The sequence below is a fragment of the Vicia villosa genome, linkage group LG4, assembly GCF_029867415.1.
Source record: "Vicia villosa cultivar HV-30 ecotype Madison, WI linkage group LG4, Vvil1.0, whole genome shotgun sequence".
Lineage (NCBI taxonomy): Eukaryota > Viridiplantae > Streptophyta > Magnoliopsida > Fabales > Fabaceae > Vicia > Vicia villosa.
In genome coordinates this window covers 140,086,552-140,145,774 of record NC_081183.1, presented here as the reverse complement: position 1 = coordinate 140,145,774, position 59,223 = coordinate 140,086,552, and the positions used below count along the sequence as shown (strand labels likewise).

The 59,223-nt window shown below is 36.1% G+C and overlaps 2 protein-coding genes across 2 annotated transcripts; one reads left to right on the top strand and one right to left on the bottom strand.

The window, feature by feature from the left end:
• Positions 1–22,768: 22,768 nt before the first annotated feature.
• LOC131595315 (heat shock cognate 70 kDa protein-like) lies at positions 22,769–24,694 on the top strand. Its single transcript, XM_058867636.1, has 2 exons — positions 22,769–22,988; positions 23,100–24,694. Exons 1-2 carry the CDS (start codon positions 22,769–22,771, stop codon positions 24,692–24,694), a joined length of 1,815 nt encoding a protein of 604 aa, XP_058723619.1.
• Positions 24,695–46,053: 21,359 nt separating this feature from the next.
• LOC131597969 (zinc finger BED domain-containing protein RICESLEEPER 2-like) lies at positions 46,054–56,575 on the bottom strand. Its single transcript, XM_058870626.1, has 5 exons — positions 56,565–56,575; positions 53,689–53,744; positions 53,259–53,282; positions 46,533–46,923; positions 46,054–46,438 (listed from the first exon to the last, which is right to left on the bottom strand). Exons 1-5 carry the CDS (start codon positions 56,573–56,575, stop codon positions 46,054–46,056), a joined length of 867 nt encoding a protein of 288 aa, XP_058726609.1.
• Positions 56,576–59,223: the final 2,648 nt, after the last annotated feature.

The following is a 59,223-nucleotide window of genomic DNA, read 5'->3' as shown; positions in this document are numbered from 1 at the left end:
AATAGTTCGATTAAACCTTTCAGCCAAACCATTTTGCTGTGGAGTACCTGCAGTAGTTCTATGCCTTGCAATACCAGAGGCAGCACAAAAACTGTTGAATGCCTCATTGCAAAATTCAAGGCCACTGTCGGATCTCAACCTCTTGACCTTTCTGCCAGTCTGATTTTCAACCAGAGTCTTCCAACTTTTGAAATTCTCAAAAGTTTCATCCTTAGTCTTCTGGATGAATACCCATAATTTTCTGGAATAATCATCTACTATGGATAGAAAATACCTTGCTCCTGAATGTGATGGACACCTTGCAGGCCCCCAAAGATCAGCATGGATGTAATCAAGGGATCCATGTGTTCTTTGTTTGCCTTTGTTGAACTTCACTCTGCAAGATTTTCCAAGTACACAGGATTCACAAAACTTCAGCTTTTCGACTTTGTCTCCACCAAGCAGATTTTGTTTTCCTAATTCGACCAGACCCCTTTCACTGACATGGCCCAATCTCATGTGCCAGATTTCTGTCTTCGACAAAGGTTTCGTGGATGCAACATTTGTCGAACCACTTACAACTTCAGCCTCAAGGGTATACAAGCCTTGTTTCTTCACGCCTCTCAAAACTTCCTTCGAACCCTTCATGACTCTTAGGATACTTTTCTCTCCTTGGAAAACATATCCTTTCTTGTCGAATTCACCAAGAGAAAGTAGATTTCTCTTCAAATCAGGAACATACCTTACTTCAGTCAACAACCTTATTGATTCATCATGGAGTTTGAACCTCACAGATCCAACACCTGCAATCTTGCAAGCCTTGTTGTTTCCCAGCAATACTGATCCATCATCTTGATCACATTATTCCTCGAACAAGTCTTTGTTTGGAGTCATGTGCCAAGTGCAACCTGAATCCATAATCCACTCTCTTCTCGAGTCACTGCTTGAAACCACAAGAACATCAGATGATTCGAAATCATCTTGAACAATGGCTGCATTGCCATTATCCTTACCTCCATGATCTTTCAGGCGTTCATGGCACACCTTTCTTGTGTGACCCTCCTTCTTACAATGATAGCATCGAATGCCAGATGCTTCGCCACTGTAAGACTTCGACTGGCTTTTGCCCTTCTTCTTGTCAAACTTACCATCTTTTCGTAAGAGTTTTTCTTTAACGGCCAAACCGTCGCCAACAGTAGAAGGTTTATGCTCCTTTCGTTCGTTCAATTCCTTAGAATACAGGGCTGATTGAACTTCTTCAAAGGTCAGGGACTCCCTTCCATACAGGAGAGTTTCTTTGAAGTGAGCATGTGATCGAGGCAAAGAACACAATAGTAACAGCGCTTGATCTTCATCATCGATCTTCACATCAATATTTTCAAGATCAAGAATCAGCTTGTTGAACATATCCAACTGCTCAGCCAACACTTTGTCTTCAATCATCTTGAATGAATACAAAGCTTGCTTCAGGTAGAGTCGATTTACCAGCGATTTGGTCATATACAAACTTTCAAGCTTCACCCATAACCCTGATGCCGTCGTCTCCTTTGATACCTGCCGGAGAACCTTATCACCAAGGCTCAACAAAATTGCGCTGTGTGCTTTCTCGATCATATTCGTCTTCTCCGCTACCGTCAATTCTGCATTCATGGCTGCCTCTCCCTTCAACGCTTCCAAACAACCCTGCTGAACCAGTAGGGCTTTCATCTTCAAGCGCCACAAACCGAAATCATTCACTCTGGTGAACTTTTCAATCTCATACTTTGTTGAAGGCATCTTCTCCACGCTCACCGCACCAATTTGTTGTGAATTCAATGCCACGAACAAAGTATAAAATAAGGGATGAATAAAGGACAAGGAAGAAGAGGAACACAATAATTGGTTATAACTGCTATTCTTTCACTTTCTCTTAGAACAAGATTACAAGTTTACAAGAATAACAAATAACCTCTCTCACCCTAAATTAGGATTTGCAACTTAGCAATGATGAGAGACTAGTATGCTATTTATAATAAAACCTAACATACTAACTAATGGGATTTTTTTCCACAAGGCCCATTACACAAGCCAACTTAATAAACAAGCTAACTTAACAAATTAGGGTTTAAACACTAAAACCTAATTTAACATGCTAACAACCCTAGCATCCTCGACACAAGCATGTGAACAACCTTCGACTTCATGCTTAATCCTGTCGAACCAAGAAGCTACCCTTCGACCATACTAGAGTTCGATCCAATATCTCACAGAAAGTTTATAGCGGTACCACTATGAAAACATTATAGGTTTCTTGCGGTGTCAATGATGCTCTTGCATTGAAAAAAAGATATTGGAATTGTTGTAGCTGATGCCACTGATGCTGCAAGAGGCGCTTCTGGTATAGTCTTGACGGAACCTGTTTTGAATGTTATTATTAGTGTAGTCTTGACAAGTAGATCTATTTTCCAAAAAATGAATAACTACACGGTTTGTTAGATCGCATGATCTTTTTACCACTCACCATGTTGAATTAAGTTTGTTATCGTTTGACACCATTTTCTCTGTATTTCAGATCTATGCATATTAGCATTGGTTATTGACATGGTAAGCATATTAGCATTGGTTATTCTTCAACACCATCAATTCAATATCCATTATTTTTTTGTTATGCATATTAGCATCCGTCATAATTAATTCAAATTTGTTGCAGCCGACTGTTTTGCGAACATTTAGCCAAAGTTTGAGCAGGTAGCCACATTAAATAGTCTTACTTTTTTTACATTTCGGGAATACTGATTGATACAATATCAACTTCGAATCATATATTTACTCCAAGGCTATTGCATCCGTATTTATTGTTAATGAGTTTGAAACGGGAAGAACAAAAGATGGTTCAGATGTCAACCAGATGTCCAAAAGTTGTGGATGATCAAGGTAAGTACAAAGTGTAATTAATGTAAGCAAAGGATGAATGCCTTGGAATTTTGACAACCAGCAGCTCCATCAAAAAGTATTTAGATTTGACAGGGTTTATACACCAAAAGATGATCAAGGTAAGCACAAAGTATAATAGAAGAACTGTATTTATTTGACCACTCAATCACTGGTGTCATAATTAGTTCACAATTCATATTATTATTAATTACACAATTGGAAGCTTTGTTTAACAATTGATGGTTTTGCTGATGCATCTTCTATGGTAATCTCTGTATTGGACTGCTACACTGTTTGAATCTTTGCTTACGGACAAACATGAACAAGAAAAACATTCACTATGGAAGGAATAAAGGATTCAGGAATCTTGAGAATTTGTTTAGAATTAGCAACGAAAGGAGCGAATCTTTTTCGTACGACATATGTGTTAGTGTGCTTGAGGTTTAAAATGAAAAAATCAGAGACCTATAGGCTATGAGATCAACATAAAATAGGTATTCTTAGTTGGGTTTGTTTTGATATTCACTTCGGGAGATAGTTTATTTTAGTACACTTTTGTCAAGCATGCTAGATTAGTTTTGGTAATCATTTTAATGATTATTTTTTCTAATAATTTCTTTATTCTGTTATGAATGTCTCGGGCAATTGTTGTTAGAACAAGATTGAAAATCCTCGTTCAGAATCTGGTTTTGATGATAACAGGCATATATTTTATGAGTAACAATTTTACTACTAATGCTTTTATTGAGTGTGAAGATATTATGGTATAAGCCTTATACGACAACATCATAAAGAAATTCAGACAAGCTTCAAGGAATTAAACAGAAATATCAGATACATGAAGCCTCATTACAATAAGAAGATCACATGAGAAAATGATCAAAAGTTCTGAACATATAGCAAGAATTCAACAATCAGTGACAGAAGATCAGAAGTACAAGCAACATCAACTTTCACAACAAAAGAAGTTTCGACTCTGTATCTAGAAGCTTCGAAGAACAACATAAATTGCTCCAATTAAATCACATGAAAGCAATCACAATACTCAATGCAAAGACAAAATTATGACATACATTGTCGTCTACATCTTGATAAAATAAAAGAAAACACGCTACCAAGAGAAACTGTCTTGAAAGAAGGAAAACAAAGAAGACACACTACCAAAGATAAGATTCGCCTTGGAAATAGGTGTGTCATTATTCGGTCTACAGCAAGCATTAAATGCTATGTTCAAATATATTTCAAACGCTAATATTCCAACGGTAATAACAGACTTCAATAAAAAGAGCAAAACTATGATAGAAGAAGTGTAATAGTGCGAGTGAAGGAAAGATGAGAGTGAGACAGCATGAGCAAGAAAATAAGCATAAGATTAATTAAGCTGCTCCATCAGAGGCAACATACACAAAGTGTGTGAGAAAACAATTATGTTGAAATAAACATCAATAGCCTATAAAAAGAAAATCAAAAGAGTGAAAAGGAAAACTCTGCATGTTCTGTAGTATGCTCCAATGGAGTTATAAGAAATCCACAAATACTAGATCAGTCTGTATATTCCTCACGTTGAATGACTAGAGAAACTGAATACACTGAGTTGCTGCTCGATGGTGTTTCATGTTTACTTATGATCATTAAATGTGTTATCAGCTGTAACAAGCTTCATGATCAGTATTTAAGAAGAAGATGAAGATCGATGCATAAGAAGCAATCAACATGAGAGTTGTTGCTCCATATCTGCTTATGAAGAAGAGAAGGAAGATGGTCTTACAAGAAGGAATTACATTCAAGAGTTGAAGCTCTAATCTCCTTACTCAAACAAGAGAAGACCAAACTGAAAGAAGCAGCCTGATACAAGAGTTGCTGCTCTTAATCTGCTTTCAGAAGAAGATGAAGATCTCATTCAGAAGTTGAAGAAAAGAAGACTGCAAGAATACGTTTCAATTCTTGTAATAATATGTAAAATACATAGAGTTGTTGCTCGTATTGTGTTATATCTTAGGAAACTTCTGATAGATTGTTTAGGCACCAGAAGTGACTTCTAGTCAGTGTGTCGTGAACATATGTACTTAGAATAGGAGAACATCTGCTTAATTAAGAAGCACACTTGTAATCTCCAGAATAACAATTCTGAAAGAATTGTTGTTCCTTGGGTATCCTCTGTTCTTGATACTTGAGAAGTCCTTGAGATCTGGTTAGACTCTTGGATGGTTCTAGGTCAATAAACGTTATATCTCATGGAGATCACTGAACGGTTTATTGTCTAGGGTTAGTCACGAGCAGCTGGCTTGTGCAGGGTTAGTCACGAGCAGTTGGCTTGTGCAGGAGTTACTAGGTTAATGAATGTTATATCTTGCTGAGATCACTGAACGGTTCATCATCTAGGGTTAGTCACTCGCGGATAGCTTGTGCAGGAAGTTAGTCACGACAGTTGATCATGCAATTGTAATCAGTTTGGTTATAGTGGATTAAGTCCTCGATTGAGGGAGGCAAAATCACCTTAGGAGGGTGGACTAGAGGTAGTCTTGTTGAAAAGGTGAACTAGGATAAAAATGAATGTGTCTTTTATCTTCTGTACCTTTCATTTAACTCAGAACATCCACACTGATTATCTTCAGAACTATACTTGATTAAGTCAGAAGTTCTGATGAATTTAAGAAGTTAAATTGAATGTATATCTCATTGATTATGTCGTGCTTCCGCAATAATGATCTAAGCATATCCAGAAGATGAGATACAAGAAAAAAGAAAAAGATTTATAGAAAGGGAAATAAAATATGAAAGAACACCATTCAAACCCCCCTTTCTTGTGTTTGTCTCCACCTTCAAATGTTGCTATTGATATTGCTCTTAATGTGCTAAGAGAGAATGAAGTCTCTTCTTTAAGAGAGAATGATTTCTTTAATCTGTTATGAATGTCTCAGGCAATTATTTTTGTTTCTGTTACGATGCTGATTGCGATTGTCGCCGCTGGTCGCAGTTATAAAATTACATTCTTTTCGAATTTTGATGAATCAAAGCTTAGAAGTACTCTTGCAAACTTTTTTAAATGTCGCAACTAACTGAGTGTTTGCTAATGAATTTGATGTTATATTTTCTGATCTTTTTTAAATGTCGTAACTACTGAACCAAAATGGTGTGAACTAATGGCATTTCAACAAGGGTGGAAATTACTGTTATGGGATAGGATTCTAAACAGCTAAGGCTTTTGTTGCAGCAGGTAAGTAACGTAAATAGAAGTTGGTTGTAAAATGATTGAATTACAAGTGAATATGCATGAAATATAATATAATGTCTATGCCGAAATCTATTTTTATGCATTTCTTATGACATCTCTCTGAAGGCAACAATTGCAATTGCATAGAGACTTAGTACCACGAGCGTTTTCTTGCAAGTATCTTAACCAAGTAAGTCTATTATATTCATATATCACTCAATTCAAATTAATATTTATAGCTCTAGCTTCTGATGAAATACTACTATATTTTAATGTGATGTGTTCATGTTTCATTTGATATGGTAGAAAAGTACCCAGAGGATTATAATGGTTTTAGAGATAATGCATTATTTCAAGACTATGCATTTATCTTTCTTCAAGCAGTGGATAGATTCAAGTGTTCAGAGGTAGCCTGCTTTTGTTTCGTCTCAGTATTGGACCAAAGCTGAGATAATATAGTATTATGTTTCTAGTTGTTCTTTAAATTATTTTATCATGGTAAAATAGATTTCATGCTGAAATTATTTTACCTCCGAGAACCATTTCAAATAAAATTGTTCCTTATGCTGTTACTGTCTTAGCAATAGAGAAGGATATGACGTATTCGATGCTAGGCTGGAACAACTTATTAGAGTGTGGATAGATGGCTTAGCTCCAAGCATGCATTACATTGCAAGCAATTGTGGCTTAGATGACTAATGCTCCTCGTTTTGGCATAGAAAGTGAAATTCGACTAATGCATAGCAATTGTGGCTTAGATGACTAATGCTCCTCGTTTGAGTTCAGAAATTATCAAGCATAATTTTTTTTTTGGATTCTCTTTAGAGAATTATTGAAATTTCTCTTGGTTTGAGAAATTACTACAACTGGTTGTTATACCAGATACTAAGATGGTATTTATACCATATTTGAATGGTCCTAGTACCATCTGAGGGTGTATTTCTAGACCGATTATCTACCATGCAAGTAGTAATCGTATAGTATAGAACTGGGTTGTTTTATCCTGGAGGCGTCGTGGTTATTAAGAGTTGTTTTGCATAATTTTGGCAGTACCGCGAAACGTTTTAAAGAAAGCGTACCGATCCGCGACTCGACCCGGTAATTTCTTTGGTGGCAAACTTGTTAAAAACATGATACAACAATTTTAAGACGTTTCGAATTGCCATGGCTACTGAAGAAATTATTGGTAGTTCTGCGCATACTTTCTTTGTCAAACCGTTCATGTTTGAGAGATGTCACTTCAAGTGTTGGGAACAAATGTTGATTTTCTTCTTAATGTTGAAAAAGAAAGCTAACATTTTGATCGAGGACATTTTGTTGCTCCTTTTGGATCAACCGAACAAACTAACGGTAAGAAATTTGAGGATCAAAAGGAACACGTAATAGTGTTGAAGCTAAATCTGCTGCACAGATTAAAGCGAACAATTTACAGCTTAGGAAAGAAATCACCTTATAGAAAGAATGATTATAACATTCTGAATGGAATCACAAATGATCTGTATGACTATTACAGTAATTGTGATACTTCAAAATATGTTTAAGAGGCTTTGAAAAACATGACATTGAAGAAGCTGGAGAACATAAGAATGATTTTAGCAGCTACGTGAAGTATCAGATGGTAGTTGAAAGGTCCATAGAAACTCAAAGTCACAAACTTCAAAATATTGCTCATAAGATCATCACTGAATGTATGTATTTATAAGAACAATTCGAATTTCTTTTATTATTGACAAACTATCCCTAGTTTGAAAGTTCTTAAGAATTATGTTTTGTTACAAAATAAAATTATTTTTAATTGAGAGATTGATTATTCTCATTAAAGAAGAATATCAGAGACATGATTAAATAGAAAAGTCTTTGTTGTTTTAAACAACAAAAAGAAATTCGGTGTGGTTCTGAAGCCATATGGAAAATCATTAAAGAATTAGAACCGGAATATTGTGAACCGAATTAAGAATGGGAACCCTTCTATGGCCCCAATTTCTCCAACTAGACAACAACCACCATCTCAAAGAAATGACTTTGTTTTCCTTTTGTTTCAACTGTGGAAAACTAAGTCATATGGCTAAGAGATGTAGCCTGTAATGCTTGAACTTGGTGTAGCCCGTAATGCACTGGTTAACCTGGCTAATGAAAAATTTATTCACATGATCATCAAAATCAATATGGTATATGGATCTGATGATTGGTGGATAAACACAGGCATCTCTCGTTGTGTTTTCTATGATCGTGTTACGTTTAAAACATACACAAATACTAAAGATAAGAAAGTGTTGTTGGAAGATGTCCACACCTGTGAAAAGACTTCAATCTTGAAGGATGTCATGTTTGCTTCCGAGATTATAAAGAATCATGTTTATGTTTTTTCTTCATCTTCTAAATAAGGCAAGATTTAGTCAGTTTATTGGAGTAGATTTGTACACCATCATCACAAAAAATGATATTTTTGTGAATGAAATTGATAAGTTTAAGAACTTTGTAAGAATTTGTAGTGATAGGTAAACTGTATGATTCTAGTTTATTTCATTAATTTTATAAACAACATGGAATTGTATATCAAACGACTGCTCCATATTCTCCTGAAATGAATGGTAAAGCAGAAAGAAAGAATAGAACTCTTAATGAATTTGTTGTTGCAATTATGATGAATTTTGGTGCCGCACCTCACTAGTGGGAAAATGTTATTGACTAATTGTTTTGTCCTGAATAGAGTTCCCAAGTCAAAGAGTAATATATCTCCTTATGATATATTAAAGAAAAGACAACCAATCTTGTCTTATTTGAGAACTTGGGGATGTCTGGCTTATGTCAGAAATCCGGATCCGAAACGAGTTAAATTCGCTAGTAGAGCATATGAATGTGTATTCATTAGATATGCAACAAACAATAAGCATATAGGTTTTATGACCTAAATGAAAAAGCGATCATAGAATAAAATGATGTTGATTTCTATGAATACAAATTTCCCTTCAAATCGAGAAATAGTGGGGGCACTCAATCGAGTCACATTCTGGTGATAAGAAGCACAGAAAGCAGCAACAATGTAGAAACAGAAATCCGACGAAGTAAAAGAGTAATAGTTTCTAAATACTATGGGCTTGACTATGCGGCTTATAATGTAGAAGAAGATTCAATAAATCTTCAAGAAGCTTTATCATCTCTGTAGGCAAACTTATGGCAAGAAGCTATTAATGATGAGATAGATTCTCTGAAGTCTAATAAGACCTGACACTTAGTAAACTTGCCTCTTGGATGCAAACCAATCAGATGTAAATGGGTTTTGAAAAAGAAACTAAAACCTGATGGAACTATTGATAAATACAAGGCTTGCCTTATAGCCAATGGTTTTAGGCAAAGAGAAAATATAGATTTCTTCGACACCTTCTCTCTAGTCACCAAGATTACATCCATTAGGATACTTATTTCAATAGCTTCTATTTATAACTTAATAGTACATCAAATGGATGTTAAAATATCCTTTTTTAAATGGTGACTTAGATGAAGAAATCTATATGGAACAACCGGAAGGGTTTGTGATACATGGACAAGAAAACAAGGTCTGTAAGTTAGACAAGTCTATGTATGGATTAAAAAAATCTCTTAAACAATGGCATGAAAAGTTTGATAACTTAATGACATCGAATGAGTATAAAATGAATGAAAGTGACAAATGCGTTTATTACAAATTTGAGAATCACATCTGCACTATCATTTGTCTATTTGTAGACGATCTACTCATATTTGAATCAAACATTCAGGCCGTTAATGCTATGAAATCATTGTTGTGCAACAACTTTGATATGAAAGACCTCGAAGAAGCGAGTGTGATTCTTGGTATCAAGATCACAAGATCCGAGTTAGGAATTTCTTTGGATCAATCACACTATATGGAGAAGATCTTAAAGAAATATAAATACTTTGATTGTAAACCTGTGTGGACACCATATGATCCAAGTGTGAAATTGTTTAAGAACACTTGTGAAAGTGTAAGACAAACAAAGTATACGAGCATCAATGGCAGTCTTAAGTATGCCACTGATTGTACTAGACCCGACATTGCATATATCGTAGAATTGGTACGCAGATATACGAGTAGACCGAGTAATGAGAAATGTCAAGCTATTAAGCGAGTCCTGAGGTACCTTAAAAAGACCATAGATATCGGCCTACTTTATCAGAGATTTCCTGCTGTACTTGAAGGAGACAGTGATGCATATTGGAATACCTTGTCAGGTGATTCCAAAGCTACTAGTGGCTATATATTCAACATATTTGGAGGAGTTGTATCTTGGAAAGCAAAGAAACAGACTATCCTGGCTCAGTCCATAATGGAGTCTGAAATGATAGCATTAACAAATGCTAGTGAAGAAGCAAGTTGGTTAAGATGCTTGCTAGCTGAGATTCCCTTATGGGAAAAACCTATGCCAGTTGGGTTGATCCACTGTGATAGTACCGCGGCTATTGCAAAAATTGAGGACCGTTATTATAATGGTAAAAGACGTCAAATAAGAAAAAAGCATAACGCCTTTAGAGATTGTATCTCTAAAGGAGCTTTAAGAGTGGATCATGTACGCACTGATGAAAACTTAGCAGATCCTTTGACGAAAGGATTAGCTAGAGAGAAAGTCCATAATATATCCAAAAAGATGGGGCTAATGCCTATATAGAAATGAGTTGCTTATGATGGTAACCCGACCTAAATGACTGGAGATCCCAAGAAATAAGTTCAATGGGTAATAACAAGTTGCGAGTAATATGAGGCGATCATGCTAGAGTAAATAAAAGAAGCATGAATCCTGAAGTAATAAGAGGATGAGATAATATAAACTCTTAATGAGATCTATACTCTGTATGAGGGAGTACCCAGGCTACATGAGTACTCTTGATAGACTCACCTATGTGATTGTGGAACTGAGGCCGGTTCCTATGGAATTTCGAGGCAGAATTCCTAGAGCCTTCACTAAACCGGGATACACGTGCATGGCCATTAAAGCAAGAGCTATTAAGATTACACCTTAAGAAAAGGTTGTGTACGGGTCTGATGTCTGAGATAGAGTTCAAGACAATAGTGTCACTCTTGTTGAATCGGAATCCTACTTGCTACACAAAGGTTTAAGTCGTAGACACCTTTGCTTATGCACAATCTTAGAAACGTTTGACGTTACTTCTGAAACACTTTTTTAAATTCAAGTGGGGGATTTTAGGAACATTATGTCATTTATTCCAAAATAGGGAGATGAATTGAAAAAGTTCCTAAGTCAAGTCCCACATTGTATGTTAGTTGAAAATGATCTTTAGTCCCACATTGCTTAGGTTAGAAATCTTGGTGTAACACCCATATATAAATACATGCATCAAATCATATAAGTATACATGAATCCAAGTATTTGGTACTGAAATACCAATAAGTTCCTAGACAACACATTATACATATTAATGCCCAAATACTAAAGTTCTACACAATGGCATAATACATACAAGATGTTCAAAATAAAAGCTAAGAACTAGATCAGACAATGATCTCAAAAGAACTCCACAACGGAAGCTTCGCCATATCCAAAATAAGAACAAGGAATAACGAAATCAAACTTCTTTCTCCTTACCCTTCGCGGAACCTGTAGTACCTGAAATCAATATATAATGGGGTGAGATATAAAATCCCAGTGAGTTCCCTATCCTATGGATCCTCTCGGCTTTACAAGGTTCTAATCTATAAGTCTCAAGTCATAAGGAACTAGACCTTGAGTTCTCACACTAACATTATATGGAATCATACTTAGAGTTCAACAACTCAACACAAGATTATTAATCGGAAACCAATACCAAGGCATCCCCATATTCCCGTCCCCTTCTACGTCTAGGAGGTGGCACGAGTCATGGATCCTTTGGAAAAAATCTTGACATACGACATGGATTCGGACTCATGAGCCTTTCCCCATGAATCGTCACTTCACATGGCCCGTACACCATCACAAGTCTCTACCCGTAGGTTCCATTCGTACACAAAAGCGGGAATCAAACCTGCCAAGATTATTGTGCCTCTCTGCACGGTGAATGCCTGTTAGCATTCAAAGGAAAAATAAAGAAATAAAGAAAATACTACGGTTCCGATTAATACATCAACAATGGTGATCGCTTCCGCAAACCACTAGGCCTGTTAGCCTTTCCTCATAAGATTCCAACACGTATGTCCATATAATGTTTCATCCTAGGTTTCTTTGTTAAGCTACACAACCTAACAATTCCTAGTTTTCCTCACTTATGCTTTATTCACATAACAATGTAGTTATTTAACCCTCTTGATATAAACACATATAACAAGGTATTACCAAACCACCTGCAATAGAACTCAAACAATAATCATAGAGTACATAAGCATCATACCAAGAGCACAACGTCCTCATGGTTCCAAAATCTACACCACTATAAAGGACACACTCCTAGTCTATTACTGCTTCGAACGACGGTTAAAACAGTTTTACGGTTAGAAGGTTACGATTGAAACAATGTTCATTAATCTAAGAAAAATTGGTTAAGGAAGCTTCAGTTCGCGCCGCGCAACAACTAGGTCGCGCCGCGAACCCTATGGCAGAAGCAAACCACTATAATTTCTAACACTGTTCGCGCCGCTAACTAATCTACGCGCCGCGAACCCTCTGGCAGTAGCAAACTCTAAAGATTTCCAAACTGTTCGCGCCGCGACACCCAGTACGCGCCGCGTACTGAAGACAGAAGCAAAACCCCCAAAAACCTGCATAGTTCGCGCCGCGCAGCCCCGTTCGCGCCGCGAAGCGCGCGAGAATTCAGTTCTCAGTTCTGTTCACCCACAACTTTTCATGGTTCAAAACCATCTAAACCTGTTCCAAATCAGATTAAAGCATGGATACAAACTATAGTTGATCTATTCATGGATTATAATCACTTTGCTCATGAACATTGATGAATTTGTCCAAAACCTAGATTTCCTCTATACAAAACCCTAAATCAAAACTTATGATTTCTCATTCACAATCAAAGCTATAAGTTTCTAACTAGAACCCACCTCGATTAAGAGTCGTTGATGTCGAAGATGAGTTGATTCGGCGAAGAAATGGTGAAGATCCAAGCTTTTCTCCTCTTTCTCCTTTGCTCTTCCTTCTCTCTACTTCTTCTCTCTATCTTTGGCTTTTTGGTGTAGAATGAAGAAGAAAACAAAAGGAAAGGATATAAGGAAATATCTTTAAGTTAACACTACTAACTTAATGTCCAAAAGTATCTCTATCGTATCAATTGATAAAACCTCAGTGTCAGTTAATACATTAGAGCATTTAATTAATACGGGGTATTACATCCTCCCCCACTTAAATAGAAATTCGTCCTCGAATTTAAGAATTACCTGAAAAGGTGAGGGTAAGCATCCCGCATTTCCGATTCAAGTTCCCATGTAGCATCGCCCGGATGCGTCACATCCCACTGAACCTTGACAAGAGGAATCTCCTTGTTGCGTAACACTTTAGTCTCTCTTCCTACGATACGGCTCGGTAAGGGTTCAAAAGTCAAATCTGATTCTATCTCAATTGCATTTGGTAACCCCGGCTGGAGAGGATCGGGAATAAACTTCCTCAGTTGAGACACGTGGAAAACATCATGCATTTCTGATAGAGAAGGTGGTAAGGCTAAACGGTAAGCTACTTCACCAATCCTCTCTAGAACCTCATACGGTCCCACGTACCTCGGACTTAACTTCCTTGACTTAAACGGTCCCTTCAACCTCAACCTCGGAGTAACTTTCAAAAATACATGGTCACCTTCCATAAACTCCAAAGGCCTCCTGCGGTTATCCGCATAACTCTTCTGACGATCCTGTGCTTGTTTAACCTTCTCACGAATCATTCTAATCTTGTCCGTGGTCTCTTGAATAATTTCGGGTCCCAAAATTCTATCATCACCAATTTCTGACCAACACAACGGTGTTCTACATTTTCTCCCATATAATGCCTCATAAGGTGCCATACCGATACTCGCATGATAACTGTTATTGTAAGCAAATTCAATCAATGGTAAAAGCTCCTTCCAATTTCCTCTACTTTCAAGCACACACGCTCTTAACATATCCTCCAAGGTTTGTATCGTCCGTTCCGTTTGACCATCCGTTTGAGGGTGGTTCGACGTGCTCAAACATAATTTAGATCCCATCGCTTGCTGAAAAGCTCTCCAAAACCTTGAAGTAAACTTTGGATCTCTATCCGACACAATACTAGAGGGTACACCGTGCAATTTCACAATCTCTGCGATAAACAACCGTGCAAGATGACTTGCCTTGTAAGTAGTCTTCACGGCTAAGAAATGTGCAGATTTCGTCAACCGATCTACAATCACCCAAATAGAATCATATCCACCTTGAGTACGAGGTAAACTAACCGCAAAATCCATTGAAATACTATCCCACTTCCATATTGGAATCTCTAGTGGTTGTAACAATCCACCCGGCCTTTGATGTTCAATCTTTACTTGTTGGCACACCGCACACTCTGATACGTACACTGCGACATCTCTTTTCATTCCGGACCACCAATAATCCCCTTTCAAATCTTGGTACATTTTTGAAGAACCCGGATGTATCGTGAAAGCACCCTTGTGAGCTTCATCCAAAATCCTTCTTTTCAATAACGCATCGTCCGGAACACAAATCCTCTGATTAAACATAATCACCCCATCTGTAGCTCGAGTAAAACCTGGTTGAACCAACACCTCTTGTAACTTAGTATCAGACGCTTGTGCTTGTTGGATGTCGTTTCTCAAAGTAGAATTAACATTCAAGTTTCCCATCAATACTCCATTTTGGGTCCAAACAAATTGAAGGTTGAGATCTCGAAATTTCTCCAATAATGCATACTCTGACATCATCAATTCGGCCCTCTTTAACACCTTCCGACTCAAAGCATCCGCCACTTTATTTGCTTTGCCTGGATGATACTTCAAGTCAAAATCATAATCCTTTAAGTATTCCATCCACCGCCTCTGACGCATATTCAACTCCTTCTGGTCGAATAGGTACTTTAAACTCTTGTGGTCGCTGAACATTTCAAAATGAACTCCATACAAGTAATGACGCCACACCTTTAGGGTAAAAACAACCGCAGCCAATTCTAAATCATGAGTTGGATAATTCTCTTCGTGAACCTTTAACTGTCGAGATGTGTATGCTACCACCTGACCATCCTGCATCAAAACCCCTCCTAATCCTTTCTTGGAAGCATCGCAAAATACTTCATAGGACTTATTTGGGTCAGGAACGATCAAAACAGGAGCAGTCGTCAATCTTTCCTTCAAGCCCATGAAACTCCGTTCACACCCCGAATCCCAATCATAAGGACACTCCTTCCGAGTAAGTCTAGTCATTGGTAAAGCCAATTGAGAAAACCCTTTTATAAATCTTCTGTAGTAGCCGGCTAAGCCCAAGAAACTTCGGACTTCTGAGACATTGCTCGGTCTCTCCCAATTAATTACCGCTTCAATTTTTGTCGGGTCCACTGCCACACCTCCTTGAGATATAACATGACCAAGAAATCTTACCTCTGTCATCCAAAACTCACACTTACTTAACTTAGCAAACAATTGATTTTCTTGCAGTACCGACAGAACAATCCTCAGGTGTTCTTCGTGCTCTTGTGGAGTACGAGAATAAATAAGAATGTCATCGATAAAGACTACCACAAATTGATCTAAGTAAGGCTGAAATAACCGATTCATATAATCCATGAAAACAGCTGGAGCATTCGTAACACCGAAAGGCATCACCAAGAATTCGTAATGACCATAACGGGTTCTAAATGCAGTCTTTGGCACATCTGAGTTCTTCACACGGATTTGGTGATAACCTGACCGCAAATCAATCTTCGAGAACACACAGGCTCCTTTCAATTGATCTAACAAGTCGTTTATCCTAGGCAAAGGGTATTTATTCTTGATGGTGGCCTTATTCAACCGACGGTAATCAATACATAGTCTCATCCCACCATCCTTCTTCTTTACTAACAACACTGGAGCTCCCCACGGTGAGACACTAGGTCGCACAAAATGTTTAGCCATCAGTTCTTCCAATTGCCCCTTCAATTCTCTTAATTCAAGTGGTGCCATCCGATACGGAGAAACGGATATAGGAGCCGTTCCCGGTACCAGGTCAATAGAGAATTCCACTTCCCTTTCCGGAGGAAGAGAAGTGACATCCTCGGGAAAAACATCGGAAAATTCTCTAACGACAGCAATTTGTGAAACCTCTAACTTGTCACCCGTCTCCTTAGTGAGAACCAACAGAACAGACTTCTCTTTCTCAAACAAGAAATTAATCATACCTACCGTACCTTCTAGTATAGTAGTCAACACATCCTTCGGAGTAGCCTCTTCAGTTGGAATAATGATTAACTTCTCCTCACACCCAATGAACACCGAATTAGTAGAAAGCCAATCCATTCCCAATACAACGTCTACCTTCTTAAGTGGTAAGCAAACAAGATCAATCTGGAAATTCCTACCACCCACAGATAACACACAATTTTCACACACCAACGGTGTCTCTACCATCTCATCCATAGCAGTAGTAACCGCCATAGGAGGAAATAAAGGAGTAGCTTGCAACCCAAGTCGCTTCATACATTGTAATGACACAAAAGAGTGTGTTGCTCCACAATCAAATAGAACAAAACAAGAATGCCCATTAATGAAACACCTACCCGCAATCAAAGAGTTATCACCCTTGGTCTTCTTAGCATCCAAGGTATAAACTCTACCAGTACCCCTTCCTTGAACTTGATTCCTATTCTGAGGACAATTCCTAGCCATATGCCCTTCTTGATGACAATGGAAACATTTCGCCCCTTCAAAGGCACATCTTCCAAGGTGATTCTTACCACAACTACGACACACCGGAGGTGCACTAGACCGTGGACCTTGCACTTGCTTTCCTTTGAAAGCTTGTGGCCTAGGTCGAAATTGTTGGCTTGGCCTTCCTCTTTCATGTTGATTCTTCTTCTTCAAATCTTCCTCAGCTTGAACTTTCTTCAAACTAGTCTCGGCCACATAACATTGTCGCAACAACTCTGTATAAGTAGTGAACTCCCTCTGGGACACACTATGTGAGATATCAGCCCTTAAACCAAACAGAAACTGGTTCACCTTCCAACCCTCATCAGGAGCATACGCGGCCTGCCTAGAGTAAGCAGCCAAAATTTCAAACTTCTCAGCATAAGTAGCTACTGACATATTGTCCTGCCTTAACTGCTGGAACTCCAACTCCTTCTTAGTCCTCAGTGAACTAGGAAAGTATTTCTCCATAAAAGTGGTCTTGAAATTCTCCCATTCCTTAGGTACTCCCTGAGTAATCATCAAAGCAGAAGCACCCTTCCACCACCTCATAGCTGGACCTTTCAGCGAATGAGAAGCAAACACTACCTTGTCCTCTTCACTACAATGCACGATCTCAAAGATTCCTTCTACATTGGCCACCCACTCATGCGCCTTTATAGGATCTAATCCACCATGAAATTCCGGAGGATTCATGCGAATGAAATCTCTATAAGTCCCACCTACAGCTTCGGGCACAACCACTGGAGCATTATGACCGCCATTCATCTGTTGCATCATCTGCAGCATGAACTGATTCTGCTGCTGTTGCATCTGTTGCATGAACTGGGGCCATGGAACATTCGCACCGCCATCCGGTGTATTCACTTGTGGAGGTCGTGTGGGGGGTCGACCACGAGTCCTGCGTCCGTCCGCCATGTTCCTGGAGGTTATCAAAATGGGATTAAGTTGATCAGGCTCAATGCCATAGTCATAACACAACAAAACTCATGGGAACACAACACATCTTGGACAGAAAGAAACACTTATAATATCTCATGGCTAGGTCGAGGATACGACCTGCTCTGATACCAACTGTAACACCCATATATAAATACATGCATCAAATCATATAAGTATACATGAATCCAAGTATTTGGTACTGAAATACCAATAAGTTCCTAGACAACACATTATACATATTAATGCCCAAATACTAAAGTTCTACACAATGGCATAATACATACAAGATGTTCAAAATAAAAGCTAAGAACTAGATCAGACAATGATCTCAAAAGAACTCCACAACGGAAGCTTCGCCATATCCAAAATAAGAACAAGGAATAACGAAATCAAACTTCTTTCTCCTTACCCTTCGCGGAACCTGTAGTACCTGAAATCAATATATAATGGGGTGAGATATAAAATCCCAGTGAGTTCCCTATCCTATGGATCCTCTCGGCTTTACAAGGTTCTAATCTATAAGTCTCAAGTCATAAGGAACTAGACCTTGAGTTCTCACACTAACATTATATGGAATCATACTTAGAGTTCAACAACTCAACACAAGATTATTAATCGGAAACCAATACCAAGGCATCCCCATATTCCCGTCCCCTTCTACGTCTAGGAGGTGGCACGAGTCATGGATCCTTTGGAAAAAATCTTGACATACGACATGGATTCGGACTCATGAGCCTTTCCCCATGAATCGTCACTTCACATGGCCCGTACACCATCACAAGTCTCTACCCGTAGGTTCCATTCGTACACAAAAGCGGGAATCAAACCTGCCAAGATTATTGTGCCTCTCTGCACGGTGAATGCCTGTTAGCATTCAAAGGAAAAATAAAGAAATAAAGAAAATACTACGGTTCCGATTAATACATCAACAATGGTGATCGCTTCCGCAAACCACTAGGCCTGTTAGCCTTTCCTCATAAGATTCCAACACGTATGTCCATATAATGTTTCATCCTAGGTTTCTTTGTTAAGCTACACAACCTAACAATTCCTAGTTTTCCTCACTTATGCTTTATTCACATAACAATGTAGTTATTTAACCCTCTTGATATAAACACATATAACAAGGTATTACCAAACCACCTGCAATAGAACTCAAACAATAATCATAGAGTACATAAGCATCATACCAAGAGCACAACGTCCTCATGGTTCCAAAATCTACACCACTATAAAGGACACACTCCTAGTCTATTACTGCTTCGAACGACGGTTAAAACAGTTTTACGGTTAGAAGGTTACGATTGAAACAATGTTCATTAATCTAAGAAAAATTGGTTAAGGAAGCTTCAGTTCGCGCCGCGCAACAACTAGGTCGCGCCGCGAACCCTATGGCAGAAGCAAACCACTATAATTTCTAACACTGTTCGCGCCGCTAACTAATCTACGCGCCGCGAACCCTCTGGCAGTAGCAAACTCTAAAGATTTCCAAACTGTTCGCGCCGCGACACCCAGTACGCGCCGCGTACTGAAGACAGAAGCAAAACCCCCAAAAACCTGCATAGTTCGCGCCGCGCAGCCCCGTTCGCGCCGCGAAGCGCGCGAGAATTCAGTTCTCAGTTCTGTTCACCCACAACTTTTCATGGTTCAAAACCATCTAAACCTGTTCCAAATCAGATTAAAGCATGGATACAAACTATAGTTGATCTATTCATGGATTATAATCACTTTGCTCATGAACATTGATGAATTTGTCCAAAACCTAGATTTCCTCTATACAAAACCCTAAATCAAAACTTATGATTTCTCATTCACAATCAAAGCTATAAGTTTCTAACTAGAACCCACCTCGATTAAGAGTCGTTGATGTCGAAGATGAGTTGATTCGGCGAAGAAATGGTGAAGATCCAAGCTTTTCTCCTCTTTCTCCTTTGCTCTTCCTTCTCTCTACTTCTTCTCTCTATCTTTGGCTTTTTGGTGTAGAATGAAGAAGAAAACAAAAGGAAAGGATATAAGGAAATATCTTTAAGTTAACACTACTAACTTAATGTCCAAAAGTATCTCTATCGTATCAATTGATAAAACCTCAGTGTCAGTTAATACATTAGAGCATTTAATTAATACGGGGTATTACACTTGGCTAGTTTACTTCATTATATAAGGAAGTCACTTGTTTCATTCCAAAATACACCAAAAACCTATTTTGAGTTTTCCCTTCCTCGCTCTCATAACTCCGCATCTTTCGAATTGTCGAAGCGCCAACTTCTCCCCCTTTCTGTCTACTCGTTGAATTTTCCGAGTACTTTCTTGAATTCTCCTTTGAGAATAATGTTAATTTCTCCTCGCTTGAGTTGAGAAATTATCAAGTATAATTTTTTCTTGGATTCTCTTTAGAGAATTATTGAAATTTCTCTTGGTTTGAGAAATTACTACGACTGGTTGTTATACCAGATACTAAGATGGTATTTATACCATATTTGAATGGTCCTAGTACCATCTGAGGGTGTATTTCTAGACCGATTATCTACCGTGTAAGTAGTAATCGTATAGTATAGAACTGGGCTGTTTTATCCTGGAGGCGTCGTGGTTATTAAGAGCTGCTTTGCATAATTTTGGCAGTACCGCGAAACGTCTTAAAGAAAGCGTACCGATCCGCGACTCGACCCGGTAATTTCTTTGGTGGCAAACTTGTTAAAAACGTGATACAACATTAACATTCTTCTTGCTTTGTTGTTGGGTCTCCTTCTTAGGGGTATTTGAATGGGTCAACCAAAGGAAGTTTTATCCTTTTATTTCTCATATTTTTTAGATTATGTTAATCTCTCATATCTAAGCGGTGTTTCCCTAGCTTTGAATTATTTGTAGAAGTCTTCCAAAGAGATCTTAGTACATAATATTGCTGGAACTTCCGACATCAATCAGTACCCAAGATACGTCGAAGTTGAAGATCACGACTATAATGACCAAAGGGGAGATTTTTTTGGGATTACCTTGAACCTCCTAAAGAGTGACAATCCTCACCCTACTAACCGATTTTGTAAAGATGAGTTAGATCAAACTCTTAATATGGTATCAGAGCCTATCAATCGGATCATGTGCCGCCCACCGTTAATATCCACGCACCAAACCCTAAAAGAGTGTTGAGCGTGAGGGGGTGTCTTAGGAAGATTCTAAAGAGTGACAATCCTCACTATACTAACTGGTTTTGTAAAGATGCGTTAGATCAAACTAAAATATTTCTTGCTATCTCGGAACCCGTGGATATGTCTCCCAAGGCTCTGGTAGAGGTACTTCCTTATTTCTTGCTAATGGTCATCAGCTCCATGATCTTTCTTTTCACCGTACTTTTGGACAGATTGTTTGCTCTAAGAACTCCTCAAATTATGGAAGCAATGTATTGCGCTTCCACTTGTGCCCACCTTCTTCTTCATTTATTGCTTCTTTTCCTTTGCTCCCAAACAAAACCTCGATAATTTTCTTACTGGACTGTTTCCTTTTTGGGAATTCTTTCAGCACCCTTTGAGGCATAGTAAATAATTTTTTTTTCAAAAATTTAATGGTTAAGAATATCCTCTCCAAAAGCTCTCATTTGATTAATTATTTATTTGACTTTAGAATAGAAATCTTTATTTCTCTCAAACTCATTCATCTTCAATAGTTCAAAATCTCTTCTTAGGGATTGAAGTTTAATGACACGTACCTTGTCGCTTCCTTGAAACTCCTCCTGCAACATATTATATCCTTCTTTGACAGTATTAGCTCCTATAATTCTTAGAAAAATTGCCTCAATCCCCGCTTGTTGCAAGGTGAACAACACCTTTGAATTTTTCTGTTTATTTTTCTTGATCTGAATTAAGAGCTGAACTGCCGAAGTATCCGTGGGAACGATGAAGCCTTTTCTACTATGTACCATAAATATGGAGATAAAAAAATGTCTACACTTCAACACGGCAGAAATCATAATTTTCACCTTTAAAAATAGGGACAAAATAGATGATGATAGAGCTTAGAAAAATTATTGGAGGGGTCAATAGTACAAGGAAATTTTTTTAAAGTAGTTGGAAAGATTTTGAAATAGTAGATAATAAAACTACGACCAATGTATGACTGAATGTAACTATAAAAATGTAAGAATATTTTATAAATTTGTAGCAATTATAGTTACTTTTTAGTTATTAGAATAATTTTATTAGTAATATTGCAATGAGGAATTCTTGCATGGGCACGGACATAAAACTTTCTTTTTTGTCACAACTAATATATAGAAATAAGACAACTCATCATGAAGGAGAAAGAAAATTTAGAATTTATTTAAATTTTAATTTATTTTTTAATTGGATTCATGGGTGGTTGTGATTATAAAGGAGAGAAGATTAAAATTATATTTTTTAATTAATTAAAATTTTATGATTGGTTGTGTGTAAAACTATTTCTTAGGGTTGTGTCTACCTAACAATTTCTCTATTGCAATAAATAATAATATTTTATTTTAAATTTTAACAAATATTTATAACTCTAAATAAATAATATAAAATATAAAAAAAAAATATTAAAACAAGAACGTACTGCAAGTTTTCACACCAAAAGTTAGAATAATGTTTGCAGTAATAGTAATGGGTAGTGGAAGTTGCAACCGTCCTACAGTAACGCTTGCATATTCTTCCCACAATAATAAAAGAGCACAAGAAAAGGTTCAATGCACAAATGAAGAGACACTTGCGTTTTCCAAAATCTCATTGTTAAATTGCATGAAAACAAAAGGAGCATTCTCATTCCCACCGTAACTTCAAGTCAAGGTAAGGCTTTTGATTTTCTTCCCAATCTTAACATGTGTGTGATTTTTTTTATTGAACGTGTTTTTGTAAATGTTCACAGATCATGTCTGGTAAGTATAATGGACGTGCTGTGGGGATAGACCTTGGCACAACTTACTCATGTGTGGCAGTATGGCAGGAGCAACATTGCCGAGTTGAAATCATCCACAACGATCAAGGAAATAGAACAACGCCTTCTTTTGTTGCTTTCACTGATGATCAACGGTTGATTGGAGATGCTGCCACGAATCAGGCTGCTGCCAACCCTCAAAACACTGTCTTTGGTAATTTTTATCTTTCACTTAATATATTTATTGTTATTGTTATTGTTATTTTGTTTTTGAGATGCTGAACAATTGTATCGTGAGAAGTAGTAATTTTACTTTTTTTTTCAGATGCTAAGAGGTTAATTGGTAGAAAGTTTAGTGATCCTATTGTTCAAGATGATATATTGTTATGGCCATTTAAGGTCACTGCCGACGTCAATGACAAACCTATGATTACTGTTAAGTACAAGGATCAGGAGAAGAAACTGTATGCTGAAGAAGTATCATCTATGGTACTCACAAAGATGCGAGAAATTGCTGAGTCATATCTAGAATCACCCGTGAAGAACGCAGTTATAACTGTACCGGCTTATTTCAGTGATTCTCAAAGAAAAGCCACTATAGATGCTGGTACTATTGCTGGCCTCAATGTCATGAGAATAATGAATGAACCCACAGCTGCAGCTGTTGCTTATGGCCTTGACAAGCGAGCTGACTGTGTAGGAGAACGTACTGTTTTTGTCTTTAATCTCGGTGGTGGTACTTCTAATGTGTCTCTCCTAACAATTAAGAATATGGTTTTCCAAGTGAAAGCCACGGCTGGAAATACTCATCTTGGCGGGGAGGACTTTGATAATAGAATGGTCAACTACTTTGCACAAAAGTTCAAGAAAAAGAAGAAATTGGACATCAGTGGGAATCCAAGAGCCTTGAGAAGGTTGAGAACTGCTTGTGAGAGAGCAAAAAGAACACTTTCCTTCCTTGTTGTTGCCACTATTGAAATAGATTCTTTATTTCAAGGCACTGACTTTTCTTCATCAATCAATAGAGCCAAGTTTGAGGAAATGAATATGGATCTTTTTAATGAGTGTATGGAGACTGTTGAAAGTTGTCTAATGGATGCTAAGATGGACAAGAGCAGGATAGATGATGTTGTCCTTGTTGGAGGGTCTTCTAGAATTCCTAAAGTACAACAGTTATTACAAGAGTTTTTCAAGGGGAAGGAGTTGTGCAAGAGCATTAACCCTGATGAGGCTGTAGCTTATGGTGCTGCCGTTCAGGCTGCATTGCTGAGTGCAGGAATTATGAATGTTCCAAAGTTGGTGCTGCAGGATGTTACACCTTTGTCTCTTGGCAGGTCAGTGCTTGGAGATATCATGAGTGTGGTGATTCCTAGGAACTCTTGCATTCCTGTCAAGAAGACAAAATCATATGTTACCGTTGTAGATAACCAACCAAGTACCTTGATTGAGGTTTACGAGGGTGAGAGAACAAAAGCCAGTGACAACAATTTGCTTGGTTCTTTTTGTCTTTCTGGTCATACCCTGGCTCCTCGTGGCCACCCTGTGGATGTTTGTTTTGCTATTGATGAAAATGGTATTTTGACAGTTTCAGCTAAGGAAACATGCAGTGGCAAAATGAATGAGATTACAATAACCAATAACAAAGACAGGATGTCAGCCGAAGAAATTAAAAAATTGATTAAAGAAGCTGAGAATTACCATATTGAGGACATGAAATTCTTGAGGAAGGCTGAAGCAGTGAATGCATTGAATATTAATTTGAAGCTTTCCTCGCCAGAGATCGAGAAGATTGAATCTTCAATTACACTGGCCACAAATTTGCTCTCTGAGAATCACCATCACAATGATTTTGATGTTCTTGAATGTCATTTGAAGGAGCTCAAAATTGGTCTGGATTACATCTTAGCTAAAACTGTTTAGCTTTCTATTTCACTTTTTCCTATTAAGATTTTAAGTCTTGTTTGAACTAAGGCTGGATGAAGTTTGTAGTCTATAAACCATAATCCTTTCACAAGTCTCTTCTAAAGTAGTTTTAACCCTATGGTTCTTATCGTAATTATAATTGGGTTGTAATTTCTGTGTTTAGGCGTTTTGCCGTTCCTTTTGTAAACAGGTTGGAGAACCCTTAATTCTCCGTATGAATGAAATCTTATTTTCTAAAACAAAAAACCTTTGAATGAATCATCTCTTGAATAAAGTTGTTACTTGGTAGTCTGAGTCTTTCTGAATGAAGATCATTTTAAATAATGGAATTGCACTTAAAAAGATCATCAATCCATGGATTATTGTGTTTACACTTATAAAAAATTCTGAAATTTATCCGCTCATGGATATATTTAAATTCGGTAAAATTATAATCTGAAATACCTTAAAAAGATTCCAAATAATATTACCCACAGCTTGTTTGGAAATAAATCTAAATTTTTTTAAATAAAATTATACACTAAAATACATAATCATGGATAAGTTTAAGTTTTTGTAGGTAAAATTGTACAATAAAATACATTAAAAAAAGATTTCCCAAAAATATTACTTACGAATTTTCATCAACTATGTTAGAAATACTAAATCTTTTAAACTAATTACAATTTTTTTGAATTCAAAATCTTGCAGGTAAAGTTACATTAATTGTTTAAACAATTGTTTATCATTTAAAGAAAAAAAAATTCAAATAACCAGTTTTTTTTATAAAAAAAATCATGTTTTCAACAAAATTACTTGAATAACTAGATTTGGGGATGTCCACACACAGGAGCCACCCCATGGCACCAATGCCTTTTTTTTTTTTTTTTGTGAATGTGCCACCTCATGTGGTGCATTGGTTTAAGGCAAATTAGGGTTTCCACATAGGTGGTGCCTATGTACATTTTTTGTACTTAGGAGCCATATGGGGTGGCTCCTATGTGTTAGGGTTTTTTTCCTATAAATATATCCCCAATCCCCCTTCGGTTAAATTTTTGTTGTAGTATGCCTTAAAACCTCAAGTGATGAAAAGAAGGAAAATATATTTTTGGTAGTGTTGACTTTTGATTAAAATTCAACACCTGATTAACGGTTGGGTTTGCCCATTAGTGAATTAGGCGATTCGTATGTATCATGTATGGTTTTTTAAGTTTGCGAATTTGTTCGTTAATGTTAGAATATTATAAATATTTTTATATTAATTTAGAAATACTTAGAGTTTTATATATATATATATATATATATATATATATATATATATATATATATATATATATATATATATATATAACAAGATTTATGCAAGTTCGGTGTTATCACACTCGCAGGAATCTATGTTAGTCTCTGATGGTGAACCACCTAAAATTTATTTCTTCCATTATGGTATTTGATTTTGGTTCGTGTTACAATAATTCAAATAACCAAAAGATAAACTATAACAATCCAATCTACCTTCTTCTTTGCTTCTTGATAGAACTTGTTTGCAACTAGCTACCATCACTATTACCCTTAATCCTCACTAAGATCTTGATTTTCATCCTTTGATGGAGTTCAATCTTGATAAATTTTTCGATCTTCACTCAATCTCAAAATTACAAGCCTTGAACCTTTCTCTTCAATAAGTTGACAAATCCACATAAAAACTCCACAAAAATGGAGAATAGCTTCCTCTTCTTTTTCCTTCAAGGAACTTCAAACCTTTGAATTCCTTCAAGATCAAATTTCTCATTGCAAGAACTACATACTTCAAATGAAATATTAGACCTTTAATATTTTATAACTGTGAGATATTGGATCGAACTCTAGTATTGTGGAAGGGTAGCTTCTTGGTTCGACAGTTCGACAGAGTTAAGCATGGAGTCGAAGGATTGTTTACATGCCGGTGTCGAAGTGTGCATGCTGTAGTCGAAGATGGGTCTAGCATGCAGATGTCGAAGATGCTAGGGTTGTTAGCATGTTAAATTAGGTTTTAGTGTTTAAACCCTAATTTGTTAAGTTAGCTTGTTTATTAAGTTGGCTTGTGTAATGGGCCTTGCTGAAAAAGCCCATTAGTTAGTATGTTAGGTTTTATTATAAATAGCATACTAGTCTCTCATCATTGCTAAGCTGCAAATCCTAATTTAGGGTGAGAGAGGTTATTTGTTATTCTTGTAAACTTGTAATCTTGTTTTAAGAGAAAGTGAAAGAATAGCAGTTATAACCAATTCTTGTGTTCTTATTCTCTTCCCTAATTCCCTATTATACTTTGTTATTGGTATCGTTTTTCACAACAAATTGGTGCGGTGAGCGTGGAGAAGATGCGTTCAACAAAGTATGAGATTGAAAAGTTCACTGGAGTGAATGATTTCGGTCTGTGGCGCTTGAAGATGAAAGCCCTACTGGTTCAGCAGGGTTGTTTGGAAGCGTTGAAGGGAGAGACAGCCATGAATGCTGCATTAACGGCAGCGGAGAAGACAACTATGATCGAGAAAGCACACAGCGCAATTCTGTTGAGCCTTGGTGATAAGGTTCTCCGGCAGGTATCAAAGGAGACGACGGCATCAGGGTTATGGGTGAAACTTGAAAGTTTGTATATGACCAAATCGCTGGTAAATCGACTCTACCTGAAGCAAGCTTTGTATTCATTCAAGATGATTGAAGACAAAGTATTGGCTGAGCAGTTGGATATGTTCAACAAGCTGATTCTTGATCTTGAAAATATTGATGTGAAGATCGATGATGAAGATCAAGCGCTGCTACTATTGTGTTCTTTGCCTCGATCACATGCTCACTTCAAAGAAACTCTCTTGTATGGAAGGGAGTCCCTGACGTTTGAAGAAGTTCAATCAGCCTTGTACTCTAAGGACTTGAATGAACGAAAGGAGCATAAACCTTAAAAAGATTCCAAATAATATTACCCACAGCTTGTTTGGAAATAAATCTAAATTTTTTTAAATAAAATTATACACTAAAATACATAATCATGGATAAGTTTAAGTTTTTGTAGGTAAAATTGTACAATAAAATACATTAAAAAAAGATTTCCCAAAAATATTACTTACGAATTTTCATCAACTATGTTAGAAATACTAAATCTTTTAAACTAATTACAATTTTTTTGAATTCAAAATCTTGCAGGTAAAGTTACATTAATTGTTTAAACAATTGTTTATCATTTAAAGAAAAAAAAATTCAAATAACCAGTTTTTTTTATAAAAAAAATCATGTTTTCAACAAAATTACTTGAATAACTAGATTTGGGGATGTCCACACACAGGAGCCACCCCATGGCACCAATGCCTTTTTTTTTTTTTTTGTGAATGTGCCACCTCATGTGGTGCATTGGTTTAAGGCAAATTAGGGTTTCCACATAGGTGGTGCCTATGTACATTTTTTGTACTTAGGAGCCATATGGGGTGGCTCCTATGTGTTAGGGTTTTTTTCCTATAAATATATCCCCAATCCCCCTTCGGTTAAATTTTTGTTGTAGTATGCCTTAAAACCTCAAGTGATGAAAAGAAGGAAAATATATTTTTGGTAGTGTTGACTTTTGATTAAAATTCAACACCTGATTAACGGTTGGGTTTGCCCATTAGTGAATTAGGCGATTCGTATGTATCATGTATGGTTTTTTAAGTTTGCGAATTTGTTCGTTAATGTTAGAATATTATAAATATTTTTATATTAATTTAGAAATACTTAGAGTTTTATATATATATATATATATATATATATATATATATATATATATATATATATATATATATAACAAGATTTATGCAAGTTCGGTGTTATCACACTCGCAGGAATCTATGTTAGTCTCTGATGGTGAACCACCTAAAATTTATTTCTTCCATTATGGTATTTGATTTTGGTTCGTGTTACAATAATTCAAATAACCAAAAGATAAACTATAACAATCCAATCTACCTTCTTCTTTGCTTCTTGATAGAACTTGTTTGCAACTAGCTACCATCACTATTACCCTTAATCCTCACTAAGATCTTGATTTTCATCCTTTGATGGAGTTCAATCTTGATAAATTTTTCGATCTTCACTCAATCTCAAAATTACAAGCCTTGAACCTTTCTCTTCAATAAGTTGACAAATCCACATAAAAACTCCACAAAAATGGAGAATAGCTTCCTCTTCTTTTTCCTTCAAGGAACTTCAAACCTTTGAATTCCTTCAAGATCAAATTTCTCATTGCAAGAACTACATACTTCAAATGAAATATTAGACCTTTAATATTTTATAACTGTGAGATATTGGATCGAACTCTAGTATTGTGGAAGGGTAGCTTCTTGGTTCGACAGTTCGACAGAGTTAAGCATGGAGTCGAAGGATTGTTTACATGCCGGTGTCGAAGTGTGCATGCTGTAGTCGAAGATGGGTCTAGCATGCAGATGTCGAAGATGCTAGGGTTGTTAGCATGTTAAATTAGGTTTTAGTGTTTAAACCCTAATTTGTTAAGTTAGCTTGTTTATTAAGTTGGCTTGTGTAATGGGCCTTGCTGAAAAAGCCCATTAGTTAGTATGTTAGGTTTTATTATAAATAGCATACTAGTCTCTCATCATTGCTAAGCTGCAAATCCTAATTTAGGGTGAGAGAGGTTATTTGTTATTCTTGTAAACTTGTAATCTTGTTTTAAGAGAAAGTGAAAGAATAGCAGTTATAACCAATTCTTGTGTTCTTATTCTCTTCCCTAATTCCCTATTATACTTTGTTATTGGTATCGTTTTTCACAACAAATTGGTGCGGTGAGCGTGGAGAAGATGCGTTCAACAAAGTATGAGATTGAAAAGTTCACTGGAGTGAATGATTTCGGTCTGTGGCGCTTGAAGATGAAAGCCCTACTGGTTCAGCAGGGTTGTTTGGAAGCGTTGAAGGGAGAGACAGCCATGAATGCTGCATTAACGGCAGCGGAGAAGACAACTATGATCGAGAAAGCACACAGCGCAATTCTGTTGAGCCTTGGTGATAAGGTTCTCCGGCAGGTATCAAAGGAGACGACGGCATCAGGGTTATGGGTGAAACTTGAAAGTTTGTATATGACCAAATCGCTGGTAAATCGACTCTACCTGAAGCAAGCTTTGTATTCATTCAAGATGATTGAAGACAAAGTATTGGCTGAGCAGTTGGATATGTTCAACAAGCTGATTCTTGATCTTGAAAATATTGATGTGAAGATCGATGATGAAGATCAAGCGCTGCTACTATTGTGTTCTTTGCCTCGATCACATGCTCACTTCAAAGAAACTCTCTTGTATGGAAGGGAGTCCCTGACGTTTGAAGAAGTTCAATCAGCCTTGTACTCTAAGGACTTGAATGAACGAAAGGAGCATAAACCTTCGATTGTTGGCGAAGGTTTGGCCGTTAAAGGAAAACTCTTACGAAAGGATGGTAAGTTTGACAAGAAGAAAGGCAAAAGCCAGTCGAAGTCTTACGGTGGCGAAGCATCTGGCATTCGATGCTACCATTGTAAGAAGGAGGGTCACACAAGAAAGGTGTGCCCTGAACGCCTGAAATATCATGGAGGTAAGGATAATGGCAACGCTGCCATTGTTCAAGATGATTTCGAATCATCTGATGTTCTTGTGGTTTCAAGCAGTGACTCTAAGAAGGAGTGGATTATGGATTCAGGTTGCACTTGGCACATGACTCCAAACAAAGACTTGTTCGAGGAATTATGTGATCAAGATGGTGGATCAGTATTGCTGGGAAACAACAAGGCTTGCAAGATTGCAGGTGTTGGATCTGTGAGATTCAAGCTCCATGATGAGTCAATAAGGTTGTTGACTGAAGTCAGGTATGTTCCTGATTTGAAGAGAAATTTGCTTTCTCTTGGTGAATTCGACAAGAAAGGATATGTTTTCCAAGGAGAGAAAAGTATCCTAAGAGTCATGAAGGGGTCGAAGGAAGTCTTGAGAGGCGTGAAGAAACAAGGCTTGTATACCCTTGAGGCTGAAGTTGTAAGTGGTTCGACAAATGTTGTATCCACGAAACCGTTGTCGAAGACAGAAATCTGGCACATGAGATTGGGCCATGTCAGTGAAAGGGGTCTGGTCGAATTAGGGAAACAAAATCTTCTTGGTGGAGACAAAGTCGAAAAGCTGAAGTTTTGTGAACCCTGTGTACTTGGAAAATCTTGCAGAGTGAAGTTCAACAAAGGCAAACAAAGAACACATAGATCCCTTGATTACATCCATGCTGATCTTTGGGGGCCTGCAAGGTGTGCATCACATTCAGGAGCAAGGTATTTTCTATCCATAGTAGATGATTATTCCAGAAAATTATGGGTATTCATCCAGAAGACTAAGGATGAAACTTTTGAGAATTTCAAAAGTTGGAAGACTCTGGTTGAAAATCAGACTGGCAGGAAGGTCAAGAGGTTGAGAACCGACAATGGCCTTGAATTTTGCAATGAGGCATTCGACAGTTTTTGTGCTGCCTTTGGTATTGCAAGGCACAGAACTACTGCAGGTACTCCACAGCAAAATGGTTTGGCTGAAAGATTTAATCGAACTATTTTGGAGAGAGTCAGATGCATGTTGACTAGTGCGGGGTTAAAGAAGGTGTTCTGGGCTGAGGCTGTTTCGACAGCAACATATCTGATAAACAGATGTCCTTCGACAGCGTTAGATATGAAGACACCTGAAGAAGTTTGGTCGGGACATCCACCAGATCTCGACAAACTGAGAGTATTTGGCTGCGTAGCCTATGCTCACATTAGGCAAGACAAGGTCGAACCTAGAGCTCTGAAATGCATGTTCATGGGATACCCTGAAGGAGTCAAAGCTTATAGGCTATGGTGCCTAGAGCCAGGTCACAGGAGGTGTATCACCAGTCGAGATGTAGTTTTCAATGAAGCTGAAATGGCTTTTAAGAAAACTGATGATGTTGGTCGAAGTACAGAAACATCTGACGAAGAGCTGGAACAGGTAGAGATTCCTGTTGAGGTGGAGCATGTTGATGCTGAATTGCATATCCCAGATGAAGTCGAAGAAGAAGCAGAAGATGCTGAAGTTGAGGAAACTGACGATGACTACCTATTGTCGAGAGATAGGTCGAGAAGAGTCATCAAACCACCTCAGAGACTTGGGTATGCAGATCTTATAGCTTATGCCTTAATCTCTGCAAGTGAGGTTCTAGACGAAGAACCTAGAGACTATAAGGAAGTTATGAGGAGTCGAAATAAGACTGAATGGCTGAAGGCCATGGATGATGAGATGAAATCTCTTCATGATAATCATACTTGGGAACTGATCAAGAAACCTGTTGGGGCAAGGTTAGTCAGCTGTAAATGGATCTTCAAAGTTAAGGAAGGAATTGAAGGAGTGACGTCGAAAAGATACAAGGCAAGGTTAGTTGCAAGGGGTTTCACTCAGAAAGAAGGTGTCGACTTCAATGATGTGTTTTCTCCTGTTGTGAAGCATAGGTCCATCCGAATGTTGCTTGCCATGGTGGCACAGTTCGATCTTGAACTGGAACAGATGGATGTGAAGACTGCGTTCTTATATGGTGATCTAGATGAAACGATCCTGATGAGGCAACCTGAAGGGTATGTCGAAAAGGGGAAGGAAGATTATGTGTGCAAGTTAAAGAGATCTTTGTATGGGCTGAAACAATCTCCTCGACAGTGGAATAGGAGATTCGACAAGTTCATGGCACGCATAAGTTTCATTAGAAGTCAGTTCGACCACTGCGTTTACTTCAGATTTCGACCTGGTAATTCATTTGTTATTTTGTTGCTTTATGTGGATGATATTCTCATAGCAAGCAACAGTGTCGAAGATGTGATGAGGGTGAAGGCTGAACTCAATAAGGAGTTCGATATGAAGGATTTGGGAGCTGCTTCCAGGATTCTTGGAATTGACATTCGAAGAGATAGAAAAAAGTCGAAGTTATGCCTATCTCAAGAGGCATATCTACGGAAGATTCTTGAAAAGTTTGGTATGTCGAATTCGAAGCCAGTTGTGACTCCAACAAACCCTCAATTCAAGCTGAGTATTGATCAGTGTCCCAGTACTGATGTCGAAAGAGCCTATATGAATAGCATCCCATATGCTAATATAGTTGGTTCTTTGATGTATGCTATGGTCTGTACTAGACCCGACATAGCATACGCAGTAAGTCTTGTAAGCAGGTACATGGCGAATCCTGGAAAGGCTCACTGGCAAGCATTGAAGTGGATTTTAAGGTACATAAATGGGTCTCTGAATAGAGTCCTAATTTATGGTGGAGCCTTGGGTGAAGATAGTAAAGCAATAATAGAAGGATATGTCGACTCTGATTATGCAGGTTGTATGGATTCCAGAAAATCTATTTCTGGATATGTTTTCACTATGTTTGGCACTGCAATTAGTTGGAAAGCAACACTTCAGAAGGTTGTTGCTCTATCAACCACTGAAGCGGAGTATATTGCCCTAACTGAAGCTGTGAAAGAAGCATTGTGGCTTGAAGGTTTTGCGAAGGAGCTGAAACTTCAAGGTCGAGGTATCACTGTTAAATGTGATAGTCAAAGTGCAATACACCTGTCGAAGAATTCAGCCTATCATGAGCGAACTAAGCACATTGATGTGAGGCTACATTTCGTCAGAGGAGTAATCGAGTGTGGAGAAGTCCAAGTGCTGAAGGTTTCGACTGAAGACAATGCTGCTGATATGATCACCAAGACATTGCCGAGTTGCAAGTTTTTCCACTATATGCAGTTGATAAAGCTGCATGAAGAAAGCTAGTTTGTTACTTGACGTTGTAGAGTTAGGTCCAAGGTGGAGATTTGTGAGATATTGGATCGAACTCTAGTATTGTGGAAGGGTAGCTTCTTGGTTCGACAGTTCGACAGAGTTAAGCATGGAGTCGAAGGATTGTTCACATGCTGGTGTCGAAGTGTGCATGCTGTAGTCGAAGATGGGTCTAGCATGCAGATGTCGAAGATGCTAGGGTTGTTAGCATGTTAAATTAGGTTTTAGTGTTTAAACCCTAATTTGTTAAGTTAGCTTGTTTATTAAGTTGGCTTGTGTAATGGGCCTTGCTGAAAAAGCCCATTAGTTAGTATGTTAGGTTTTATTATAAATAGCATACTAGTCTCTCATCATTGCTAAGCTGCAAATCCTAATTTAGGGTGAGAGAGGTTATTTGTTATTCTTGTAAACTTGTAATCTTGTTTTAAGAGAAAGTGAAAGAATAGCAGTTATAACCAATTCTTGTGTTCTTATTCTCTTCCCTAATTCCCTATTATACTTTGTTATTGGTATCGTTTTTCACAACAATAACAATCAATGTAATGGTTCTCCGTGAAAATAATGATAATGATAATTTGAAAGAGATGAAGTTCTGTTTGCAAAGTTTTTTCTAATTGAAAAATATTTGATCTTTCTTGCTCTCTTGAATGAGAGTTTTCTCATCAAGTGCTACAATTATTGAAGAAATAGGAATGAAAAACCAATTTATATGTGTATGAGAAAAGGTACAAAACTGAGTAAAAATGCACTAAATGACTTTATTCAAGGTTCCAATTAATCAATTTAAAGACAAGTTTATTCATTGGTAAATGGGTAACTTCCATAACTCACAACCATACAAAATAAAACTAGGCAAGTTTAGAATCGGATCCTTGGCTTTCCTCTTTCTCCCTTCCCTTCGAAGGTAAAGCCCTCTAGGTGACTCTAGGGGTTATTAGTGTCCGAACAAACAACTTGGATTCTCTCCCATTTTTGTCTCTTCTCCTCAGCAATAATCTTCACCATCATATCTACAAAACAATGCACAAATGTCACAAATACTATCTAAAAAATATTCCTTAGGAATACAAATATCTAAAATTTATCTAAACTAGCAGCAAGGTATTTTCCGCATTCCAACCACAATTTAATTACTATACATGAGTCTTTAACTTCGAACTTTAATATGCGGTAAACAATCCTCGCATCCCTGGGAGTATATAAAGAGCTCCTTATCATATTTCGTGATTGCCACTTAAGTGCTCATTTAGGATAGGGGAAGAGGGGGGCTTCATCAGCCCCTAACACTCCAAGATAATCTTCTCACTCCCTCAGGATGGTGAAATTTTCCTTCTAATATTTGTAGTGATTGAAGTGGGAAGTGAAAAGGGCCTTCCCTGGCAGACCACCTAAGGACACTCTTCTAACCTTTATTAGTGTGGTGGTATAAAAATAGAAACAAATACCCTAGAATAGGAGTGACATCGAGGTCCTCATAGACCATCTCAAAGGGCCTGATAAAACCCTATCTATTAGGGAATAGTTGGGAGGGCGTGGTGTTGAGAACCCTGAAAACCTCCTTGGAAAAACGGGAAAAAGGGAAAAGTATCCCCATGTCCTTAATAAAAGGGAGGTAGAAGTAAAAGTAAGGAGAAATAGGATTACAGAAGACGTGTGTGGTCATTTTATCTGACGGGGAACAAGCCTCTAGAATAACAATGTTTTCATCTTTTAAAGAGGAAACATCTTCTTCTGATAAAAAATGGAGGATCTGTTTGTTAGAACTATAATAATGTCTAATATCTTCGACATCCTTAGACACGAAGAAAAGGATGGTCGTTGTCTTTTTATTCTTGGGAAAACAATAGGACAAAAAGAAATCACCACCACCATTGCAATCATCAAAAGAAGCGACTATTACCCTCAAAACCTACGGCCATACGCTAATCTAAACCCTATTTCAAACATTTCTTCACAAACCCTACTCACTACAGTATAAAGAAAGAAAAGAGGAAATGCATACCTGGAAAAAGGTTTTTGAACAAATAATTGGGGGTGAAGAAGAGTTGTGCAGTTCAAATGAGCTTGCAGAAGTCGTTGGAGCAAAATACAACAAATGAAATGAAAGGAAAAAGCTTTTATAAGGGAGTTAAAACCACAAGAGACCTCTTAAACTCCTATAATTTTAACAACTCAACATGTTTCTGACACATGCCACTAGTGTTTTAAGGTCTCGAAAGAATCACACTTATAGACAGAGCCTTTCACCTCATGTGAGCAAGTCCTCTAAATCACCATAAATACCACCGTACATGGCTTCTCGCCGTCGCGAGCAAGCCCTAACCACCATACATCGTAATATATCTACTAAAACCTATATATACCTCTACTCTTACATGCAATGTTTTAAAAACCGGATCGAAGATCGAATCAATGAAACTTCCGGTTTAAGGTTCAATTGGTTCAATTGATTCAACCGGTTAAACCTACGGTCGAACCGTTTATTTATTAAACTAATAATATGAAACTAAATTTCATATATATTTTAGAACATAGTTGAATATTATGGATTTTTTTAAAGATTAATAGTATATCATTTTTTAACGTGTTAATTCAGATTTATCTCGAAAGAATCACACTTATAGACAGAGCCTCTCACCTCATGTGAGCAAGTACTCTAAACCAACCTAAGTACCATTGTACATTGGTTATCACTGTCGTGAGTAAGCCCTAACCACCATACATCGTAATATATCTACTAAAACCTTTATATACCTCTACTCTTACAGGCAATGATTTAAAAACTAGATCAGAGATCGAACTGGTGAAACTTCCTGTTTAAGGTTCAATTGGTTCAACCGGTTAAACCTACGGTCGAACCGTTTATTTACACCTCATGTGAGTAAGTCCTCTAAACCAACATAAATACCACCGTACCTGGCTTCTCGCTGCCGTGAGCAAGCCCAAACCACCATACATCGTAATATATCTGGTCTATATATAGACCAGATATATTAATTATTCAATGAATTTTGCTTATAATATAGGAGAAAGTAGTATACATCGGTGAGTAAAACAACAATAGCTTGCTTCTTTTTCAACAATTTTCCTATTTTTGAAACTATACTACATTCACTACACCAATTTTGTCTTTTAGCAGCGCATCTACGAAAGCGCTTTTATGAAAAGCGCTACTATAGGGTTGCGCTAAAAACAAAACTATAAACAGGTGAAAAAAAGCGCTGGTAAAGGGGGGGGGTACGAGAGCGCTTTTAAAAAATGCTGGTATAGGGCTGGTTACCAAAGCGCTTTGTAAAAGCGCTACTATAGGCTGGTTACCAAAGCCCTTTTAGAAGCGCTGGTAAAGGTGTAGGTTACCAAAGCGCTTTTTATCTAAGAAGCGCTGGTATATGGGTGGTTACCAAAGCGCTCTCATAGGGTATTTAAAATTAAATTTTTTAAAACAAAACATTCGTAGGTTATTAAGTTTTTCAGAAATCACGATATACCAACTTCTTCTTCTTCCCCAAACGTAAACCTAGCTTCTCAGAAATCACGAAAATCTCTGCCTTCCACGAAATTGATTCTGAATTTCGACTATACTGTCACCATAGGAACTAGTTTACGTTGATTCCATCTCTGAATTTCGTCTTCTCCTTCACCGCCGCCTCGCAAACGGCAAACGACTCCGTTTTGCATTCACTTGACAACATTCTTGTTTCCTTGATTCTTTACCAGGTATTCTTCATCGTGCCTATGACATTTCTTTTGGTTTTGTTGAAATCTATTCATCCCATTCTATGTTTCAAGTTGAAAAGAAAATAAAACTTTGTATTTGAGTTTCTTTACACTTATCGCTGGCCAGTATTTATGTTAGCCCTAAATATGTAGGAGAATCAAACTATTGGACGAGCTGTGAGTTCTTGTTGGTAGAGTTTAATAGCATTTTGTACTGGAAACATATTAGGTATTTAGTTCCAATGTTTTCTAGCAGTGAGGTCTTGTTACAAGTTTTGAGCAGTTTGAGACACAAACTCATCAGAAGGTTTGATAAGTGGAGAAGAATGGTGAGGCAACAACAGGGACAGTTTATATTATGAGGATGTGTATCTATATTCTTCTCAATTGGCATAAGTACTCTTAGTTAAAAGCACCTTTTTAAGTTTTTTCAACCAGCTTTTATAGTTTTAGGTGTTAAGTGTTATATATATATATATATATATATATATATATATATATATATATATATATATATATATATATATATATATATATATATATATATATATATCAGCTAGTTATATTGGATTGCACTATTTGATCGTTGACCTTAGTCATTATAGCAAATTAATAGTAACTGAATTTGTGTATGTAACATCTTTAAGCAGTTGAAAATCAACATAGAAATGTAAAATATCTTTCTCATTTTCTTTCTGGATCTCTCTAATGCCTTCCTTCCCTTAGAAACTCTTAGTTTTAGTTTCAGTCGTATGTGTTGTCACAAAAACTTATAAATGGAAGAAAAAACCATATTAAGTGTATATAATTAAGTGTTATATTTTTTTACTACCACTGATATGTATATACACTTTTGTAAATTTAACAATTTAATTTTCAATTTTCCCTTATACATGATACATTACCTCCTCTCTTATATAAGTGAAACTAATTATGGTAAGCTTACTAAATATGTGATTTAGTTTTCATAAGATTTTGTTAATAATGCATATGATTACTGCTAGTACAATATATTATTACTGCTAGTTGTGCATGTGATTACTGCTAACTCTCTTTATGGTTATTAACTAGAAGTTAGCTAGTTAGTAGTATGATACTATATAAAAAGCTATGCTTCAAAGTATCTCTTTATTTGATGGGATCATGGAATTATTTCCCCGTAAAAGCTATGCTTCCGGCGAAGAATCTTATTATTTATTTGATGGGATCATGGTTATGATCATTTTGAGTTGGTTATGGTTCACTATATTTATGATGATTGAGTATAAGACAAATTACTACGCATGAGTTAGAAAATCTAACTGAATATATAATGATATATTTTAGTCATACTTTCCTATAGTTGAATATTATGAAATTGTTTGAGCCATGCTATGGTATATTTGAGTTTTTTTTTTCATTTTCTTTTCTATATATTTAAATTAGAATTTGAAGGACTGAATTTCATGTGGCTATTAGGATGTAGGTTCTTTTAGAATGTTTCAATCGATTTTGTCTTGGTGGTTACTAACTTTGTAAATTTGCTATAGGGGTAACTTGTGTAGAGTGAAAGTTTGATCGTTTCCCGGCCTAGTTCGACGTTTGGCGTTTTCTTGAGTTCGGTAACATCCGAGGTAAATTTCTTTCTCAAATTACTGGTATTATGATGAATTTGTCTGAAATTGTGCGATTATATATGTTGCGTTTTATTGCTCCGGATTCATTCCGTTTATACTTTGCGTTTTGACAGAAACGCATTATACTGACATTATGATGTGTTATAATATGATCACATGCACCTACTTTTTGTAACCACTTGATTTTAATATTTTGTTTAATGGTAAACTACAAACATAAGCGAAGCTCCTTGATAGCTCATTAGTTTTATGTGTTTAGAGAGTTAATATAGGATACAAAATTCCAAGATAATAACTTTCTCTTCTATTTTTCATGCACTATCAATTTCTTGGCTTATGATTTCGAACAAAAACTATAGTCATGTTATCTACTTTCAAAGAAGAAATGAAAGAGGCTCAAGAGCTTTGCTCATTATTCCGACATGTGGAAAATAAATATTACAGATCGAAAATAAATATAGGTTGAAAATATTATAGGTTAAAAATATATTACAGGTCGAAAATATTACAGGTTGAAAATAAATATAAATTACAGGTCGAAAAGGGAGGCTTAAATTATAGGTTGCACTTTAAAATACTGCGTTTAGCAACGACAGCGCTTTAAAAAAGGCTCTTAAAGGGCTACCTAATAAAGCGCTTTATAACTAAAAGCGCTGCCTAAGATAAAAAGAAAAGCATAAAAGATAAAAAAAAAGCGCAACCTACGAAAGCGCTTCTGGAAAAAGCGCTGCTATAGGGGGGCTACGAGAGCGCTTTTCTGGATAAAAGAGCTGCTATAGGGGGGGCTACGAGAGCGCTTTTTTGGAAAAAGCACTATTATAGGGGGGCTACGAGAGCGATTTTCTGGAAAAAGCGCTGCTATAGGGGGGATACGAAAGCGCTTTTCTGAAAAAAGCGCTGCTATAGGGGGGCGACGAGAGCGCTTTTTGAGTTTCAAAAGCGCTGTCGTTACCTACGGCAGCGCTGGCTTTGGTAGCGCTTTTAAGCGCTCTTAAAGCCCTAAAAAAGCGCTTTTAAAGCCCTTCCGCGTTGTAGTGATTATTTTCATATATTTAATTTAAAATGCAGTGAGTAGTTTGTTTTTTCTTTGAAAAATCTAATGATGCTTAGACTTAGACTTTGATGACCTTGTCTATATTTTATTTAATATTGGATTTTTAAAAAAGTTTTGTGGGATTTTAAATTTGTTAAAATTGTTAGTTGTTCATAATCGAGAGACATAAATTTTTTAAAGATTATTGAATTTTTTGAAAAAATCAGTAAATTACAATATTTTTGAAAAATTCGGTAATCTATCACACTTTTCAAAAAATCCGATAAATTACAATACGTTCAAAAAATTTGATAGTATTAATTTATTTATTTTTAAATATGAATTACCATTTTTTTAAAAATCCAAAACTTTACCAAAGAATCGAGATTTATCTTGACAGTTCGGATTTTTTTAACACTTTTCGAGATTTTTTTTTCGAAAAAATCAATAAATTACAACACTTTTTGAAAAATCCAATAAATTACCACACTTTTCAAAAAATCTGATAAACTAAACACTTTTGAATATGAACTACCAATTTTTTAAAAAATTCGGAAATTTAACAATGATTTCGGATTTATCTTGGCAATGGTCTGTTTTGGTGGCTTCCTCTATTTTGGTTGATCCATCTCTGGTAAAGCCGGCCCTACCCGTTTAGAGGCCTAAAGAAAATTTTAAAATTAGGCCTGTAAAATGTATTTTTGAATAATAATTTTGTGGTTGCTTAGAGTTGAACCCAATACCAAAAGGTAAAGAGGTCTAAATTTACCAACTCAACTACAATTATATATGTGACTAATGTGTCATTATATATTTTATAACTAAATAAATAAAATTTAAGTCCTTTTTTAAACCTAAACTTTTGAGGCCTAAAACCCTAGCCTTGGTGGCTTGGTCCTTGGGCCTGCCCTATTCTCTAGTTCGTTTGGCTAGTTTTTCCTTTTTGTTGTTGGGTTGTTGTTTGTCTTTATTGATGTCTTCTTTGCGCTTCTTGTGCCTTGTTTGTATTGTTATACATATCTTAGACTTTCTTTGTTTATATATATATATATATATATATATATATATATATATATATATATATATATATATATATATATAAATATTTTTTTCGCCCTTATAAAAAATCTCTCTTAATGTTGTTTTCATTATTTTATTAGATTTTAAATCTGCACCATCCGATTTTAATCCTTAAGAGCTATAAAATATGTGCCATTAACTCATTATCCAACTGCAGAAAATCTCATTATAAAATACTCAACCAACTGATTACACTGTTAAATTGTAATTTCTTGTGTCGAAAAGATTTGATTTGATTTAGAAGTGTGGAACAGTTTGTTACACACATTTGATTTAGGTCTTAAATAGATTATATTTGATTTAGTTCCAAAATAGGTATTTTGGGCTTTTATAGCTTTTGGTATTGGCTTAGAGAGCAATCTAACCTAAATCTAAAAATAGAGGTAGTAACCCCTATTTTTGTAATCAAATCAATTGAGTTTTATTCGTAGAATTTGCAGTTGCAAGTGAATAATAAAGTTTTCCACAGTTTGTGGGCAGAGAGAAACTCTCCAGAAACCCTAACTCTTTCTTTCTTTAAGTTTCCTTTCTTATTTTCATCGTTATTGTGTGAGTGATAACAATCTTGTTCATCAAGATTAATAGAAATTCATCACAGATATTGGTGGATTTCCAACATCTGGTATCAAGAGCTCCGGTTGATCGGTTCAATGGAAGAAGAAGAACATCATGATGGCGGTGAATTATAGGAATGGAAATTATCCATCAAGTCTACTAATTCTGAAAGTAGATAACTATGAGAGTTAGTGCAAACAGATGAAGGTTCTATTAAGGTGTTAAGGTCTTTGGGATCTTGTACATGATGAAGTAAATGAGCTTGAAGAATACGCTTCAGAAGAAGAAAAGGAAGAACACGAAGAATTGGAGAAGAAGAGTTATAAAGCTCTCTTCATAATTCATCAATGTTTGAGTCCTGACAACTTTGAAAAGGTTAATGATTCTGAATCTGCAAAAGAAGCTTGGGAGATTCTTGAAAAGTCTTTTGGAGGCGCTGAGAAGGTGAAAGAGGTGAGGTTACAAACTCACAAAAGAACGTATGAATTGCTTCAAATGGAAGATAGCGAAAGCATAACTGATTTCTTCACTAGGGTTACAAAACTAATGAATCAAATCAAGATATGTGGAGAAGCGTTAACAAAAAGAGCTGTTGTTTCGAAGATCTTGAAGTTTTTGGCCCCTATGTTCGACCATGTGGTGGTAGCCATAGAAGAGTTGAAAGATTTATCGAAATTGAAAAAGGAAGAGCTTCAAGGGACACTTGAATCTGATGAACAAAAAATGGCTGAAAGAACTGCAGGCAAGTCGAAGAGTGATGTGGCTCTGCAGGTTCAGTCAGCAAAAGAAAAGAAAGGTAAAGGAAGCTGGAACTGAAATAAAGGTAGAGGTGGCAACAACAATTCGACTAGTCGAAATAAGCAGGAAGGAAGCTGGTCGAATCAGAGAAAGTCCTTACACCAAGGCAACCAAAGAGGTGGTTCTGTAGGTAGAGGAAGAGGTTGTGGTCGAAAGCCTGACAAAATTCACATACAATGTTTTGATTGTATGAAGTATGGTCACTATATGAGTGATTGTCTAGAGAAGCGTGAGAATCAAGAAAGTGATGCAAAGTTTGCAAAACATGAAAAAAAAAGAGATGTTGATGATGGTCACAACAAGAGATGAAGATAAAATCAAGGACCAGCGGTACTTGGATTTAGGATGTTCATCACACATGTCTGGAAGGAAATATTGGTTTGTCAATATAAAGCCCTCAATGAAGAACATGGTGAAATTCGCAAATGACAATACTCTAGCAGCTGAAGGTATTGGAGACGTTATGATTTTGAGGAATGATGTCAAGAGGTCAGTGATCTCCAATGTGTTGTACATACCAATCATGAAGAGCAATTTGCTCAGCATTGGGCAGTTAGTCAAAAAGAACTACAAAGTGTCGATCAAAGACAAGATGACGAGAGTCGTCGATGCAAGCTAAAGATTAACCTTGAAGGCACATATGTCTCAAAATAGAACCTTCAAGGTCGAACTCGATGTGATGGAACACAAGTGCCTTTCGACTGCATCTAGCAAAGATGAATGGATGTGGCACTATCGACTAGGTCATCAAAACTTTAAAGACATCAGAGACTTGAAATGAAAGAATATGGTTTCAGGACTGCCAGAAATCAACATTCCAAACGAAGTATGTGAGGAATGTGTGCAGGAGAAGCACCACAAGAATAGCTTCAGCAAATATACTCTAATGTATGTGGTCCTATCCATGTGGATTTGATGAGAGGTAACAGATACTTTGTAACATTCATAGATGAATTCAGTCAAAAATTATGGACTTATCTGATCGAGAAGAAAAATGAAGTGATCGAGGTATTTGTCAAGTTTAAATCTATGGTCTAAAGACAAAGTGGTCGAAAGCTCAAAGTTTTGAGAGCTGATGGTGGCAGAGAGTATGTGTCGAAAGACTTCGATACATTGTGAAAAAGAAGGGATTGTGCATGAGGTGGTTTCACCCTACACTCCACAGTAGAAAGGAAAAATCGAACTATCATGAATATGGTGAGAAGTATATTGAATGACAAGAATTTACCTAAAGAGTTTTGGGATGAAGTCGTGTCGACCGCAACATATATTCTAAAAAGATGTCTGACGAAGAAGCTAGAAGGAATTACTCCAGAAGAATATTAGTCTGGTGTAAAGCCTAGTTTGAGTCATCTGAAATTATTTGGATTTATAGTATATAGACATGTGCCAGATCAGTTGAGAAGAAAACTTGATGACAAGTTGAGTCAGATGATCCTAATAGGATATCATTCGACTGGATGTTACAAGTTGTTCAACCCAGTGAATAAGCAAGTAGTGATCAGCAGGGACATAATCATAGATGAGCTTAAAGAATGGGATTGGACTGAGAATGTCAAGAAAGATCGACAAGATGAGGTTAGAGATCAAACAAGTACAAGCAGACCTCAGCAAACAAGACATGTGTCTGCAAGGTTGCAAGATAATGAAGGTGAGCTGGTACATTACGCTTTCTACGCATATGTTGAACTTGTCAATGCAACTGAGGCAATGAAGGATTCAAAGTGGGTGAAAACCATGAATGAATAATTGAAGTCCATCGAAGACAACAACATTTGGTCACTTGTTGAATTTCCTCAAGGAAAGAAGGCCATTGATGTGAAGTGGGTATACAAGATGAAGTGTAATTCCAAAGGGGAAGTGACTCGACACAAGGCAAGGCTTGTGGCAAAAGGATTTCTTCAAAAGGAAGGAATCGACTTTGATGAAGTATTTGCACCTGTTGCTAGGATCAAAACAACCAGGTTGGTTGTTGGTCTGGCGAACATGAATAATTGGCATATATGTCAAATGGATGTTAAATTTGGGATGTCAATGGGGTGTGGCGGGGGCGGGGGCGGGGGACACTTCCCCATCTTTTTCCCCGCCATCAAATTCATTCCCCGATCCCCATTACGGGGGAATTTCTATCCCCATCCCCGTTCCCCGCGGGGATCCCCGTAGATCCTTCATTTATTCATCAATATTTTATTTTTTAAAATGTTTATATTTTCTATAAAAATAAAAAGCACAACCAATTCACATATTTATTCTGTTATTAAAAAATACTAGTATTTGATATTTATTTATTTTTTATTAAAAATACTAATGGGACACAAAATAATAATATTTTTTTATAAATTTCTATAAAATGCTATAAAATTCAATAACATGAATTATAATACTGTTTAAAGTAACATTATGCCAACAACATAAATATGCTTAAAAAACTATACTTCATCAAAACTAATAAGGGATAATTGTAAAATTTAGCATCATGAGTATGCTTGAAAAACTAAAAAATACTTCATAATAAGTCAACTAAAAGCAAAAGTCAGCATATCTCTATTTGCTCAATTGATAACACACATAAATTAGAAATATCAAAATACTTAATGATCAATCATGTCTCTCTTTCCGACTTCTCCTTGCAAGGTCTTCTTCCTCATTCCACAATTAGATATGGCTTTCTTTTTCCTACGAAAAGTAAACAATCAATAATTATATCTATTTAAAAAATACTTTAAGAACTAAAAGATAATCAACACTAATATGTAAATTACCTTATTATTATTATCATCATCATCCATATCTTCATCCACACATTCAAATTGAGTCAACGTTTTTGAGTAACCTAAGAAACAAATAGCTAAATTAAAATTTAAAAAAGCATTTCAATTAATCTTGTAAAAGATAAAAATATATTACCTTTCGGATCCAATCTTGAGTGCACATCAAAGCCTCTAAAGTGTCTTCCTTCAACCTACTACAATGTTGACTTAAAACACGACCACTAGTACTAAAGGCGGACTCTGAAGCAACAATAGAGATAGGAATTGCTAAAAAATCCCTTGCAATCTTTTGCAAAGTTGGAAATTTCAAACCATTTTGTTTCCAACATCCTAAGATGTCAAAATTTTCTTTTTTTTGTTTATCAAGCAAGACACCATCTTCCAAGTAGGAAGTAAATTCTGACTTGACATTTGTAGTTGAAGTATTTTCCATCACATATTCCGAATAAGCCTCCTCCCAATCTTGACTTGTGACATCAATGTCATCTACCAAAGTTGATGCACCAACTTCACTACTTGTAGGAACCATATCATCATTTGGTTGATATTCTTCAACTAAATCTTCACACATTTGTATTACCTTTTCCAATTCTTTGGAAGCATTATTCCCATACATAAATGGAAAGAAGTAATTCAACAATGTTATTTTATATCTAGGATCCAAAACAGCCCTTATTGCCATCACCCCATTAATCAAACTCCAATATTTGTCAAACTTCACTATCATATTTCTTGCCATACTTTGTATAGTATCACTAGAAGAATCTTCCTACTCTCTTAAAGCTAATCTTATTTGACAAACTTTGAGAAAATAAATGTTTGATGTTGGATACTTAGTTCCCGAGAACAACTCAGTGACACTAAAAAACAATTTCAACTTGTCACAAATTTCTCTTGCCATTTTCCAATCTTCTTCACTTGGTGCACACTTATATTGGGAATCACGGCGTTGTTTTAAACGTTTAAAAACTTGTTCGTAAGACAATGCTGAAGCAAGCATTAAATAAGTAGAGTTCCATCTTGTTCAGCAATCTTGTGCAAGCTTCTTTTCATAAGTCATGTTCAATTGATTACAAGTTTCTTTAAATTTCTCCTCCCTCTTTGGTGTTGCTACCCAAAAACCGACACTTTCCCTAATCTTTTCAATTGAACTAGAAATTGTTTGCATGCCATCTTTCACTATCAAGTTTAATATGTGGGCGCAATAACGAATATGAAACAATTTCCCTTTTAAAACAAAAGAAGAAGGTGACATCTTATCAATCAAATGGTCAATCAGAGCATCATTGGTGCTACAATTATTAACGGTTAATGTTGACAATTTTCTATAAATATTCCAATCCATCAAACAATCTACCAAAAAATCACAAATGACCTCAGCAGTATCTGGCGTAGGGACATAAATGAACCTAAAAATAAATTATAATAAATATCACATAAAATAACTATACTATAATAATAACGTAAATGGAAGGGAGAAGTTACCTGATGATTCGATTCTGCAAAATCCAATTTTCATCAATGTAATGAGCTGTAACAGACATATATCCTTTGTTCTGGTTGCTAGCAATCCACATATTAGTAGTTATTGCAATGCAGCTTTTATTCTTTGCAAGTATTTTCATTTTCTTTGACTTCTCACTTTCATACAACTTCATTATATCATTCTTCATGCTGTTGCGAGAAACTATCTTGAACAAAGGTTGAAGAGAATGGCTATAATTTCTAAAACCAATATGGTTAACCATTATGATGGGATATTCATGCAATATAATCATCTTCGCGAGTTCATTCCTAGAAACATCTTGATTAAATGTATCATTTCCAACCACAAATGATTCATGTCTATTTCCGGATTTTTTTTCTGTCACTTTAAGCATGGCTTGTTTTGGACCTCTCTCTGTGCGTTTTGGACATATGCCAATATGATCAAATAAATGTTTAGAACCATTTTTTGTATCACCACCAATTTTCTTATCACAAGATTTGCATATAGCCTTCCAAAGGCCTCCTATTTTTTGCCTTTTAAAATAGGGCCAAGCATCTGATTTTAATCCCCTTTTGTTAGGACTTGCCTTTTAAAATAGATTGAACTTCCTGTGTGAGTGAAACTCCATTACTTTCTATAGGAACTTCATTCCCTTCCAAAGCAACATTGGGACTATTAGATGATTGAAATTCACCAACCATTCTTTTACCAACAACCTGGCACACACAAACACAAATTTTAAAAGACTACATGGAAGTAGAACAAAAATAATAAATATATGAAAAAATAATAAATAAATGAAATAGTAAATACATAAAATTTACACAAAAAATAATTAATAAGAAAAATCTTATATTTCTAAATATATGATGCATTACACATATTTCTAAATGTATGAAGTATATTTCTAAATATATTATGTCTTATTTACTGTAACTTTTCAATTAGAAATAATAACATATAGTAATTAATTATATACATTGGTAATACATAAGATTATCAATCCACTTTATGATTATTTACGTATATACAAACTTAATGGCTTTGGTCTTATAATTAGAAATATAAGATATTTGATTTTTTTTATGGGTGATAGCATGATATATTTATTCATTAGAAAAGTAATATTTTTTGTTTAATTTAAAAAATTAAATTATAGTGTAATATATTAATAAAAAATAGGAAAAGTATATTTTAATATTTTTTAAGAAAAAACTGATGACATTATTTTAATTACAAATGCATAGTATAGTTAAAAAATGAACACAAAAATATTCAAAAGGAGATAAAAATGAGTAATTTTTTATTATTTTTTATTTTTTTTTAATATGCAAATGATTTGATAACTCTAAAATTTCTAAACAATTTAATTTAACGTTAGTCAAAATAATCTACTTTTCCTATAAGCAATTACATGAACAGCTTTATGAGAACTAAGGAGAAACAATCTACTTTTTTCTATAAACAATAATATGAACAGATTTATGAGAATCAAGGAGAAATAATCTATTTTTCCTATAAATAATTACATGAATAAATTTATGAAAATCAAACCTTATTGATGAAATTTTAAGACTTGTGAATAATGGAAGCACACCAAACAAAAGAGATGATGGACGGTGGTGAGCCCTCGCACTGACAGAGAAGATGGAATTGGAAGAGGAAGATGAATGGAGATTTGACTGCAGAAGAAAAAAAATGAGTCTAACGTTGAGACTCTAAATGTCTGGCAGAAGAAAATGAAACGCTTCAACTTTTGTTAGGGTCTAATATTTACATTTCTCTCTCTCTTAATAAATACATGAATATTTATTTATTTTAAAAAATAAACATAAAGGAAATTACTAAAAAACCTAATCTAAAATATATATTAAATTAACTATATTAAAATAATAGGCGGGGCGGGGGATGTATTCACCGTCCCCGAAATGCTCTCGTGGGAATTTTTCTCCCCGCCCCCGCGGGGGAAAATTCCCCATCTTTGGGGCCCCGAACAAGGCATTCCCCGCGGGGATCCCCATTAACATGTGAAAGCAAGCTTCTACAATACTATGTTTTGATGAAGACAACTATCATGAGTATACATCAATAAAGGATGAGCAAAAAGATCAAATTACAAATGGATCAAGATTGCAACTTTTATGGAGATTAGCTTTGTTTGATTGATCTTCATATCATAATGGTACAAGCTAATTCCTTTTACATTGATGTTCCTTAGTGCTCAAAAAATCATATAAAATTTCATACATATGCATGCCCAATCTTATATATGCATGGCATAAGTTTCCAACCTTGAAAAACATGCATTTTCTCATTTTATGCTGAGGTAACCGGTTACCCTGGTTTCAGTAACCGGTTACTGAGAATATTCCCACTGGTTTTTGTATGGGTAACCGGTTACCCAGGTTTCAGTAACCGGTTACTGTGTTGAAAATTTGAAAAATATGAACGTTGCATTTGGGTAACCGATTACCCTACTTCTGGTAACCGATTACTGCTGAAGGATCACAACTTTTCATGTTAAATCTGTCCCAAACGAATTCATCTTTCAAACCTTGAACCATTGCATTGTTCTATCAATATGCAACCATTCTAAGAGGCATATAGTCACATATAAATACTATACATTTCAGATTTTCTTTTTACCTCTTTCATTACAATTTACAAACCTTATTCTCACAAATATTTTCAAACAAAGTGTTCATCATTCATAAACTTTCATTGAAACTTTTTCTACACATTGTTAGAAAAGTTTCTCATTCATATATAAACACTTGAGCACTATTAGATCATTGTAAATTGTCTTGCTTGAAAGAGAAGATCAATCTTATAGATTGATATATGTTCATCAAATTTATTACTCAAATATTCTTTGTTATTATTGACTTGCTATCCAAGATTGTTGGAAGTAAGGGTTGTTGATTAGTGAGAGGATTGTTCTCATAATCAAGTTTATAAATCCAAGAGGATTGTTCTTGGTAGGTGTAACCTTGTTGTCCATAGTTTTGGAAACAAGAGGTATCCTTAGGGAGGGTGTTCTCTTAAGGACTTATTGAAACCCAAGAGGGTTGTTCTTGGTGGTTTTGTTAGAAGATTGTAGGAGGAGTCTTGGTATAGGCTTGTACAAAGATCTAACAATAGTAAAATCTCTTTCGTGTTTGAAAGGGGACTGGAGTACTCTCGGATTGTGAGGGGAACCAGTATATATCGTTGTGTTCTTTACTTTTCCGCAATTTACCGCTCTATCACCATTATCAAGAAAAGAAAAGAACCATTCAAAAACCTTCAAACACTTAACCAGAAAAATAAGTACAAGTATCCTAAAAACCGGATAAATCTTTGAAAACCTAATTCACCCCCCCTCTTAGGCGCACTTTTAAACTTACAATTGGCATCAGAGCAAGTTATAGGTAACTTGTTCCTAAAGATCCAGAATGGCTTCCGCAAATCAAAGACCGGTTTTCAAAGATGGTGGTTCTAACAACAAGCCTCCATTGTTTTGTGGTGAATATTTTGACTTTTGGAAAATCCAAATGAAGGCTCATCTAGAAGCACAAGGAGAAGAAGTTTGGGAGGCTGTCCTACAAGGTCCTCATGTTCCTACAACGGTCGTTAATGGTGTTGGATCGGAGAAACCTAAAGCGTCATGGGATAATAATGATAGAAAAAGGGTTCTTGCTGACAAAAAGGCAATCAGTCTTCTTCATGGTGCTCTTAGTATGGATGAATTCTTCCGAATATCAACATGTAAAACATCAAAAGAAATTTGGGATACTCTTGTAGAAACTCATGAAGGTACCGCTGAAGTTAAAAGATCAAGATTGAATACCTTAAGTCAAGAATACGAATTGTTTAGAATGAAGCCCAGAGAAACTATTCTCGAATTGCAAAAACGATTCGTTCATTTGACAAATCACTTGAAGGCACTTGGTAAGACTCTCCCTACCGAAGAACTAAATCTAAAGGTGCTTAGATCTTTAACAAGAGAATGGCAACCGAAAGTAACGGCGATATCCGAGAAAAAGAATCTATCAAAAATGACTTCTGCAACCTTGTTCGGTAAACTTCAAGAATATGAAACAGAACTCGGAAGACTTGAAACGCATGAAATTCAAATGAAAGATTCAAAAGATATTGCCTTGAAGACAAGAGTTAAGCATCATGATAGCAATCAAGAGGATGAATCCACTAGTGAAGAAGATAATGAGTTTATCAAAAAGTTTGAAAATTTTCTAAGAAAAGAAAAGAAAAAGGAGATCATTAAAGAGGAAGCACCAACAAGGAAGATTAAATGCTTTGAATGTGGAGAAAGAGGACATGTCAAAAGTGAATGCCCTAAACTTGTAAAGAAGGACAAATACTTCAAGAAAAATAAAGATAAAAAATCAAAGAAAGCATATGTAGCATGGGATGACAATGAAATAAGTTCATCTTCAGATGAAGAACATGTGAATCTTGCATTGGTAGCAACACACCATTCTGATGATGAAGACAATGAGGTTAGTAATGAATTTTCTCTTTTTGATAATGATGTTCAAGATGCTATAAATGAATTGTTAAATGAGTGCAAAATTCTCTATAAAACTATCTCATCTCAAAAGAAAATAATATCATCTTTAGAAGAGAAGGTTAAGATAATAGAAGAAAAAGATGACAAAGAAAAAATGATTAGTGTTCAAGAAGATAGTGTTGCATGCAAGAATTGTGAATCACTTTCTTTTCAAATTGTTCAAATAAAGAGAGTCCTTGAAAGGTATGAAAAAGGACAAATTGGGTTGGAAGGTGTCCTTAGGCAACAAAGATTCCTTAATGATAAAAGTGGTCTTGGATATGCAAAGTCTAAACCAAGTACTAGTAAAACTATCTTTGTGAAGGCAAGTGAACAATTCAACAAATTGGATAAAGCACAAAAGGTTCATCATCATCCTAAAAGGTTTCCTAAAAAGAAACCATATGTTCCTAGATATAGAAGTAACTTTGAACCTACTTGTTTTTATTGTGGTATTATTGGTCACACACCCAATGCTTGTTATGTAAGGAACTTTAGTGTTCCTAGTGGACATTATGTATGGGTTAAGAAAGGAACTAACTATGATGGACCCAAAGCCACTTGGGTACCAAATAAAACTTAATTTGTTTTGTAGGTTTGCTTGAGGACCACTTAAAATCTATGGTGTTTTTATCAAGTGGTGGTTCTAAGCATTTGATGGGAGACATATACTAACTTTCAAATCCAGTTCTAAAATCCAAGAGTTATTTCAAATATGGGGAATACCTTAAAGGAAGAATTCTTGGTAAAGACAAAGTTGAAGTACTAACTTTCACATCCATTGAAGATATACTTTATGTTGAAGGACTAAAGCAAAATCTTCTTAGAAAAATCCAACTTTGTGACAATTGCTTCAAGTTCGTTAAGGATGAATATTTGATGAAGCCACTCATGAGGTAAAACTCATAGGTAAAGAAGTAATATTTTTCATATTTTATTTTCAATAATTTATCTTTTTCCCATCCTTTTTGATAATGACAAAGGGGGAGAAGATATTTGTGTATATGTGTATGCTTGCTTGTCTCTAACATTTGCAGCCACAAAGAAGTAAAATTCACTCTAAATCAAGGGAGAGCTTTGATCAAGGGGGAGTTATCAAATTTAGGGGGAGCATTCACATAAGAGCATTACACTTCATATTTCAAATATCTTCTCCCCCTTTGTCATTATCAAAAAGGATGGGAAAAAGATAAATTATTGCTTGTCTCTAACATTTGCAGCCACAAAGAAGTAAAATTCACTCTAAATCAAGGGAGAGCTTTGATCAAGGGGGAGTTATCAAATTTAGGGGGAGCATTCACATAAGAGCATTACACTTCATATTTCAAAGGTTGTCATCATCAAAAAGGGGGAGAATGTGAAAGCAAGCTTCTACAATACTATGTTTTGATGAAGACAACTATCATGAGTATACATCAATAAAGGATGAGCAAAAAGATCAAATTACAAATGGATCAAGATTGCAACTTTTATGGAGATTAGCTTTGTTTGATTGATCTTCATATCATAATGGTACAAGCTAATTCCTTTTACATTGATGTTCCTTAGTGCTCAAAAAATCATATAAAATTTCATACATATGCATGCCCAATCTTATATATGCATGGCATAAGTTTCCAACCTTGAAAAACATGCATTTTCTCATTTTATGCTGAGGTAACCGGTTACCCTGGTTTCAGTAACCGGTTACTGAGAATATTCCCACTGGTTTTTGTATGGGTAACCGGTTACCCAGGTTTCAGTAACCGGTTACTGTGTTGAAAATTTGAAAAATATGAACGTTGCATTTGGGTAACCGATTACCCTACTTCTGGTAACCGATTACTGCTGAAGGATCACAACTTTTCATGTTAAATCTGTCCCAAACGAATTCATCTTTCAAACCTTGAACCATTGCATTGTTCTATCAATATGCAACCATTCTAAGAGGCATATAGTCACATATAAATACTATACATTTCAGATTTTCTTTTTACCTCTTTCATTACAATTTACAAACCTTATTCTCACAAATATTTTCAAACAAAGTGTTCATCATTCATAAACTTTCATTGAAACTTTTTCTACACATTGTTAGAAAAGTTTCTCATTCATATATAAACACTTGAGCACTATTAGATCATTGTAAATTGTCTTGCTTGAAAGAGAAGATCAATCTTATAGATTGATATATGTTCATCAAATTTATTACTCAAATATTCTTTGTTATTATTGACTTGCTATCCAAGATTGTTGGAAGTAAGGGTTGTTGATTAGTGAGAGGATTGTTCTCATAATCAAGTTTATAAATCCAAGAGGATTGTTCTTGGTAGGTGTAACCTTGTTGTCCATAGTTTTGGAAACAAGAGGTATCCTTAGGGAGGGTGTTCTCTTAAGGACTTATTGAAACCCAAGAGGGTTGTTCTTGGTGGTTTTGTTAGAAGATTGTAGGAGGAGTCTTGGTATAGGCTTGTACAAAGATCTAACAATAGTAAAATCTCTTTCGTGTTTGAAAGGGGACTGGAGTACTCTCGGATTGTGAGGGGAACCAGTATATATCGTTGTGTTCTTTACTTTTCCGCAATTTACCGCTCTATCACCATTATCAAGAAAAGAAAAGAACCATTCAAAAACCTTCAAACACTTAACCAGAAAAATAAGTACAAGTATCCTAAAAACCGGATAAATCTTTGAAAACCTAATTCACCCCCCCTCTTAGGCGCACTTTTAAACTTACATAACATGTCCAAACTGACATCCCTTTGTTAAATGTGCATTCCTCAATGGACCCTTAGACGAAGAAGTCTATGTTGCACAACCAGTTGGGTTTGTGAAACATGGCGAAGAGAGAAAGGTATACAGGCTGCATAAAGCTCTTTATGGACTCAAGCAAGCTCCAAGAACTTGGAATAAGAAGATCGAAGGTTTCCTAAGGGAGAAAGAAATTGTGAACTCCACAATTGAGCATGGAGTTTATGTAAGAAGAAGCACAAGTGAATTGATTATACTATGTCTCTATGTCGATGACTTGTTGATAACAGGTAGCTGCAAGAAAGAGATCAAAGACTTCAAAGGTGATCTTAGAAAGGAATTCAAAATGTTTTATAGGCGATATTTCATATTTCCTTGGCATAAAATTCTACAAGAGTAGTAGAGGCTTTATGACACATATACAATTACATGCCAACACATACTGAAAGAATTATTCTTATGTTCCGACACATACGATATTTAGGCCGGCACATGGTGTTATTTTTAATACTATGTGTCAGCACATTCAACCTATACGCTAACACATACTATTTCATGTGTCATTTTCTTAAATTTCTTTTAATTTCGAATTTTTTCCTTTTGCCACCAAACTTCCACAACTATAAATACTTCATTCATGCATCATTCCAACTTGATGAAACTATAAACACATACTGCATTTTCTCTTCACCTTCAGCCTCCAACATATGCCTACACGCTGAAAAATCTCACATAATCATCTTTTGTTGGGGTGCTATCAAGACGAGGTTTGATAACATCCAATTAGGTTCATGTAGCCGAGAATATTGGGTTGAGATTTGCAGGGGGTTTCATCCGGAAAAACTGCGGGTTTGTCCTCTAAGATCTTTGGTATATTTGGGGGTTTTTGTGCAAGTCTTTCAAGAGAGGATTGCGGACAAGTGAAAAGTCTTTGGAGATTAAGAATGCAAAGGAAGTAGCGAGAGAACGAATAATCAAATTGAAAACTTGTGTTACAATAGGTGCAATAGATCGTGCACGAAAGCTTTGGAGATATAAAATGCAAATGAGTAGCAATAGTTGAATAATTAATTGGTAGCTATTGTGTCTTGGTCTTGCTCAAGATAAAAAGAAGAGAAGGGGTTGAATCAATATCACACGATTGGGTTTGTAGGGTTGCTCTTGAACACTTCTCTTGTAATCAACTTTTTGCATATTAAGAAATTTCATAATTCCAAAATTGGAATTAGGAGCGGACGTACCCACATGCAAGGACTATGTGGGGAAATATCTAAACAAATCCTTGTGTCGATCTCTCACTTATCGCTTTAATTGCTTTATTTTCATTACGTAATTAGTCGAATAGCATTGTTTGATCGATCGACTCGTAAGAATTTTTCTGCAATTGTTTTTGTTTAAAGTGGTGTGTTGATTAGTTTATAATCACTTTGATTATAAGTGGTTTTCATATCAACACAACTCAAAGGAAAAATTCTAAAAATTCATTAGCACACCAAGTGTTTAATTAATTGCGTAGCTCAACATTTTCACTTGTTATCATTGGAAATAGCCTTGCAAATAACTTGGTATCAATGAATAATATTGTTTTTCTTGATTCAAGTCAATTAATTCATTTTATTGTGTTGTTAATTCCATATAGATTTTGCATATCAGAGTTCCAATAACTTGGTTCGTATAGACGACTTAATCGATCTATAGAAAAACCTTCTGCTAGCACTATTTTCTATTAACTTTCAAAACCTAATTTTATTTGGATTTTTTGGCTTGGTGATCTATTCACACCCTCTAGATACGTTGTCTTCGTCTAAAAAGTGGCATCAAGAGCCCGATTCATTCCGTGCTTCGAAACTCTTATTAGAAAATGGTGTACGAACCTAAAGGGGATAATAAAAGAGCCACAATCTTTATGGGAGAAAATTATAGTTAATGGAAAACTTGTATGCAAATTCATGAGAACTCATGTGATAGATTTGGGTCCCCATGTGAGTGTTAACAAACTTATATAGCGCCATAGTATCTCTATTGGGCACAACATATGTGAGTTATCCCTTCACTCAGATGTGTGATTTATGATGATCCTATTCTCTACATATAATTTTGCTTGTATGCTCGTGAAACACCAATTGCAGTTCTCATGAGATAGAGTATGATGGTTGATGTTCCTCACGTCATGCTTGTCAAACAAGTGTTACCCGTGTCGCCCATGACCTACGAGCTACATGGGATAGTTACACTCCTAACATATTTACAGATGTAGAGGACTATGCATAACTTAGCTATTATGGATTGATAGTATGATAGACTGGATCCCAATTATATGTTTATGGGAGGGGCCTGGATGGTCAATACCATGTGAGTGATATATGAGTTATACGGTTGTGGATACTTTTCTTATTCTGATAGAGTCTGAGTGAGTCACAATACGTAAATGTCTGAGTCGAGTTTATGTATAATCATTGTATCTCTATCGGCTTGGTATGTGACTACCCCATTATCCATAAATGGATTATGATGGAATCGGTATATTAAATTACGACGCGAATGAGCATGTGATACTAAATATTTGGCCTCAATGAAATGATCGTAAGGTATTTAGTTGGTACTCGTTCGTGGGAAATAGATGTGAGATACCTTGACAAACTTTTAAGTAGATGTTAACCTGGGTAAAAGGGTAGTAAGAGTTCCGATGGTTTAGATCAGAAATCCACTGTGTAAGTTCTCTGTTTCTAGGGTTGGCTTAATTTTTGTAAAAATAAATAACAACAACAACAACAACATGTATCATAGGATGTAAAACTTGCTAATAAAAAACAGGTACAAATCACAACAGGTACAACAAGAAGATGTCCTATGAGATGTTGGAACATGTTCTGGAATAACATGTCCTATGGAATAGCTGTAGACATCACGCATGCTGAGCTGGATTAATGAGATTCAGTTTCAATTTAATAGATGCAGAATATTCACTTAATATTATGCAAATCATATAAGGCGTTATATGTTTAAAAGGTCTGAAGAATCAATTAGAATATTTGGAGATTATATAGTTTCTAAATATGGAGATTTATTCGAAAACTAGGATATTGAAGACCTTGTTTGTAGCAGGAGTTACTGCGATATTGTAACAGTGTAACACGATGGGAGAACTGACTTTTATTTTTCGCAAGCAAAATGTTGCGGTAAGCATGAGTTGCCACCGACTTTTATTTTGTCCAATTTCAGGAAAGGTAAAAAGAACAGAAAAAGACCTTTTTTAGAAGAAACGGGCTCGGGGGGTTATCGCACGCTCGCGAAAATGAGCAGAGTCGCCACCAATATATTTATCCCAAAGAGGGAAAGGAATATCAGAAAACCTAAGGTGAATAAAAACGAGGTCTTTCAACCAGAGATAGGGTACGGGAGTCGATTACGCAAGGGGAAGGTACTAGCACCCCTCACGCCCATCGTACTCGATGGTATCCACCTATGTTTATTGCCCATTGTAAGCCTTAAGCCACTAGCTTTCACTGGATGTTTATAACCATCCATGAGAAGATCCCATAGTTCACCATCTAGACCAAGAAAGTAACTTTCCAGTTTATCTTTCCATTATTCAAAGTTTTCACCATCAAATACTAGTGGTCTAGTATAACCATTGTTACCATTGTATTGCTCAGCAGAGCCAGATGTAGATGCAGGTGGATCTGTTGGAATTTCACCAGCCATCTTTTACTGAAGCGTTTTTCTCTTCCTGAATCTTTTCTAAACACGGTTAAGTGCTTGCACCTTAGAACCGGCGCTCTGATGCCAATTGAAGGATAGAAAAACACTTAGAAAGGGGGGGTTTGAATAAGTGTAGTCTAAAAACTTGAACGATAAAAACAATTTGCACAGTTATTTTTATCCTGGTTCGTTGTTAACTAAACTACTCCAGTCCACCCCCACGGAGTGATTTACCTCACCTGAGGATTTAATCCACTAATCGCAACAGATTACAATGGTTTTCCACTTAGCCCACGACTAAGTCTTCTAGAGTATCCTGATCACAACCTGATCACTCTAGGAACAAATGCTTAGACACAAGATAAGACTTTCTTAGAGTATCCTGACCACCACGTGATCACTCTAATTACAACTGCTTAGACACAAGCTAAGACTTCCTAGAGTATCCTGATCAACACTTGATCACTCTAGTTACTTACAAATTAATGTAATCAATTCTAAGAGTATTACAATTGCTTCTGAAAAGCTATAATCACAACAGTGATATTTCTCTTAACGTTTAAGCTTAATCTCACTAATATATTACAATAGCAATGTAGTGAGCTTTAATGAAGATGAAGTTTCTGAGCTTTGAGTTGAACAGCGTTTTAGCAAGTTTTTCAGAATAAGTTCGTTAAGAATTGGTAACCTTGCTTCTCATCAGAACTTCATATTTATAGGCACTTGAGAAGATGACCGTTGGGAGCATTTAATGCTTTGCGTATTCCGTACAGCATTGCATTTAATGTTTCATGCTTTTGTCAACTACCTCGAGCCTTGTTCACGCTGTGTCTACTGACGTTGCCTTTAATAGCTTCCAACGTTCCTTTTTGTAGCGGGGAAAATCTGATATCGAAGCCATGGGATTGACTCGAATCAATATTTCGTTTGAAATTGCCACCGCGCTTTATTTTTTCAAAGGAAAAGGGAAAAGAACGTAAAACCCAAAGTTTTGTTTTTAAAACAAGAAAGAGATCTCAGGTACGGGTGTTGATTATATGAGGGGAAGGTTTAAAGCACCCCTCATATCCGTGGTACTCCACGGGAACCTTTTTGAAAATCTGTGTGTGTGTGCTAAAAAAAGAGTTTGTTTTATTTTTAAAATAAGCTCGGCAAGACGTTAAGCCTTGGGCCTACATACCTCCTCGGTGCAATGGAGAAGTCAGAGCTAATGTAGTTCCGCTTTAAAGGAAAAACGTTTTAAAAACGAATAAACACTTTGTTGTCGTTAGAGAGAAATACTCAGCCATTGATCTTGAGCATGAGAACAAACAAGTTCTTTGCATCGCAAATGAAAGAAGGGCTCCAACTCGGATAAAATCAACGAGTATGCCACTAGCTCTCTCACGCGGAAAAGATCTCGTTATTATCAATCAATTTCAAAATCGTGGGGTATAACCACTCGTTTCGACAATTAACGGTGTCTAAACTTTTGAAGAAAAGCCACTAAGGGCGAAAGATATTTTTAAGAAAAAAGGTTTTGAAAAGGTTTGCAAACATAAGAATATTTTGGAAAAAGGGAGAAGATTTTGAAAATTTAAGAATGGGAGGAGATGAAGAGGCTAACCTAGTACATAAAATAAAAGCTAAGGAAAGAAACGGTCTAACCAAATAAGAAGCCAACACTTGACATTAAGAGCCAAGGTAGTTTTCCCATCCTTTGGATTTATCAATACCAACACATT

Excerpts from the sequence above, each read along its gene's own strand:
- LOC131595315 (XM_058867636.1), top strand. The coding sequence starts at position 22,769 with ATGTCTGGTAAGTATAATGGACGTGCTGTGGGGATAGACCTTGGCACA. Across the intron at positions 22,989-23,099 it reads CCCTCAAAACACTGTCTTTG|ATGCTAAGAGGTTAATTGGT; the intron begins GTAATTTTTATC and ends TTTTTTTTTCAG.
- LOC131597969 (XM_058870626.1), bottom strand. Across the intron at positions 53,283-53,688 it reads ACTTATTTTTCTGGTTAAGT|TCAATAATAACAAAGAATAT; the intron begins GTTTGAAGGTTT and ends TTGGATAGCAAG. Across the intron at positions 46,439-46,532 it reads ATTGATGAAAATTGGATTTT|GTTCATTTATGTCCCTACGC; the intron begins GCAGAATCGAAT and ends ATTTATTTTTAG.